We start from the raw sequence: 60948 nt of genomic DNA on the forward strand, positions 1-60948 counted from the left end.
GATTGGATCCTGAATCCTGCCATGTGGTGTTCACTTCTTAATTCAGTCCCCATTCCTTGGTCTGAGAACTTAAGTTCCATCTGTGGTTGTACACTTGGTTCATTTGGGCAAGCTCAGGTTATGTGACTTTTTACCTGGGGGTTGATACCAACTGAAAAACAACTCACAACTTTGTTACATAAAAGTTGAACCAGATTGATCTGGTGTGGTTACAGAGGCCAGGTGGACTTGAATTCAAATTTTACCTCTGCCACTTATGACTCTGTTTTTCTCATACATAAAATCTGATTGGGTTGTTGGGTGCATTCAAATAAGATAAGTAGAAAGTGCCCAGCACAATGCCTGGCACACAATATACACTCGAAAAACACTAGATATTAATACTGAGATTCGTTTTGTTTGGGTAATGGTGGAGGAGTCTTGGGGAACTTTTCTGGCGGGAAAGGATGCTTGGGTCATGGGAAGTTGTGCAAGATGAGGGAGACTGATAGTGACCACTGCTTGGCTGGGAACCAAAAGAATTTTGGAGAGCCCAGCGATGCTTAGAAGGTGAACAGCAAGGACGTAGGTTCTTTCTTATATAAAAGACAGAATTAGGACTAGAACCAGACCCATGAATTACATTTAGTGTTTTCTTCTCTATTGTTATACCATGACTCTGGGTAACCATAGCCCAGACATTGGTTCTGGGCTGATTATTCTCCTGCCTATGTAGCCCTGACTTTCTGTATCCATTGCATAAAACAGAAAACCTAATCAACATTGTCTTTAAAAGATAGAGTTGCCTCTTGTATAAAAAAATTCTGCAGGCAGGTGTCCAGGTTTGGTATGGCAGCAGGGATCCAGGTTCCCCTGCCTCACCATGGTTAACATGTGCCTTTCAACCTCAAGGTCACGGCAAAGTCACAAGTGGTCACTGCAGCTCCAGCTGTCCCCTCTGCATGCCAAGTAGCAGGAAGGAAGAAAGAGATGAGCAAAAGTGTGACTCTCATCTGAGACAGCCCCCTTTCAGGGAGTTTTAACAAAGTCTCTACCCAACAATTTCTACTTCCACCTCTTTGGCCAGAATGATCTCTGAATGGGTAATGTAGTTTTCTAGCCCAACATATTGCCTCTCCCAACATAATCAGAGTTCCTTTGGAAGGAATAAGGGGTAATAATGCATAGGCAACTAGAAGTTTCCATCTTACCTTCCAGGGTGGGGATCTGTGAGTGACCGGAAGAAGAATGATGTGGAGAGAGAATGAGAGAAAGCAAAGAGAGAAGACAAAAAGGGAAAGGGAAAATTATTGTTGAGCCCAATTCATTTTTGTTTTTGCTTTTGAGACAGAGTTTCACTCTGTTGGCCAGGCTAGAGTGCAGTGGTGTGATCGTGGCTCACTGAAACCTCGACTTTCTGGACTCAAGCAATCCTCTCACCTCAGCCTCCCAAGTAGCTGGGACTACAGGCATGCACCACCATGTCTGGCTAAGTTTTTAAATTTTTTTTTTTAATTTTTTTGTAGAGATAGGGTCTGGCCATGTTGCCCAGGCTGGTTGCAAACTCCTGGGCTCCAACGTTCCACCCACCTCAGCCTCCCAAAGTGCCGGGAGTACAGGTATCAGCCACCGTGTCCAGCCTTCTTGAGTCCAATTTTGAAGGGAGAGATGACTTCTAGCAGGTGTTTGAAATGGGTCTTGGAAATTGGGTAGGATTTGGACAAGAACCCATGTGAGTTAGGGTTCTTTGATTGTAGTGTTCAAGCTAATTTTAGAAAAGAAGGAATTTGTTGGAAAGATATAAGGAAATTGCTTGAGAAAAACACTCAAACTGACTTTTTCTCTCCTTTCGCATCACAAACATCAACACAGAAGACCTCTGTGACCAAATGCATGGGATTTTCCCCACCACCAGGCACTGGACATGTGCTGGGTGTCCTCTAATTCAATTCTGACACTACCTACTTGGAGATAGCATCAGATCCCACAGCTTGAGGGCTCAGTCCCCAAAACTGCCCCCCTCCCCTAGACACCAGTTGCAAGTCCAGGCCTCCAGAACTTCTGACCAAACAGCTTTATGTTGGGGTTCCCATGATGCCTTCTTTGGGTTGGATTAATTTTCTGAAGTGGCTCACAGAACTCAGGGAAACACATTTACTGGTTTATTATAAAGGAGAGAGATGAAGAGATGTGTAGAGTGAGGTATAGGGGAAGGAGCACGGAGCTTCCATGCCTTCCCTAAGTGAGCCACCTTTCAGGAAACTCCATGTGTTCTGTTATCCAGAAGCTCTCTGAACCCAGTCCTCAGGTTTTCATGGACGCTTGATTACATAGGCATGATTGACAACCATGTAGAAATGCGATTAGATAAGTGCGTGATCTACACCCAGCAAGGCCTGTCTGCTCAGACTTCTTGGCTCCTCTGTGTAGCATTCCTTCCTCTAGGGTATGGGGCAGGAGCCACTCTGGAATGAAGGAGGCTGAATATAATCTAGTGTTTTTAGAGCTATAACAGCCTGGCAGCCACAAGAGTAGGATCAGAGGCTGGGCATGGTGGCTCAGGCCTATAATCCCAGCACTTTGGGATGCTGAAGAGAGAAGACTGCTTAAGGCCAGGAGTTGAAGACCGGCCTGGGCAACACTGTGAAGCCCCATCTCAGTAAGAAAAACAAAACAAAAAAAAAAAGAAAGAGAGAGAGCAAGAAGGATCATCAGACAGGTAGCAAGCACATTCTTTCTTTCTTTCTTTCTTTCTTTCTTTCTTTCTTTCTTTCTTTCTTCCTTCCTTCCTTCCTTCCTTCCTTCCTGTTTTTAAAGTGAAAGCAAATTTATTAAGAAAGTAAAGGAATAAGGGAATGGCTGCTCCATAGGCAGAGCAGCCCCGAGGGCTGGTTACCCATGTTTGTGATTATTTCTTGATTATATGCTAAATAAGGGGTAGATTATTAATGAGTTTTCTGGGAAAGGGGTGGGCAGTTCCCAGAACTGAGGGTTTCTCCCCTTTTTAGACCATGTAGGGTAACTTCCTGATGTTGCCATGACATTTGTAAACTGTCATGGCACTGGTGGGAGTGTAGCAGTGAGGATGACCAGAGGTCACTCTCATCACTCTCTTGGTTTTGGCCGGCTTCTTTACTGCAACCTATTTTATCAGGAAGGTCTTTATGACCTGTATCTTGAAGCGCATTTCTTTAGATCTGTCCCATACCCTATGGAGAACTATGCACAAGCTACTGATTCCATCACAACTTGCCGTAAGAGTTCCAAGGCACGTGTGTGCAGAACACAGAGCTCTCAATTCTTACATCAAGTCCTCTGTTTGTCTCTTTAGTGATAGGCTCTTGGAAGTAAAATTATTGAATCAAAAGCCACTGAACATGTCCAGACTCCCAACAAAAACTCCCAAATTGCTTCCAAAGTTTCTCAAATCAGCCTTCCCAATAACAGTATGTGAAGGTGTCTATTTCACTACAACACCTCCAACACGAAATGTTTTCTATCTTTTACGTTTCTGAAGGAAGAATCATGGCATCCTGCTGATGTTTTGGTTCCCTGTATCTTATTATGGAGCTGGCCATGGTTACTGGCCATTTGTATTTTCTCTGAGCCATTTCTGAGCAAAGAGGGACACACAGCCCATATAATGACTTTTGGGCCTCTGTATCACATTTTCAAATCTCCCCACGCTCCTAATGCCTATTGCAGGAAATGGAACAAGGTTGGTGCTCATTTGTATCTGTTGAAGGGCACTGAGTCTCTTTGCAGTCAGCAGTGGTCTTGCCAAGCTGTTCCTTGTGGTTGAAAGCACTCCAGCTTTAGAAATCACACAAAGCAAATTGCAAACAGTGAGTGGAATAAATATTTGAGCATTTCAGGGCCACGGTGGCTTTGATTGTTAAGCCAAGTGTCTTGCTGAGGGGCAAGAATCTGAGGTTGACAGATCACAGGCTATGGAGGCCTTTGGTGGGTTGGACCCACTGTGCTATTTGGCAAAACTGCCCCTAAAGACTCATTTGGAAGCTACAGAGTGAATAGTTCAAGGCTACTGCAGAAAGTGCTGCCTCATGGGGCATGTCTTGGAAGTGACTTGCTGTGTGACTCATAGTCTTTTTGGCTGCAAGGAACTCAGAGGAGTGGCATCAGCTTACTCTGACCACCAGACTGCATCAAATCATGCCCTCCATGACAGCTGAAGTGCCCACCAGTCCCCCAGACTAGCCCTGGAGACCTGTCCTGACCTGGCCTCTACCCTCCCTCCCAGCACCATCTACTATTGTTTCCATTCCTGTGTATTGAGAACGATTGTTCCCACTTCTTTCTGTATGAGCATGAAGTTTGAAATCAGAGAGTTCTGCGTTCAAGTCGTGGCTTCATTATTACATTCTGAATGCTAAACATGGTGCCTGGTATATAAGAATGAGTCAATAAATAGTTTTATTTTTATTTTCTTATTAAAAACATTTTTTCAAAGAGATGAGGTCTCTCTGTGTTGCCAAGGCTTGACTCAAACTTAGGGGTCAAGTGATGCTCCTGCTTCAGCCTCCTGAGTAGCTGGGACTACAGGTGAGTGTCACTGCACCTGGATTACAAAAACAAGTCTTAAAACACATGACTCCTAGTCACTCAAAATGTGTTCCCTAGACCAGCAGCATAGGTATCACCTGGGAACTTCTTAGAAATGCAGGCTCTCAGGTCCTGCTCCAGACCTGCTGAACAAGAATCTGCATTTTCACAAGATCCCCAGGTGACTCTTATGCACATAAGAGTTTGAGGAACACTGACCTAATTCATAGAATTGTTCTGAAAACCAATGACATCAGATGTGTAAGTGCCTGGCAAAGAGTTTGGTATATCATAGATGCTCAAATGATGAGTCATCTCTTTCTCTGTCCCTTCCACACTCCTGTCTTAGAATGCAAAATCTCTGAAGCCAGGGGCCCTGTCTCATTTCTCTTGAGACCATCAGTCAGATTTCACAGCTGGCTCATAGTAGCTGCTTAGAAAATTTTTAAGTGCTGACAATTTGGCATAGTTTAGTACAATAATTTTTCAGGCTGCAGGTTGTAAACCATTAGTGGGTTGGGAAATAAATTTAGTGGACTTAGTGGATTTAAAAATAATTAGAGGAGGATTCTGGGAAGATGGCAGGGCAGGAAGCACCAGGAATCCATCTCCCTACCCAAATAACGATTGCACTGACAGAATCTATTTGATGTAACTATTTTTGGCTGAGCACAATGGCTCACACCTGCAATGCCAGCACTTTTGGAGGCCGAGGTGGGTGAATCACTTGAGCTCAGGAGTTTGAGACTGGTCCATGCTCTCCCTCTCTCTCTCTCTCCTCTCTCTCTCTCTCCCTGTATATATATATATATAAAATAGTCATGTCAAATATATATATAATATAACGTATATAATATATAATATATTATATACGTTATAATATATTATATATTATATATAATATAATGTATATAATATATATTATATATTATATTATATATATTTGACATAACTATTTTATAACATTGGCATCTATTTGAAAGATTGCAACTTCCAAGAGAAGGCTTGGATGGTAAATTGTGGTTAATTTCAGTCAATTTCAGCTGGTAGCAAGATAACAGTTACCTATCCTCAGCATAGTGGCAGGGGACTGTCCACATGTTCCTATAGCAGCTTGCAGGGTGCAAGGGAGCCAGGGTGAACAAAAGAGCTTTGTCTTTAAAAAATTGGGGATCTGTGTTCTGATTGTGATTGCTGCTCCTGATTATGAAGGTGCAGACACATGGTGGGTAGCCATTGTTGCCCACCTCCCTATGCTATTGCAAGCTCCTCCCCCTCTGGCTGAAGCAACTTCCAGGGGATTTAAAGGGCCCTTTTTTTTTCTTTTCTTTTGCTTTCCTCAACCTGGGGGGTCCCACAAGAAAAGAGAGAGAAAGGGGCAGGGAGATTTTGTTTTTTTTTTTGTTGTTTTAGAAATAATGGCTAAAAATTTCCCCAAATGATGAAAGACATAAATATAAACATCCAAGATGTTCAATAAACTGCAATAGGATGAACTCAAAGAGACTCCTACCAAAACACATTATAATAAAACTGTTGAAAGCCAAAGATAAAGAAACAAATCTTGAAAATATCAAGAGAGAAGCAACTTGTCACATATAAGGGATCCTCAATAAGATTATCGCAGATTTCTCATTAGAAACTTAGAGGGCAAGAAGGCAGTGGACTGATATAGTCAAAGTGCTGAAAAAAAAACAACTGTGAACCAAGAATTCTGTATCTGGCAAAACTGTCCTCTCAAAGTAAAAGAGAAATTAAGACATCCCCAAATAAACAAAAATGAACTGAAGAAGTTCATTACCACTAGACCTACCCTGCAAGAAATGCTAAAAGAAGTCCTGCAGGTTGAAATGGAAGAACACTAGACAGTAATTCAAAGCTGTATGAGGAAATAAATATTTTAATAAAAATAAACACATGGGTAATTATAAAAGCTTGTATTATAGTAACTTTGGTTCATATTAGTGTACATTTTGTTTTCTACACTATTTAAAAGATTAATGCATAAGAAATTATTATTTTTTGGTTTTGGATACACAATGTATAAAGATGCAACTTTGCAATATGAATAACTAAACAGGGGTGGGGACAGAGCTGCTAGAAGCAGAATTTTTATATGTTATTGAAGTCATGCTGGTTTAAATTAACACTCTGGTGTTATAACATTAGGATGTTAAATGTAATCCCCATGGTAACCACAAGGAAAATAGTGGAATATACATTTATACATAAAAGGAAATGAGAAAGGAATTAAAACATGTCACTACAAAAATATCAAACAAACACAAAAGAAGACAGGAGCACAGGAAATGAGGGACAAAAAAGCTTAAGGCATATAGAAAGCAAATAGCAAAATGACAAAAACTGAGTCCCTCAGTAATTACTTTAAATTTAAATGGATTAAATTATCCAATCTAAAAACAGAGATTGGCAGAATGAATTGCTTAAAAAAACACCATCCAACTATATGCTGTCCACAAGATACTTTAGATCTAGGGATACAAATAGGGTGAAAGTGAGAGGATGAAAAAGATATTCAATGCAAATAGTAACCAGAAGAGAGCAAGGTGGCTATAAACGAGCCAGTCACAAAAAGACAAATACTGTGTGATTCTACTTACAGGAGGTACCCAGAGTAGTCAAATTCATAGAGAAAGTAGAATGCTGGTTGGGTGGGGAGAAGGTTGAGTTGGGAGGGAATAGAGAGTTATTGTTTAATAAACAAAGAGCTTTAGTTTTGCAAGATGAAAAAATATCTGGAGGTTTAGTGTGGTGGCTCATGCCTATAATTTGAGGTGGGAGAATTGCTTGAGGCCAGGAGTTCAAGACCAGCCTGGACAACACAGAAAGACCTCATCTCTCTCTCTCTCTGTACATATATGTATTTATATATATATTTATATATATTTACGATGTATATATATTTATATATATTTACGATGTATATATATTTATATATATGATGTATATATATTTATATATATTTGATGTAACATTTTATAACTATTTTATAACAGAGAAAGAGGAGAGAAATAGAGATCTAGTCTGGAGAAGGATTATGAAAATAGTTGCAAAACAATATGAATGTCCTTAATACCACTGTAAACTTAAAAATGGTTAAGATGATAAACTTTATGTTATGTGCATTTCACCAATAACACATAAAAATGTGTTATTCGAAAAATAATAATTAGAATAGATACGGTAACTGTTGTTTTGTGAAATTTTGTTTTTGTTGTGTGTGTGCATTGGTGCACATGTGGGTGTGTACTGGGTCACCATGTAAAATGTATATCTTCCTGAGGGTCATTGTCTAAAAAGTGTGGAAGCCAAGGCTTAGTGGTTCTGTGCATAGTTTCCGGAGTCAGAGATGGATCCAATTTCAGTGCTTCTATTTATTGACGGTGTGCCCTTGGGCAAGTTACTTAACCTCTCTGAACCTCAGTTTCCTCATTTGTAAATGGAGATAAGTGTAAGGCTCATTATATAGGATGGTTGTGAGGAATAAATGAGAGGGTTAATGTAAATTGGGTGGCATCTTGCCTGGTACACTATAAGAGTTTCATGAACGGCATTGGCACCATTAGAATTAGAATTTTCGGTCTAATAGGGAAATCAAGGAAACAATATGGCCGAATAGGAGGTAGATTTTGACTGCAGGAAACAGGAGAAATTTCCTCCAGCCCTTTGCAGACTCCAGGCTTAGGCGATGAGAGAGACTTCCTGGAGAAGGCAAAACTTGGGCTATCGTTTGAAGATAGGTAAGATGTAGGTGGGTGGATGGGATTGCAGAGGCCCTTTCTAGAAGCCAGCAGGGCTGCAAGCAAAGGACGGCAGTGTAGAGGCTCAGAGGCTCATTCCTATTTCTGGCTTCCTGGAATTCATGGTAAATATCACAATCAGTGGGGATCCCTCCCTATTTGGATGGAAGAAACCTGCCTGGTTGAGAGGAAACCCTCTGGGCAAGGCTATTTTTATTTGGTGAGAATGTTCTGTTGGGACTGGGGTAAAAATGGCCCTCCATCTGTCCAGTTGGATTATTGGCACTGCCATGGAAGAGGCAGGGTTGAGAAATATAGCAGAGGCTCCCAGCAGCTGGTTCTTTTTCCTCTGGGCAAATCCTCTGGATTTGGGCCCTGGAAGTTCTTTTAAGTCAGACACCACAGGAGAGAATGGAGCTTTCCCAGGCACATCGTAGGTACCCACTCATTTATTTACTTTTTGATTGTGATCGAATATACACAACAAAATTTACCATTTTAGCTTTACCATTAACTTTAAATTTACCATTAAACTTAAAAGTCATTTATTGTAAACTGACAATTTATAATTGCATAAATGTGTGGGGTGCAAAGTGATGTTATGATTTATGAATACAATGTGGAATAATTAAATCAAGCTAGTTAACATATCCATCACTTCAAATACTTAAAATGTTTTTGTGGTGAGAGCATTTGAAATATACTCTCTTGCAATTTTGAAATGTACAATACTCTATTATTAATTATATTCGCTTCACTGTGCAATAGAACTCAAAACAACATATACTCCTCCTGTCTGAGATTTTGTACCCTTTGACAATCTTCTCAGAATTCCTCTAAGCTTAGCCATGTTTTTCTTATTATTACATTTTTTAGAGGTCATGCTAATCTTCTGTATATCATTCCAATTTTAGTGTATGTGCTGCTGAAGTGAGCACCTTGGCCATTTTTTAAGTGTACAATTCAGGGCATGAAGCACACTCACAATGTTGTGCAACCATCACCACTATCCATTTCCAGAAGTGTTACTTTTTTTTTGTTACTTGGTGTTTTTGTTTTTGTTTTGAGATGGAGTCTCACTTTGTCACCCAGGCTGGAGTGCAGTGGCTAAATCTTGGCTCACTACAACCTCCATATACTGGTTCAAGTGATTCTCCTGCCTCAGCCTCCCGAGTAGCTGTGATCACAGGCATATGCCACCATGCCAGGCTAATTTTTGTATTTTTAGTAGAAACAGGGTTTCGCCATGTTGGCCAGGCTGGTCTTGAGCTCCTGACCTCAGGTGATCCTCCCGCCTTGGCCTCCCAAACTGCTGGGATTACAGGCATGAGCCATCACCCCCGGACCATTTCCAGAACTCTTTCATCCATCCTAACAGAAACTCTTCACTGGTTAAACAATAGCTCCCAATTCCCGCCTCCCCATAGCCCTTCCAGTCTGCTTTTGGTCTCTATGAATTTGCCTACTTTGGGTACCTCTTCTCAGCAGAATCGTGCTATGTTTGTCCTTTTGTGTTTAGCTTACTTCACTAAGCATAATGTTTTCAAGCTTCATCTGTGTTGTAGCATGCATCAGAACTCCATTCCTTTTTGTGGTTGAATAATATTTCTTATTATTATTATTATTATTATTTGAGACAGGGTCTCACTCTGTTGCCCAGGCTGGAGTGCAGTGGTGCAGTCTCAGCTCACTGCAACCTCTGCCACCCGGGTTCAAGTGATTCTCCTGCCTCAGCCTCCTGAGTAGCTGGGATTACAGGTGCACACCACCACACCCAGCTAATTCTTGTATTTTTGGTAGAGACAGGGTTTTGCCATGTTGGCCCAGCTGGTCTCAAACTCCTGACCTCGAGCAATCCACCTGCCTTGGCCTTCCAAAGTGCTGGGATTACAGGCGTGAGCCACCAGGCCCGGTCTCTTAATTATTTTTAATAGAAGAAATGAAGAAACTGTAGGCCTTGGGTTTTCCAAAGTGCTTCAACAACTGCATGGGGAAAAACAAAAGTCGCTTGTGTGTAATTTCATGATGGTAATATTATTACCTCCATTCTACAGAGAGCTGTCCATAACCAAGGGAATGGCAGACGCATCTGACAGCGAAAACTCAAGCATACACTGAAAATGATCCTATGGTTTAAGAAGAAGGTGTGTTTGGATTTCTGAGCTAAGGAATCTGGGAGTGGCCAATTGGAAGATTCACTCCTTATCTATGAAGGGCGTCTGAATTTCTGGCTTATCCCTTGAAATGCAGGCTGTCTGGGGGATCAAGGCCCTTTGTGTTGGGTTAAATGGAGATTGCTAGGTGGAGGTTGCTAGGTGGAGGATGCTAAGTGAAAACTGGTATATAAACTGCATGCTTTTTACAAATGGTAGTGGTCCTCCTGTCAAGCCTGCGACTCCTGGACTGCTCGGTATTTGAGTCTTCAGTGAACCCTGTGTCTTATTCACTGGCTCTGGGTCTCTCCTTTGGCCTGGTGGACATGGTGCCAAACCTATTAGAGTCAATAGGGGTCTGGCTTGACACCAAGCTATTTCATGGCCCCAATATGCTTCCAATTAAATGAGCTCTGCTGGAAAGAAGCTTTTTGGATTTTCTCCCCTTTTATTGTCCTGGTAATTTGGGTGTGACAAATTGTGATGGATGTGTATTGTGCCAGCTTAGTGAAAATTGAACTGCATTCCTCAGAACTCACTTCCGTGCAGAGTTCCAGGTTGACATGAGCCACAGGGACATTTTGAGTAAGATTCAGAAGGTGGACGTGGGGCAGCAGCCATGTTGCTTTCTGTCTGGGGAGGCCGGAGCCTGCAGGGGGCGATGCAGCTCACACACATTGTCCCTTATCTGCTGGTTCACCTGATTGGTTGGGGAAGCAGCCAGGCCCACAGTTCCTGGATCCTCTTTCCATTCTCTCCACTCCTGGCTCAGATGCTCGTTAAGCTGCACAATGAAGAGCACCAGCTACTGCTGCAGGATTCTCCCATCATTGATGCTGGAGACTCGGAGGCAGTGAGAGAACTACGTGAGTTCTGGCCTGTCCTCTTAGTTCCAGCTCAGTCTCTCAGGTTCCCGTTTGTCCTCGTGATCCTCCACTTCATGTCTATCATCCTTTCCTGCCTATCTGTCCCATGGATGTCAGGTTCTAGCACAAGACACAGAAACAACGGCCTCATATAGACTGTGTCCCCAGCTCCCACCATTGTGTAGGGACATACATCTCCTGGTGATGCTGCCTCTCTTGACTGAAATGCAGCCCTGACTGATATGCAGATTCTCAGACCTGTTAGCTCAATTAATGTGTACACTCTAGTCCATGTATAGGCAGAGGAGATGCTGTTATCCCCATTTTATTGAAGAATAGACAGAGGCTTGAGTAATGGGCTCAACTAACAGCAATAGTAAGTGTTGGAACTCCTGCAAGAACTAGGGCTTTCTGATTCCTAGCCCTGCCCTCCTTTTGCTATGCTCTGAGGCTGTCTCTTTCCTCGATCAGTCAACAGCCCCAAAGATAAGGCTAAAGAATCCCAGAACATCCACTTCCTCCTGTAATTCTGTGTCCTACTTTGCAATGGCTGTACAGGCTGCCACATTGGGAGGACAACATTGAGAAAGACCTCTGGGTCCATGATGCCCTTGACGTTGCTGGGTGGGTGGAAGAATCCGAAGGACAGTCTGAAGGGTCTTACCACCTGCGCTGGACCCTCTAAAGCCTTCTCCTTTAAGTAGGGTGGACACTCTGCCTGACTCTTTGCTTACCCCTTTCTATTTCTTCTTCTCACAGATGAGCTTCTACTTTGAGTGGCCAGATAACAAGTCACTGATGAGGCCATGACGACTAATGGGCAGAGTTACTCCTCATTGAAAGGCATGTTAGTCAGAGTCCTCCAGAGCAACAGAACCAACAGGATGTGCATTAAATCAATGAATAAATAAATATCTAAACATTTTGATTTTAAGGAATTGGCACCCACACAAGTAGGGAGGTTGGCAAGTCCAAAATCTGAAGGGTAGGAAGGCAGGAGACCCAGGGAAGAATTGATGCTGCAGTTCAAAGTCTGCTGGTGGAGTTCCCTTTTGCTTGGGGGAGATCAGTCTTTTTCTTAAGGTTTTCAATGGATTGGATAAGGCCCACCCACATTATGGAGATGTGTAAGGGTTCTTTGTAGAAACAAAACCAATAGGATGTGGGATACACACATCACACACACACACACACACACAGAGAGAAGAGATATACTTACTATAAGGAATTGGCTCACATGATTATGGAGGTTGGGAAATCCTAAGATCTGCAGGGTGGATGGGCAAGCTGGAGACCCAGGAGAGCTGATGGTATATTTCCTGCCTGAATATGAAGGTCTGAGATCCAGGAGAGCTGCTGGTGTAGTTCCAGTCTGAAGGCTGGCAGGCTTGAGTCCCAGAAAGAACTGATGTTTCAGTTTGAGTCCAAAGGCAGGAAAAAAGCTGATGTACCAGTTCGAAGGCTGTCAAGCAAGACTAATTCTCTCTTATTCAGGGGAGGGTCAGCCTTTTTGTTCTAGTCAGGCATTTGGCTGACTGGATGAGGCCACCCACATTAGAAAGGGCAATCTGCTTTACTCAGTCTACTGATTCAAATTGACACATAAAATTAACCATCAAAGGAAGGTAACTGCTTTACTCAAAGTCTACTGATTTAAAGGTTAATCTCATGTAAAAACTACACAGCAACATCCAGATGTGTTTGATCAAATATCCGAATACTGTGGCATAGCCAAATTGACAAAAAATTAACCATCACCAAAGGTTTCACCCATACATTTTCTGCTATTTTCTCTCTAGTTTACGTGGGATTGATAAACTAAATCAGGACCTCTGTTTATTTATTTATTTAGAGATGGGGCTCTCACCCTGTCACCCAAGCTGAAGTACAAGTGGTGCAGTCATAGCTCAGTGCAGCCTCAAATTCCTGGGCTCAAGTGATCCTTCTGTCTTGATCTCCTGAGTAGCTAGGCCTACAGATGCATGCCACCATGCCGGGATAATTTTTTATTTTCATTTTTTGTAGAGATGGGGTCTTGCTATATTGCCCAGGCTGGTCTCGAACTCCTAGACACAAGTGATCTGCCCACCTTGACCTCCCAAAGTGCTGAGATTACAGGCATGAGCCACTGCACCCAGCCAGGACCTCTGTTAGAACCCACTCATCTCTCCTTGTCCATGTTTATTCCATGTGACTGTTTTCAAACATGGCTCCCAAATTGTTTGCCACACTTCCCATTGAGAGAGATAGGGGTCTATGTTCCCTTCTTTAGAATCTGGGTTCTATGACCACATGACTAGAATAATATGGCAGAAGTGACTCCATGCCAGTTTCCAGGGCCAGACCTCAGGAAACTCACAGCTGTAGAATGCAGCAGCTCATGCTTATAGTCCCAGCACTTAGAGAAGCAGAAGTGGGAGGATTGCTTGAGCCCAGGAGTTCAAGGCCTGCCTGGGCAACATAGCGAGACCCTGTACAAAAGAAAGAAAGAAAGAAAGAGAGAAAGAAGAAAGAAAACAAAAGAAAGAAAGGGAGAGAAAAAGAAAGAGACAGAGAAGAAAGAAAGAGAAAGAAAGAAAGAAAAAGAGAAACAGAGAGAAAGAAGAAAGAAGGAAAGAAAAAAGAGAGAGAGAAAGAGAAAGAAGAGAGAGAAAAGAGAGAGAAGAAAAAGTAAGAAAAGGAAAGAGAGAGAGAAAGAAAGAAGGAAGAAAAGAGAGAGAGAAGGAAGAAAGAAATAAGAAAAGCAAGCAAGCAAGTGAGCAAGAAAGAAAGAAACAAAGAGAAAAACTAATTCCCAGCATTTACTTCCTGTCACTTGAAATCTAGCAACCATGCTGTGAGGACGTCCAAGCAGCCTGTGAAGATGCTCCCACATAGAGAGCCCTGTACTCCTTAGCCATCACCTCCAACCCCCACTTCACCAGCCCTAGGGTAGGTGGGTTTTTATATTTAACTGTGGGTTACTCTGGATCTTAGGTTTATCAATACGTCACAGAGTCATTGCCCACCCAGGGAGTTTCACAGTTTGTTCCCAGCAGGCTGGACCCAAAGTCCAAGTGCTAATGTTGGGATTTCATCCCATTGGAATATTTATGCCAGTTCATATTTCTCCTGTTTCTAGCCCCTGCCTCCCATCTCTTAGCCACGTTTCTGAGATGGGGTCATGAGGGTGAAGTCACCATATGGTGCCATAGCACACCCCACCTTTGCTTCCCTTCTTTCCTATATCTTATCAATACAGAAACGTCTAAGGGGCATGGGGATATTTTGAATTTATGAGACAGACATGTTAGAATTTGACATTTCACATGTTCATAGAGGGATGGAGAGTCGTTATCATCTACTCAGAACCCCCAGACCAGCACTTAACAGGTACAATTTCCAGATACTCAGGAATTCCTGCTCTCTGAGCTCACATTTCCTAAAAGCAGAGTCTAAGACAAAGATGTATGTGACTTATTGAGGGAGTGCTCACCGGAGAAATTTGTATGGAAAGAAGAGAAGTAAGAAAGCCTGGAATAAAGTAAGTAAGAATGGGAAATCTACCCTCAACCTGATACCATGGTGAGCTCTAGAGTCTAAATTGCACCCCAGAGTTTATTGTGATTTGAGGCAAGAGAACAGAACTCTTGTACCTCCATACCAGTCAGCCATTGGCCCTAGCCACCTGTTGAGGGTGGCACCATGCATCAAGGCTCACAAATTTCAACCTTCAAGCCACCTTCTTTCTGCAGTCCCTCCTGTTTTCAACAGACCTGATTGTCCTCTGCTCAGTGAGAAGCCTCAACATTCTAATTTCCTAAAAGGGCTTTCAGATCTTCAATTCAGAGAAGTCCTGTGGAGGAAGTGGCCTTCTAGATCACAAATTGTAAACCATCGAGTTTATATTACCAATCTTTTGGTTTCAAGCGTGAAGACCAATTATCTGAAAGTTTGGAATAAAGTAAAAAGATAGCTTCATAACTTCCAAATCAAATTAGAATACTGTCTGCCTAAGGGTTATCTGATTCTCTAGGGGATGTAATGTGGATTTTATTATTGATTAGGGCCCAGATTCTATAACATTAGTTGTTAAATTGTAGAAAATTAAGGTTGCAAATTATTTTTGTCCTGTAGGGGTGCAACTGATTTCTGTCCAATAGAGAAGATAATAACCTCAAAGATTATTGACATGTCATTATCCTAGAACAGAGGCCAGCAAACTTTTTGAGTAAGGAGACAGATAATATATATTTTAGGCTTTGTGGGCCATATAGGCTCTCTTGCTGTCAATTCTGCCATTACGATGTGAAAGCAGCCACAGAAAACACATAAATGAATGAGTGTAGCTGTATCCCAATAAGACTTTATTTATGAACACTGGAACTGGTATTTCGTATTATTTTCTTTCCCTTTTTTTTTTTTTTTTAAGACAACAAAGTCTCACTTTGTCACCCAGGCTGGAGTGCAGTGGCACAATCACAACTCACTGCAGCCCCTACCTCCTTGCCGAGGGCTCAAGCTATCCTCCCACCTCAGCCTCCAAGTAGCTGGAACTCCAGGTCCACTCCACCATGCTTGGCTAATTTTTTTGTTTGTTTTTCTAGAGACATGTTTTTGCTATGTTGCCCAAGCTGGTCTTGAACTCCTGGGCTCAAGTGATCCTCCCACCTCTGCTTCCCAAAGTGCTGGGATTACAGGCATAGCCACCACACCTGACCCCGTATCATTTTCATGTGCTGCAAAATACTGTTCTTTTGTCAACTGTTTAAAAAAATTCTTAGTTCATGGGCCATACAAGAACAGATGGTGGATTAGCCTAAAGGTTTTATTGTTCTGTAGATGACTAACTAGTTTTGTATTAAACTCAGACATTCATTCCATCTTTCTTGGTCCCACTAAATGTATGTGCATGGGTGTGTGTGTAAATTTGATGGGGTGTGTGCATTGGTTTCCCTATCTCTGAACCAGTTTACCTTCCTGCTGTTTCCTTCATAAATGAGTTAAATAAGTCTTTGATATGTGTTCACTATGTATTTGTATGAGTTATTTTTTAACCTTCTGACAATTATACTTGGGTGCATGTCACAGAAATCCTTGTGAGCTAGCTTCTCCGTTCACTTCTTTCCAAATTCCAATTCATTTTGAATATGCAACTTGGCCACCTCTTTTGTTCCCTTGGCTCTTCTGCTCGCATCAAGTGTAGTATCAAGACGTTTTCCTGAATGAAGGCAGTTCTGTCCCCAAGAGAAATTGTGGTGCCTACCATTTTTCTCCTACCATACTATTATTACTATAATAAATTTAATAGATTCCTGGACCAGGCATAGTGGCTCACACCTGTAATCCCAGCACTTTGGGAGGCTGAGGCAAGCAAATCATTTGAGGTCAGGAGTTTGAGATCAGCCTGGCCGACATGGTGAAACCCCATCTCTACTAAAAAAAAAAAAAAAGATACAAAAATTAGCCAGGCGTGGTGGTGGTCACCTGTAATCCCAGCTACTTGGGAGGCTGAGGCAGGAGAATCACTGGAACCCGGGAGGCAGAGGTTGCAGTGAGCCAAGATCGTGCCACTGCACTCCAGCCTGGGTGAAAGGGGAAGACTCTGTCTCAAAACAACAACAACAAAAAGATTCTTGGACTCCTAAAAAACACTTTTTTAGGGATGGGAATGGTGGCTTATGCCTGTAGTCCTGGCATACAGGATTTTGAGAGGCCAAGGCAGGAGAATCACTCGAGACCAAGAGTTTGAGGCCAGACTGGGCAACATAAGAGACCCTGTCTCAAAAAAAAAAAAAAAGAAAGAAAAGAAGGAAGGAAGGAAGGAAGGAAGGAAGGAAAAAGAAAAGAAGAGAAAATAAGAGAAAAAAGAAAAGAAAAGAAGAAAAGAAGGAAAAAATTGGATGTGGTGGTGCATGCCTATAGTCCCAGCTACTTGGGAGACTGAGGTTGGAGGACTGCTTGAGCCCAGGAGGTCAAGGCTGCAATGAGCTATGATCACGCCACTGCACTCCAGCCTGGGTGTCAGAGTGAGATCCTGTCTCAACTAAAAACAAACTAACAAAACCCAAAAGCTTTTTTAGGAGTCTAAGGATCAGGAGAATGCTGGTACATCTACTCCAAAGTAAAAGACAAATTATCACGTCTTGTAACCTTACTGGGATACAGCTAAAGTGCAGTTGTAACCCAATAAGGCTTTATTTATAAACATTGGAAATTGGAACTGGTATTTCATATTTTTTTCTTTTTTCTTTCTTTCTTCCTTTTTTTTTTTTTTTTTTGAGACAACAAGGTCTCACTTTGTCACCCAGGCTGGAGTGCAGTGGCACAATCACAACTCACTGCACCTTCCACCTCCTTGTCCAAGGCTCAAGCTATCTTCCCACCTCAGCCTCCAACTGGCTGGGACTACAGAGCCATGCCACCATGCTTGGCTTTTTTTTTTTTTTTTTTAGAGACAGGGTTTTGGCAAAGAAGCGCAATGACTGGCAGGGTTCTTTGGGTGCTGGAGGCAGCAAATTCTACACCTAGGGATGCTCTTCCAGGAAGCATGAAGGGTTGTCAGCTTCGAGTGGAGCCCAGAGCAGGAAAGGACTCTCCCAACAGGACCAGGTTGTAGCGCAACTTTTTGCAACACCCTCCTCCATGAGACAGCCCACGGAGGGTGAGGGTGCAAGCCAATGGCTGGGGCTGGCAGTGGGCTGGCCCGCATGGATGAAAGGTAATGAGTTAATAACACTGGTGGTGGATGAGGCACAGCGAGACTTGTCAAGGAGGTGCCATCTCACATCAAGCTGTCAAGGCCTACGTGGAAGAGAGCTGGGCACATGGAGTCTCTGAGGGCTCCTGCAGGGCTTCTCCCCATCTCTTCCTGGCATCCACGCTTACAGCGCAGCTGGAGACTCACCCTTGTGGATCTATGGTATTATTAATGCAGACCAATGCTCCCCAGAAGGCTTGGCTTTGACAGGCCCATGTGACTGGTGGATTCTTTCTATTGTAAAGCAAATAGTGATGACTCCGGTGGGTGTGGGGTAAAGTATAGGTTTCTGCGGAGGCGGAGTTCGTTGTTTGGTTCTAGAGGGGGTGGGGCAGGCATTAATTAACTGGTCCCTAGGCTGTGGGAGGTGGGCATTTCCCAGCCTAGGAGCAAGTGGAAAAATTGGCATCCTCTCCCAGGATGTCCAGAAGATGGCCAAAATGCCATGGGAAAAAAATGCTCATCTTCAGTAGCAATCAAAGAATCATCAATTAAAACCAGAACCAGCAATGAACATTATTATTTTTGTCATCTTTGCCTAGATTAGGGTGTACATTGGCATCGCTTCTTGAAAGCGTTTTGGCAATAATTATGCTAGACATGTCAGTGTTTTGTCCCAATCCACTGCAGCTGGTCCTGGTTTGTGGCCAAGTCAAACCTAGCCCTAAAGGTTATAAGAGAGAATTGGGTTGAAATATGTTTCATTTTAAAAATAGCTCTGTATTTTTAGCTGCACAAGTAATACATGAATATATGATCATCGTTTTAAAAAATCAAGCATTACAGACAAATCTAAAATTCTACCTTGGGGCCATTTTCCCCAATTCCTGAAGTCCTCTCTGTTATCAGTTTCATGTGTATCTTTCCAGGCCTTTTAATCTCTATTTACAGATATATGCGTTTATAGAAATACAGAGTGTAGTTCTGTGGGAGTTTATGAACATAAATAACATAATGTTCCCTATTATAGTCAGACTATGATGCAAGTGTGATGCCCTGTGAAGGAGAGGGTGGAGGCATCCTAGATCATCCTGCAGTCTAAGGCAAGTTCAGCAGGCCCATTGGGGCCTCCTTCAGCCAAGTTCACCACCAAAGGAATCTCGTGTCTCCCAGGAATATGCCTGCCTTAGTACTCCACGTCGCTCAGTGATTACCTGGGAATGCAAATGAAGTGAAGAGTTTCAAACACAAAACCTGGGGCCCTCAGTCAATCATGCCCCTGGTAGTAGGAGGTCTGCGTGGTGTATTCTCATGGTCTTCACAATATACGTGGCTGGAAAACAGTCCACTACTGTGGTCAGTAGTGGTTATCTCTGGCTGGTGGGATTGTAGAAGACACACACACACACACACACACTCACACACACACAGCCTTCCCTTTTTTTGTAGTCCATACTTTTTAAAAATCAGCTTTATTGAGGTATAATTGTATATTTTAAAAACTGCAAGTGTCTAAGGCGTACAATTTGATGAGTTTGGACACATATGTACACCCGTGATGCCATTACCACAATCACAGTGATAAACATATTCACCACCTCCAAAAGCCACCTGCATTATTTTGTATAATAAAAAGTAATTCTATCTTTAAAATGTGCATACATTTTGAACTACCAATGCCACTTCTAGGAACACATCCCTGAGAATATAATTGAACGTGTGTACAGAGATGCCTATCACTGTGTTATTTGTAACAATGAAAAATTAGATGCAATCTAAATAGCTAACAATACAAGAATAGTTAAATACTTTGATGCATCCACACAATATGGTCCTATGTTTTGTTAACAATGATTGTATAGGTGACATATATTTATAGTTATGAGCACCTGCCTATCCATCTATCTGTCTGTCTCTCTATCTTCCCTAAGGGAGAGACTATTATCTATCCATATATGACTACCCAAGGACTATCATATAGATATGATATATAGACAGATACATGGCTACATATCATATAGACTATTATCTACCTATCATCTATCTCTAACAATATCTGTCATCTTCATTTATCCATCCATCCATCATTTGTGTGTCATTTATTATTAATCTCTCACCTATCATCTATTTTTTCTCTCCACCCCCATCCCCCTCTTCCCTTCCCTCCTTTCCCTCCTCCCCTCCTCCTCTCTCCCCTTCCTCTCCTCCCCTCCTCCTCTCTCCCCTTCCCCTCCTCCCCTCCTCCTCCTCCCCCTCCACCCACCCCCTCCTCCTCCTCCTCCTCCTCCTCCTTCCCCTCTTCCTTCCCCTCCACCCCACCCCTCCTCCTTCCTCTCCCTTCTTCCCCCTCCTCCTCCTTCCCCTCTCCTCCTCCTTCCCCTCTCCTCCTCCTTCCCCTCTCCTCCTCCTTCCCCTCTCCTCCTCCTTCCCCTCTCCTCCTCCTTCCCCTCTCCTCCTCCTTCCCCTCTCCTCCTCCTTCCCCTCTCCTCCTCCTTCTCTTTCTGCCTGGGGTTGTTCTCAGGTTTGGTTGCCTGGCTTCCCTGCCCCCAGCGTCCCAGAAGCAACAATCTAGGAAAGGCTGAGTCCTGCGGGCTGTCAGAGACTGGCACAGTGGTACTTAGATATGACAGAAGACAAAAATGCCTGAAGCAGATGCAGCGCATATTACCCTGAATCAAGAAAAGGTGAATCTCCTTGAGGATCTTCTGTTTAAGGAAGCAGGGAGATGCATAACATGGTTAAGAAAGATTTCCATCCAAAATGGAAAAATAGAGATACTTGTGATGCTCAAGGAATAAATTTTAGTTTTCTGAAAAAGTCACCTATGCAGAGTTCCTCAGGTCCCAAAGCTGCCGGATTAATCACAGTCAGCCCTGGAAGGGACCGTGTCTCCATTTTACAGAGGAAACCAAAACTCAGAGAGGTTAAGCCATTTCCATGAGCTCACACAATAAGTGTCAGTGGTGGGATTTGAATCCATGCCTTTTTGATTCCGGATGTGGTAACATGGAGATGCGCCACCCAGATCCCCCTTCAAGGATGGTGATAGTGTTTTTCCTGTTCAGTTTGACACTTCTAGACCGCCCTGTACGTAAATCCCAATAAATCCTATGCCTCCTTCACTGGCTGTGGGTCTCTTCTTTAGCCTTTCGGACATGGTGCCATCCCTGTTGGAGTCAAGAGGGGTCTGGAACAACACAAGCTCAGAACTCAGAGTGCTGAACTTCAAAGGCAGTTAACCTTCTAATTAAGGCAGTTTGTAATGCCAGCCCAAGACTGAGGTTGGCACTCCCGACACATGGTGAAGCAGAGGCACCCTGGCTATCTTCGAGATTTGCAATGAGTCACAGAGCTGCCCAGCAAAGCCCAGCATAGGTCAGCCAAATCCCAGCTGACCCACAGACATGCGTATGTTATAATAAACCATGGTTGTTTTAAGCCACTGAGTTTTGGGGTGGCTTGTTCCATGGCACTTTTGTAGCACTTGCCAACCAATACAGTAAGAATAATATCTAACTTACACAGTGTGATGTGCAGGTGTTGTTCAAAGCCTCTGCATATACTATTTCATTGAATTCTGACCTTGGTGAGGTACTACTTACCGTCCTCATTTTACAGAATGGGCAGCTGAGGCACAGAGCAGCAACTCTAACCTCTGTGCTTCTTCTCGTGGAGCCAGGGGGAGCCACTAAAATCCTTTTCTGAACCATCCAGGCTCATGTGTCCATCCTTTTCTTTCCAGGCCCACTTGCCACTGCTTCTTTCCCCTCTCTGCTTTGGGAAATTACAAGAAGCTTCCTAACTTGGGGTCCCAGTAGGCATCAGAATCTGTTCATGGATGCCCCTAAGAGGGATCAGAATATGATATCCCAAAATACGCCACTTTGGCATCAGGATTGTTTTGAGTTAAAGACAATTAAGAAATGCCAGGCCAGGTGCAGTGGCTTACACCTGTAATCCCAACACATCGTGAGGCCAAGGCGAGAGAATCGCTTGAGGCTGGAAGTTTGAGAACAGCCTGAGCAACATAGTGAGACCTCATCTCTACAAAAAATAAAAATAAATGGCAGACAAAAGAAGAGCTCTCTGTCCTCCCCCTATTGTTGTCATGGGTGATTGGCAAATATCTGGGGCCAGTGGTGCAGGGGTAAGAAGAATTTACCAAGACAGTTGTAGGTAAAGGCAGATTTATTAGAAAACTATGAAAAAATGTTGCAAGGTTGCAACGGGCAGCAAGGCAGAGAAGGTGCTGTCTGCAAGGAAACAAAGGCTTGCTGGGGATGTTATAGAATGGTGCTTATGCTGAAGAGTGCTATGTGCAGCACTGATAATGCCAGGGTTGCAGTGAGCTAACTTGCAGGTATCTGGTGAGTGCTGGGTGCAGGAAGATTGTGAGCTTTTTGTGCAGGAAGGCTCTGTGTCCTGGACCATGAAGAAAGGCAGACTTACAGCTAATCAGCTTTCTCTTTTTGCTTTCCCTTGGTCCCACCAGCCTGACTCCTTTTCCCTAATTAGGACTCCACATTTGTCTAAAAGCAGAGCATAAATTTCCCTTTGTAAATGTAACATAAATTTCCATTTGTAAAGGTGGTCCCCTCTCCTGTACCAGGAAGAGGTGAATGACCCTGGAGATCACTTGAGTCTACATAACAAACCTTACTAAACAATCTTTATCTACTATCCATTGCCTAGTCACCTTCCCACAATTTGCTGCCTCTAGAAAGCCAACACTCTTTTCCTTTGTCTAGTCACTTCTCCATAACTTATCCCCCTTTGTTAAAATGGTAGATAAGCCCCCAAGTCTAACCACCTCTTTAGGTTTTCACTTCTTTTCTATGAAGTCCCTCTCCATGTAAAAACATCTATACAACTCTGATGCCTTCTCTTCTGTTAATCTGCCTTTTGACAGTTTGATTCACAGGCCTCCAGAGTTAGGTAACTAGAGCACCCTAATGGCGCTGGTTCCGGGTTCTTTTTCCTCAATGCAAGCCAGCCAAAGGAAAAACCAATCAGAGAGAGGTGTTTTTCCCACCTCGCTCTAAGCCCCACCCCAACCAATCACAAACATCCACGCAGCCCTCCTGGGCATAAAAGAAGCAAGCCCCCCACCGCTCTCTCTCTCTCTCTCTCCTGCCCTGCCTAGCCTGCTGCCTCCAATAAAGATCTCTTGGCCGAGCCAGTGTGCCGTGGTCTTAAGTCTGAGCATCACTCTTTCATTGGTGCCGTGACTCGGATTGGGACTCCCCGCCTCCGGTGGGACCCCAGTCACCCTCAGACTCAGACCAGGCCCCGGCCGGCCTTCGCCCAATTTCCCGTCCGCCGAACAGCGCATCCACCACCGGCTCCTGTTTGGTAAGTCCCCTTCCGTAGTCTGCCGCCTAGTCCTATACTGTGGCGACAGACTCCTGCTTCCCCTCCTTGACCTGCAGGGAACGGAGTTTTCTCCCTCTCCTCCTCGCCCCTCCGGCCTGAGCCTCCGCCCCGAGCCTCCGCCCTGTGCCATACTCTTGGCTACATACAAAAATCTTGGTACCAAGTGGCTCACAGTCCCTCAGCCATGCTGTTGGCCCTTCAGTCCCTTCACCTTGGTGACGACCAACCGAAGGCCCTGAACCTGATTACAGTGTTCGGCTAACTAGGGGACGCCCTCTTAGCCCTCACTGCCTCTCCGTCCATGGGAGGCTCCGCATCCCTGCCGGCCGACTCTCCCCTAAAATGCCTTTTAGACAATCTGGCTACCCTAGGCCTTGCTGCTGACCTTAAACCCAAGCACCTAATCAAATTCTGCACGCAAGATTGGCCGACCTACCCCTTAGACAACCAAAATGAATGGCCCCTTATGAGACCCTAGACCCTGAAATTCCCCAGGGCCCTTACAATGATTGTGCGCATGGGAGATTGGGCAGAGATCCCCCATGTTCCTAGCCTCTCCTATTAGACTATAAGCCTCACCTCTTTCTGTCCCTGTTAACCCTAACCACAACAAGTGTCATGGCTGGCCTCCACTCCAAAAGCCTTTCCCAACCCTCTCCCCTTCCTACTTCCGATTTTAACCCTGCTGACGAACCACCGCCATATCACCATCCCCAACCTTGCCCCTCCGCCACCGCGCCACCGCCAACAACCCCAGCCCTACCCATCGGGGCGCAGGCAGTCCCCGACCACAATCCTGGCTGCAATTATAACTCCCAAGACGGTGTCACAGCCCGAGACCACTTTGCCACCTGTTTAATAACAGGTCTCCGGAAGGCAGCTCAAAAGGCAGTCAATTTTGATAAACTCCACAAAATCATCCAAGAAAAACATGAAAACCCGTCCGCCTTCCTCGCCCACCTCACACAGGCACTCCAACAATACACCAACATGGACCCTAAAGCCCCCGACAGCAGACAACTTCTCATGTTCCATTTCTTTGCACAAAGCTTCCCAGACATTCGGGCCAAACTAAAAAGGCTAGACAGAGGTCCCTTTACCCCGCAGACCGAGATCCTCGCTACCGCCTTCAAGGTCTACCACAACCGTGACAAGCAGGCAAGGAGGCAAAAGTACCAAATGTTGGCTCAGGCCTTCAAGGCCCCAACCCAACCTGTCAGACACCCTGCCTCTATGTCCACTCACTGCCAACCCCCTGGACCCTGCTTTAAGTGTGGGAACAAAGGTCATTGGGCTCGTGAGTGTCCTAATCCCAGGCCACCCAAAAGACCGTGCCCCAAGTGCCAACAATCCGGCCACTGGGCGACCGACTGCCCCAGCTCCATTGGGGGAGATGGGCCAGACCCTGTCCTAAAGCCGATCTCATTAAGTTGGCAGCCTACGACTGACGGGGCCCTAGGACCTCTTCCCGACACACACCATCACCACGCAGGAGCCCAGGGTGCCTCTTGCGGTGAGTAGGCGTCTCGTCATTTCCCTCCTACTTCCTCGGTTCTGCAGGAGTATTAAGGCGCTGTCTCCATCTCTGGCCCTCCTATAGTCAAAGTAGGGGCCACCCCATGCAGCCAAAGACCACCCCGCCCCTAACATGCTCTCATAAGTTCCTGATCATGCCCCAGTGCCCCCCTTCCTTTCCTCACACTTCCCGGCATCTCCAGCGACATCTCTCAAGCCGCCGAAGACCTCCTCCAGCAGCTAGACTTCTCCTCTGTTTCCGTCTCAGTATAGCAACCCTGGCTCTTACTTCTACAGGAAGGAATCTAACTGTTAAACGCCTCTAATATCTCTCCCTCCAACTGCTTCCTATGTGCCAGCCTCAATAAACCACCACTTTTGCTGTTCCTGTCACCCTCCCAAACACTACCAACACTTCTGATCATTCACCACTCCCCAACACCCCCTTAATATCCGGTGTTCCCCTCTTCAATACGTCCCAGGCCATTACCTGCTACACAGACTCCCCTGAATCCTTTTCCTTCTGCAATACCTCCACCTCCTACCCTAACTCTTCCGCCCCCCAATGCATACTTCTTCTGGTGTAACCACACTCTTTACAAAACAATCAATTCCTCCATCAATACCACCTGCTTCCCCGTCACACTCCTGCCACAACTTACCCTCCTCTCCCTTTCTGAAGGGACCACCGCCTTCAACCTTAACCACCCTCCCATAAATCAGGCCCCAAGAAAAAGACGGGCTGTCTTTATACCTGCCATCCTTGGCCTCTCCCTTGCAACCTCCCTCCTAGGCTCCGCTCTAGGGGCCACCTCCCTCGGATACGGAGTTTCACAGGTTAATGAATTAAAGATACACCTAGAATCCACTATTGAACAAACTGCGCAGTCACTAGCCGCCCTACAATGACAAATCACCTCTTTAGCCGGAGTAGTCCTCCAAAACCGCAGAGCCCTAGACCTCCTGACAGCTGAAAAAGGAGGCACATGCATTTTCCTCCAAGAAAGCTGTTGTTACTTTATTAATGAGTCCCAGGTTGTCGAGACTAACATAAAAAATCTTAATGACATAAGACAAAAACTCGAAACGAATACAGGCTTCTCACTTTGGGACACTCTAAAAATGCCTCTTTTAGCTTGGGTCCTACCATTTCTCGGACCCCTTCTAGGAATAGCAGCCTTTTGTACCTCCTCCCCTGCCTAATAAAGTTCATGCAACCATGAATCTCCTCCTTATCTAACCAGACTTTTAACCAGCTTCTCATCAGGCACTACCAACTCCTAGCAACCGAAGAAGATGACCAGGACTCACCTACCCATGGCCTCCACCTCCAGGACCTTTAATTTCTTAGATTTCCTCCAGGCCTTCCAAGAAGATACGTGGCTCATAGCAGATCCTTCCCTGCCATACGGATGGCTCGCGTCCATAGATGACCTCTACTTACAAGGGATATCTTTAGACTTCACACCCCGGGAAGTGTTCACCTTCAGCGCCGTCTTCCTTGGCCTCCTGCTATTGCTCTGCCCCTACAGTCCTCCAATATCCCTTCCCATGACGTCCCCGTTCAGCAGGAAGTAGCCAGATGAACAGCGATGCCCACCTCCCCACTTCTTAAAAAACAAAAAAGGGAGGAATGTTAGGTAACTAGAGCACCCTAATGGCGCTGGTTCCGGGTTCTTCTTCCTCAATGCAAGCCCGCCAAAGGAAAAACCAGAGAGAGGTGTTTTTCCCACCTCGCTGTAAGCCCCACCCCAACCAATCACAAACATCCACGCAGCCCTCCTGGGCATAAAAGAAGCAAACCCCCCACCGCTCTCTCTCTCTCTCTCTCTCTCCTGCCCTGCCTAGCCTGCTGCCTCCAAAAAAGATCTCTTGGCCGAGCCGGTGTGCCGTGGTCTTAAGTCTGAGCGTCACTCTTTCATCCAGAAAGGAACATAAGAGGATAGAGGAAAAGTTTTCCTCCTTACACTCCTAAATTCGCAGGGATAAGTGCTTAAAGCATCCTTTATTTATTTATTTATTTATTATTTTTTAATGAGATAGGATCTCACTCTGTCACCCGGGCTAGAATGCAGTGGCATGATCACAGCTCACTGTAGCCTCAACCTCCTGGGGTAAAGCAATCCTCCCACCTCAGCCTCTAGAGTAGCTGGGACTACAGGTGCATGCCATCACACCTGGCTAATTTTTATTTTCTTTTTAGAGGTGGGGTCTTACTACGTTGCTTAGAATGATCTCGTACTCCTGGGTTCAAGTGATCCTCCTATGTTGGCCTCCCAAAGTGTTGGGATTACAGGCATGAGCCACCATGTCTGGGTGCATTAAGCATTCTTGACAAGTCTCTGACCCCGTTCCTCTCCAGTGTAGTACTGGGGAGGGCAGAATTTTTAACAGCATAGCCAGCATTCTGCTGGGGAGTGAGAAGCCAGTGCATCTTTCTTATGGGCACTCCAATCTCTACAAGCAATTTCCTAAAGCTCTGCTGACTTGACACTGTAGATGGAGAGAAAGCAACCCCTCCTACTTTCAAAGGAAGAAAAGGTAAAAACCCTTTTCACTGCGGGCGCTATGCTCCCCACAAGGCCAAGGATCTCAGTGTTTGTCTTTCTCTATTCATGTGGTCGATTGTGGTAAGGCCAGGTCTGCAAACCATTATATAAGCTCTAAGGGTAGTTAAATGGTCCCATGTGTTCATTGCTCTCTTCAGAATGAGAGGTCATTAGTACCTGTTGCTTTCAGTTGTAGGTCCCAGGACCAATTCTGAAGCAATAGGAAAGTCCCATTTTAACATCCTTTTCAGAAGAATATTCCTGCAAAAATCTGAGAAGCCGCACAATTTACCAAATGCCAATTGATTTTTTTGTGCGTATTTTAATCTCTCTGTGCTTCCTTGTTGGCACTGGAGGGCCCAGATTTTCAGGTTCCCCCCAACCCCAATCCATACCAAAGCAGAAACAAGGCTTACAGAATTGGAAATGGAACTGAGGCCTCCTGCCTCTCTGTTCAATGTTCTTTCTGCTAATAAATATCTATTGTTTTTCCTGCCTGGCATGCATTCTTTCTCCTGGTAACATTTTTAAAAATTGAGGTGGCCGGGCGCGGTGGCTCACGCTTGTAATCCCAGCACTTTGGGGGGCCGAGGTGGGCGGATCACGAGGTCAGGAGATCGAGACCACAGTGAAACCCTGTCTCTGCTAAAAAAAAATACAAAAAATTAGCCGGGCGTGGTGGTGGGCACCTGTAATCCCAGCTACTCGGAGAGGCTGAGGCAGGAGAATGGCGTGAACCCGAGAGGCAGAGCTTGCAGTGAGCCGAGATTGTACCACTACACTCCAGCCTGGGCGACAGAGCGAGACTCCGTCTCAAAAAAAAAAAAAAAAATTGAGGTAAAATTCATGTAATGGGCCAGGCATAGTGGCTCATGCCTGTAGTCCTAGCACTTGGGGAGGCTGAGGCAGGCAGATCACTTGAGCTCAGGAGTTTCACACCAGCTTAGGCAACATGGGGAAACCCTGTATCTACAACAACAACAACAACAACAAAAAATACAAAAGCCTGGCTGGGAGAGGTGGTGCACTCTTGTAGTCCCAGTTACTTGGGAGGCTGAGGCAGGAGGATCACTTGAGCTTGAGAGATCGAGGCTGCAGTGATAGGTGATTGCATCACTGCACTCTAGACTGGGCAACAGAGTGAGACCCTGTCTCCAAAAAATAAAAATAAAAAATTCATATAATGTAAAATTTATCATTTTAACTATTATTTAAAAATGTACAGTTCAGTGGCTTCTTGTACATTTACAATGTTGGGCAGCCATTACCACTAATTGCAGAGAATTTTTGTCACTCCACAAAGTAATCCCACACCTATTAGCACTCACTTTCTATTCCTCCTCCACACATCCCCTGGCAACCACTAATCCACTTCCTGTCTCTATAGATTTGCCTATTCTGGATATTTCACATATATGGAATCATACAACATGTGGTCTTTTGCGACTGGTGGCATAATGTTTTTCAGGTTCATTCAGGTTGTAGTATCTATCGTTACTTCACTCCTTTTTATGCTTGAATAATATTCCACCCTATGAACAGACCACATTTGTTTAGTCATTCATCTATTGGTGAACACTTGGGTTGTCTTCATTTTTTTGTGGTTTTTATCAATAATGCTGCTGTGATCATATTTTTTTGTTTTTGTTTTTTGAGACAGGGTCTTGCTCTGTCACCCAGGCTGGAGTGCAGAAACACAGTTATGGTCCATTGCAGCCTTGATATCCTGGGCTCAAGTGATCCTCCCATCTCAGCCTCCCAAACAGCTGGGACTACAGATGTGCATCACCATGCTTGGCTAATTAAAAAAAAATTTCTTATGGAGATGGGGTCTTACTATGTTGCCCAGGCTGATCTTCAACTCCTGGGCTCAAGTGATCCTCTCTCCTCAGCCTCCCAAAGTGCTGGGATTACAGGCACCAGCCACTACACCTGGCCAACCACTTATATTTAAATACCTGTTTCTGATTCTCTTAGGTCTAGAGCTAGGAGTGGAATTGCTGGGTTAGATGTAATTCTATGTTTAACTTTTTGAGGAACTGCCAAACTTTTCCACAGTGGCTTCACTATTTTACATTCCTACCAGCAATTTATGAGTTTGGTAATCTTTTTGTTTTCCTTTGAAGATCCAGCCTCATCTTTGAGCCCATGTGGTGGTGGGAATATTTAAGATGTATTCTTGGCTGGGCGCAGTGGCTCACGCCTGTAATCCCAGCACTTTGGGAGGCTGAGGTGGGTGGATCCCTTGAGCCCAGGAGTTCGAAACCAGCTTGGACAACATGATGAAACCTCATCTCTATTTAAAAAAAAAAAGATACAAAAGTTAGCTAGATGTGGTGGCACGTGCCTGTAGCGTCCTGTAGTCCCAGCTACTCCGCGGACTGGAGGTGGAGGATCACCTGAGCCCGGGAGGTTGAGACTGCAGTGAGCTGTGATTGCATCACTGCACTTCAGCCTAGGCAACAGAGTGAGACCCTGTCTCAAAAAGAAAAAAAATCACTCTCGTAGCAAATTTCAGGATTACAATACATTATTATTAACTATAGTCACCACGCTGTACATTAAGTCTCCCAAACTTATTAATCTTATTTCCAAAAGTTTGTATCCTGTGACCAACACCCCCCCATTTTCCCCCATTCCCAGCCCCTCTGATGATGTGACTCCCACCCCATTTTGTCCAAAGATGTGCAGCTAAGCAGGAGCTAGCCACTTAGCATATGCCAAAGTGATTGCTTCAGGGATGGGCATGTGACCTGAGCCAGGCCAGTGAGATTCAACTCTGAATCAGAACAACCCCTGAACTTTTGTTACCTGGGTCAAGTAAAAAAAAATAAACACTTTAAAAAAATTAATTAAGCCAATTTGAGCTGGCTTTCCTGACACTTGGCCAAGTGACCACCCTGTATAATTAAGATCTGCTTGTTTAAAATCTCAGTCCAAGAGATTTACCTCCTATGTATATTTTACATGTATTTAATGTCAATTCTACACTGGGTACAGCTACAAGATGATACTGGAGTTGAGCTCACACCAGTAGAACAAGACGGGATCAATGAATGGTCAGAGATGGGATTTTGCAGACAAAAGGGAACTTCCGGCTGCAGGTGTTATCATTCCATGACCTCAGAGCTGTGACGGAAAGAGGCAGAGAATCTGGGTGAAAATCCATCCGCCAAGACAAAAGTAACCCCACCATTCCTCTGAAGTAAAAGCCATCTCCAGTAGGCCTTTTGTCTATGCTGGCAGCCCTTTCTTGCTGATACTTGACAAGCCTGCTGTCCAGCCTTACTCTTGCATAAAGCTGATCCTGGCTTGTCACCTTGGATGGGAGGACAAACTTCAGCCAGAGGCTTGGCCCAAATCTGGCTACCCAAGGCTCCAGGAAGGCTCCCAGGAAAATAAGCTGTTCTCTACCTCCCTCCCCTGATTAGGAAAATAAAAAAGAGCAAAGAGGGAATAACAATTAAGTGTCTGGGTCTGGAGTTCTGTAGATCTAGGTTTGAAACCCAGCTCCACTACTTAGCTTGCTGTGTGACCTTGAACAAGTTGCTGAACTTCTCTGAGCCTCACTTTCCTCATCAGCAAAATGGGGATATTGTTTCTATTTCTTAAGATTGGTGTGAAAGTGATGATTCATGATGATGCTGGTGATTGCTAATACTGCATACTGAGCATGGCAGCTAGTCTATGAATGCTATCTTCTTTTTTTTATTCACATTAACCTGTGAGTTAAGTATCATTAGGCACATTTTGAAGACGAAGAATCTGAGGCACCAAGAAGTTAAGGCATTCTCTTTGGGCTACACATTAAGGGTGGAGCGGGGGTTCACACAAGGGCAGTCAACTCCCAAGTCCATGCTCTTGCCACGGTGCTATATCAACTGTGCCTCCTTTAATCCTCACAGCAGTCTTGTAGGTAGAACAAATTATTAAGCCCATTTTACAGAAGAAGAAACAGAATCTCAGAGAGGATAAGTAATTCTCCGTCTTGCTTCAAGAGCATGAGCCTGGGGAAGGGGTTTGTACGTTGATGTTCGGTGAGTTGACATGGAAGCATCACCCCTTGACTACTCTCTATACAAGTCTTTATTCCCCCCATGCTTCTATTTATAATGTCTTTTCATCCAAGTTGGAGTTTATGTGTCAACCAAACCCCATTTAGTGTTGTTTAAAGCGTATCCATTGTGGAGAATGGCCATGTCCCCAACACCCTAGTGACCTCAACCGCTCTCCAAGGTGCTGAGCTATTTGCCAGTCTCAGGCCATCAGGTGCTCCTCTTCCCCCAAGGCCCTTCTCCACCCTCCCCACCTGTGACACCTCCCAGGTGCCCCTGCAAGAGCCTTAGTCATCGGGGTACCCACCACTGGTAGGCCTGTACCATATCTGCACACAGTCCTCTTCTTCTGGGTCCCCGTGGACGCCATCATCTGGCTGGCTGCCATCCCAGTAGCTATAGTCATAGGATGAGCCGTCAGTCCATTCAAACTGCCCTTCCTGGGAGGATTCCACCCAGAAAGACAAAGAAGCAAGCCAAGGAAAAGAAGATCAGGCATTTGAGCCAGGCAGCTCCAGCTCAGACATCTTAGCAACTTAATTTCTAACACCTCTGCACAGATGTCCTCATTGAGGCTACTGCTATCTGATACTACTGCTACCAATCTGACTGCTATTATTACTACTAGTACTAGCTGCCATTTGTTGAGGGCTTATTATGTGCCATGCCAGGCACTTTACTCATTTTATCCTCACCATTCTGAAAAGCGGGCATCATCAGCCCCATTTTACAGATAAGAAAATCGAGACTCAGATTGGTCTACCCAAATTCATACAGCAAATAAAGCATTAGTGCTGGGAATCAAACCCAGGTCTATCTGAGTCAAGTACCCAAGGTCCCTAACTACTACACTTTGCCAGTGGATGGGAGTCACTTTCCATCTGTTTTCCTTTTGTCTAAATAGTCCGTGTTTTTCTTGCCTAGGGTGGAACTACTCTGTCCAACTGCAAGGAAAGTCCTATTGGGAATTTGATTGGTGTTGCAATAAATGTGCAAATTAACTGTGGAAAAAACTACATCTTTGCAACTTGTCCAGGAACAGAAGCCATTTCTCCATTTATTTATTTATTTATTTTTTGAGATGGAGTCTCGCTCTGTCACCCAGGCTGGAGTGCAGTGGCATGATCTCGGCTCACCGAAAGCTCCACCTCCTGGGTTCACACCATTCTCTTGCCTCAGCCTCCCGAGTAGCTGGGACTATAGGCACCCGCCACCACACCCGGCTAATTTTTTGTATTTTTAGTAGACATGGGGTTTCACCGTGCTAGCCAGGATGGTCTCGATCTCCTGACCTTGTGATGCGCCCACCTCGGCCTCCCAAAGTGCTGGGATTATAGGCGTGAGCCACCACACCTGGCCCATTTCTCCATTTATTTAAGTTTTAAGAAAAGTATCCCCAAAGCACTGATGATTATGGAGCCCATGTCATATAATGGGAATAGCATGCTATTTCTGAGAAAGAGACTAGAGCTTGAGGTCCCATGTCCACCCACTGCCTAGCTCTGCAACCTGGGCAAGTTACTTAACCTCTCTGAGCCCCAGTTTCCACATCTGTGTGGTGGAGTTCATATGTCCTTTAGAGAGCCGTTGTGAGGGTTGAACAAATTAAAGGAAGGACTTAGTACAATGCCTGACACATGGTGCCCAGCTCTAAAAAGAAGAAGAAAAGACATTTTCTTGTATTTATTATTATTATTATTAGGTCTTTCAATAAAAGTTTCTTTAACTCTGATTTAATGTAATTATAATCCAATTTTAGAGTTGCTATTATAAATGGACATTTTAGTGTTTTTAAAATTATAACTTCTCTATGTGTTCTTGCCAGTTGAAGTCTCTTGATTTAAAAAATCACAGGCATGGTGGCTCATGCCTGTAATCCCAGCGCTTTGTGACGCTGAGGTGGGAGGATCACTTGGAGCCAGAAGTTGGAGGCAATCCTGAGCAACATAGTGGGACCCTGTCTCTACCCAAAACTAAAATCAACCAGGTGTGGTGGTGCCTGCCTGTAGTACTAGCTACTCTGGAGCTTAGGTTGGGAGGATTGCTTGAGCCCAGGAGTTCAAGGTTGCGGTGAGCTGTGATTGCACCACTGCTCTCCAGCCTGAGCAACAGAGCAAGACCCTGTCTCAAGGAAAAAAAAATAGGCCGGGCGCGGTGGCTCACGCCTGTAATCCCAACGCTTTGGGAGGCTGAGGCAGGCGGATCACGAGGTGAGGAGATCAAGACCATCCTGGCTAACACGGTGAAACCCAGTCTCTACTAAAAATACAAAAAATTAGCCGGGCATGGTGGCAGGTTCCTGTAATCCTGGCTACTCAGGAGGCTGAGGCGGGAGAATGGCGTGAACCCAGGAGGCAGAGGTTGCAGTGAGCCAAGATTGCACCTGTGCACTCCAGCCTGGGCGACAGAGTGAGATTCCATCTCAAAAAAAAAAAAAAAATCTCAGGTCTGACTACACTGTTACTTCTGCTGCTTTAAGTGCAATTTTCATCATTCTTTTTTTTTTGTTTGTTTTTCCAGTTTTTTTTTTATTATACTTTAAGTTTTAGGGTACAGGTGCACAATGTGCAGGTTTGTTACATATGTATCCCTGTGCCATGTTGGTGTGCTGCACCCATTAACTCATCATTTAGCATTAGGTATATCTCCTAATGCTGTCCCTCCCCCCTCCCCCCACCCCACAACAGTCCCCGGAGTGTGATTTTCCCATTCCTGTGTCCATGTGTTCTCATTGTTCAATTCCCATTCTTAATGAGTTCTTATAGTATGCTAAGCACCACGCTAAGCTCTTTACATACATTAGCTCACTTATTTTTCTTTTCACAAGGCACTGTTATTTTCATCCCCATTTTACAGACACAAAAACTGAGGCTCAGAGAGGTTTTTTAAATTTTCATAAAGTCACCTACCAGCCAGTAAGTGGCAGAAAAGGAGCTGGCACTGGAACCTTATTCGCTATAGCGCCCTGAGCAAGGCAAGAAGCATACATGTAAAATAGAGACTCAGTATGTGGTTTGCCCAGGAAAAATTTGAGGACAAAAATTTCCAGGTGGAGTTTGCTGTGACATTGCAGAGATCTGGTCCAAGCTACCCTCTTCAGCCTTATTATACACCCACCCCTACCCCACTCTGCGCTCTAATCACAATGGTCTTCCTTAATTAACTTCCTTGAATGTGCCAGGACCTCCTCTTCCTTAGGATGTTGACCCATGCTGTTCCCTCTACCTGGAATATACTATTTCTGGCTAACTCCTATTTACCCATTAGACACTAACTTAAATATCTCTTACCAAGGAAGGCTGTGGCAGCCACAGAAGTATATTACCCAGATCGCCTTCAGGAAGACCAGCAGAAAGCAGAGTTGATGGACAGCTCCAGGTCTCCTGCCACCTTGGATTCACTGCCTTGTCTGTGATAAGGACATGCCTCTGCCTCTTTGGAGCTGCCATTGCATTCACAGTGAGACAATGCTTCCTCCAGGCTGTTCCCAGCCAGAGAGTCAGAATGTCAGGGGTAATGGTGCTGGCGCATTCCTGCCCAGTGCAGGATTCCAGTCTTGGGCATCTTTCCTTGGGGACTCCCCATTGGCCTAGCCAAGACTTTCTCAGCACTGTGTTGTGATCTGAGGCTCTCCCTACCCAGTCCTTCTTCTCTGATCTTCTTTCACGTGTCTTAGACCCACAGTGTTGTCTGGAGTCCTTCCCTGCCTGCTTATGCCTCCTTCTTTTTCGTTCACAAATATTTCCCCTCCAACATCTCTTGCACATCTAATCATGTTTTAGTGTCTTTTTTTTTTTTTCGAGTTGGAGTCTTGCCCTGTCACCCAGGCTGGAGTGCAGTGGCATGATCTCAGCTCACTGCAACCTCTGCCTCCCGGGTTCAAGCAATTCTCCTGCCTCAGCCTCCTGAGTAGCTAGGATTACAGGAGCCCACCACAGCACCCAGCTAATTTTTGTATTTTTAGTAGAGACAGGGTTTCACCATGTTGGCCAGGCTGGTCTCGAACTCCTGACCTCATGATCCGCCAGCCTTGGCCTCCCAAAGTGCTGGGATCACAGGCATGACCCACCGCACCCAGCCTAGTGTCTTTTTTTTTTAAGAGAATCCAAGCCAAACAGGTTTTCTCTGACCATGCTATCTGTTCCCATCATTTAGTAGGACATCATTAAATGTCTTTCACAAATTGGTCATGCTCTAACTGTGACATCTTGGTGTCTGATTTCTCTCTATATGCTGGGTGCATAGCCATGATCTGGCACTGATGTGAAAAGCTTATTAAATCAAAATAGAATCCTGGTTGGAGCTTCCAAGGCCCAACGGCCATTGCTTTCTCACCTGTCTGTGATCATGAAGGCCTGTCCAGACGTCAGCAGGGATGCCAGGAACACAGCTGTTCACGAGGTCATACACAAAGACATTCTCCTCCCAGCTGCGAATTTAAGAAACATAGTAGCTGATTCCTCATTGCCTCTTTTCATAGGATAGAGTCAAAATTGAAAGCAATCCGTATTTACCTTCCTGGACCAAAGTAAATAGAGGATATGATCCAATTTGGCCTTCGTTTTTCATTAAGTTACCCATATGTGGCCGGTCCTACGTGGGCATCTCTGGATTTGACCTATGCCAGTTCAAAAAAGGACTCAGTACTGCTACTCATCCCTAAAAATTTAAATCCATCTCAAAAACACTAGCAAATGAGGTGGATTATATTGAAGATACGATGAAGAGACAATGAAAGGAGTTTACATTGCATTGCACACATCACATAAAGAAATGAAAATTTCCACTAGTCATTTCTGTTCTCTCTCAGAGGCCCTCCTTACACTGCCCATTTATAGTATTTCCCCTTCTCTCCTAGTCTTTTTTCACATACAGTCTCCAAAATCTCTGTTTTCCTGGGAAACTCAGCTCTAGGCTTCAACTTGCATTGCCCACTTAGCAAAACGAAGTCCTTCAGTTAACAGCCCACCATCCTTAGAAGTTATGGGTGTCTTTTGGGGGGATTCTTATCCTCTATTTCAAAGAGCTTATCAAATAATTCACCCAACAAAAGGAATCAGTGGAGGACCCTGGTGACAGTCCACTGCCAAAAACAACAAAGAAGTAGAGATGGATGGATAGATTGATGAATGAATGGATGGATGAGTGGATAGATAGACAGACGAATAGGTAGGTGGATAGGTGGATGGATGGGTGGATGAATGAATACATGGATGGATAGATGAATAGATAGACTGATAAACAGAGAGGTAGAGAAATGAACACATAATTATTTTTATCCTATCATTAAAATGTCTCTTGAGCATTGACTTCATGCCAGGTACTGTGCTGAGTCTCTTATGTGCATGAACTCATTTCATTCTCACAACAAACAGGCACTGGGGCAGATACTACTGGTTGTCTATCCCATTGCCATTCCTAATCCCTTACCCCATTGCCTTCATTATGACCCAGAAAAGCCAAATTTTATTTTCCCAGCTCCCTTTGCAGCTAACATTGGCCATATGACCAAGCATGGCCAGTTAGATTTAAGGCAATGTTTGTGGGGACATCTTGGAAATATTTTTCTCCATGATGAAAGCAGGGAGCTATATGGAGAAGACCCAAGTTTCTAGCACTGCCCTTTCTCCTTAGGTTGTAGCCATGTCTGGACACAAAACTTGGAGCTGCTGCATTGAAGATGCTGAAGGAAAGCCAAGACAACTCCTCATCCAGGGCCCATATCAACGAGCCTGAAACAGGTTGTTTGTAGAGTTTAGAATAATGGGCAAGGGATGTAAGAGCAAATGGACAAATGGTGGGCACACTTCACTCAAATCATTCACAGGCCCAGATGACAGATCCCACTGAAAAACATGATTCCCACTATTGGCTTCCACATGACTCTAAAAGGTGAACTTTAGTATGTGAAAGAAGTCAATACAGAATGATAATAATCAGCCATAGACCTAATACTTCACTTCAAAACATGGCCATACTGATGTACCTTTTGTGTTGCAACAATGTGTATCTGCTCCCATAAGCTTCAATAATTCACTTCAAAACAGGGCTATGTTGAGGTACCCTTTATGTTGTAATAAGGTGTATCTGCTCCCATCAGCTTCTTCCAAATGACTGCTCTCTGAAGGCTGCCACCTTATCTAAAATACCCAGCATTAGAAGATTTCTTTTTTCTTGAGGCATTAGTAGTAAATCAAAGCACTCATATTTACTCCCCTTAGTTTTGTGTTAGTGAAGTGGAATTGATTGCCAATCAATTCCAGATTAGAAGCACTTAGAATTCTGGCACTCAGAATTTGTCTTAACACAGTGCTCCAGCCAGTCACATGCAGAGAGTTACTTAACATACACTCTTGGAGGAAAGGAAAGAGGAAAGAGAGGAAGGAAAGTGGAAGAGTGAGACAAGCCTTGCTCACTCTCAGAAAGATGAACTGATATGGAATGTTAAAACAAAACTGGCCTCCTTGAGGCAGAATTATAGTTTATTATAACTAATAATAATAATAACTCCTACTGCTGGGCATGGATTTATCCAAGTGCTGTATAAGAACTTTAGAGGCATGATAACCTTTAATGCCTCACAAGTTTAAAAGATCAGTGTGAGGCCGGGCACGGTGGCTCATGCCTGTGATCCCAGCAATTTAGGAGGCCAAGGCAGGCAGATCACAAGATCAAGAGATTGAGACCATCCTGGCCAATATGGTGAAATTTGGGCCTGTAGCCCAAATACAAAAAAAAAAAAAATAGCTGGGCATGGTGTCATGCGCCTGTAGTCCCAGCTACTCAGGAAACTGAGGCAGGGGAATCACTTGAACCCAGGAGGCAGAAGTTGCAGAGAGCCGAGATAGCGCCACTGCACTCCAGCCTGGCAACAGGGCAAGAATCTGTCTAAAGAAATAAATAAATAAAGATCAGTGTGACTATTGCTATTTCCAAGTTGAGAATTCTTTGGCTTAGAGTTTAAGTGATTTGGTCAAGATTGTGCAGGTAGGAAGTGATGGAGCTGGGACTAGAGTCTAGAACTGCCTGACTCAAATGCCCTTAATCAATGCTCATACTGTCCCCCACAGTTTTCTTCACTTTGAACATCTGCTGCCCTCATTCCCTACGCTTCCCAATGTTTCAAGATCCTGATCCAGGATCAGTATTTCCAGGAAAGCTTCCATGACTATCTTCTATCCAATCCTTGGCCGCCTGTAGCCCGAAGTTCCTGTTCCCCCAGGGGCTGGCTGGTTAGTTTGGTTCTCCATGTTCAAGGTCCTTCTGATGCAATTGAGGTTGCAAGTACAGTGAGGGCTGTCTAGAGAAAAGCCTTGATTTGGAACCACTTTTGCATTTGCTTTTTATTGAATATATCTCATTTTCCTCTACAGGCTAGGAATTCTTTCAGAATTGATGTCTTCTGTCTTTACAAGTGCCAATCCTGTACTGTGCTGTGCTCTCATAGCAGATTTGATCCCTGAAGAATGCCTTTCATAGGGCTCCATGTTAGCTGGCTTTCAGTTAATGGGAGGCACTTATGAGTCTTTGGCAGATGGGTAGGGGGGAGAAACCAGAGTATTTCTTTCCCCCTCTGCTTGGGAGTCTCTGGCAGGGGCTGCCTCTCCTCCGTGGCTCCAGCTCCCATAGGACTGGCCTGTCCTCCAACTCAGGCATGGAATTGGCTTTCTGCTCCTATGTATCGCTAGTTTGCCTCACTACTCCCTTTTCAGTTCTGAGCTTCCATCACTTGCCTATATTATCTGTTTTAGACACCTGTAGTGGTTCTTGTTTTCCTGGTTGGACCCTGACTGTCTCAGTATATCCCTCAGCCCCACTGAAAATACACTGGTTGTTCAATATATCTGTTGGAGGAAGAGATGAGTGGATTCAAGATGCATTTGGAAACTAAGATAAAGTACTCCTTCTCTACTTTTTTTCTTTTTTTGAGATAGGATCTTGCTCTGTCACCTAGACTGGAGTGCAGTGGCCTGAACATGGCTCACTGCAGCCTCAACCTCTTGGGCTCAGGTGATCCTGCCACCTTAGCCTACCGAGTAGCTGGGACTACCGGTGTGCATCACCACGTCAGGCTAATTTTTTGTTTTTTGTAGCAATGGGGTCTTGCTGTGTTGCCTGTGCAGGTCTTGAACTTCTGGACTCAAGCAATCCTCCCATCTTAGCCTCCTAAAGGGTTGGGATTACAGGCATGAGACACTGCACCCAACCCCTTTCTTTTTTTTTTATTTATTATTTATTTTTTTTTTGAGACAGAGTCTCACTCTGTCACCCAGACCTGGAGTATAGTGGTGCGATCTCGGCTCACTGCAACCTCTGCCTCCTGGGTTCAAGCGATTCTCCTACCACAGACTCCCGAGTAGCTGGGATTACAGGTGCCCTCCACTGTGCCTGGCTAATTTTTGTATTTTTAGTAGAGACGGGGTTTCACCATGTTAGCCAGGCTGGTCTCGAACCCCTGACCTCAGGTGATCTGCCCGCCTCAGCCTCCCAAAGTGTTGGGATTACAGGCAACACACCTGGCCCCCTTTCCTTATTCTTAACAAAAGTCAGCGGCTCTACACATAAAAAACCAACCCCCTTTCTAAAGTAGTTTCTGAGATTCTTGAAGAACAGAGATAAGATTCTGATTTGTAGCTTGGGTGCCAATGGAACACATCACACCTGGCCTGAGAAAACTCACAAATCAGCAGGGAAGTCAGATGCAAAAAAGGTAGCGAAGCTGTGATAAAGCGAATGTGCCAGGAGAGCTGGGTAATGAGTGTAATTAGGGGCTCAGAAGTGACTTCAGTGAAGAGATGTTGTCAGAGCTGTCTTGAAGATTGAGGAGGTATTTACCTGGAGGAGAAGATAGGGATGGAATTCCCAGCAGGGGGAATATAATGCCCAAGAGTATGGAGAAGTAAAAGAGCTGGACCAAATTGGAGAACTCTGAGATGGTCATTGTGGCTGGGGCTTCGGAGACAGAGGAATGTGGAAGGAGGGGGAGGGTGGGCTATGGAATCTGAATCCACACGTTCAAAACTGGTTTCTCCCACTGAAGAGCAGTGTCATGTTGAGCAAATGACTTACCTTTTCAGAGCCTCACCTTCCTAATCTGTAAAATGAAGATACCTATGTAATATGGTTTGAGGGAGTTTTAATGTCATGATGTACATGAAACATGTAGCAAATAAGTGTCAGTTATAATTTCTCATATTCCTTACATCATATTCTTTATATATGTAGTATATCAGTTGTATCACAGGATACAGAGCAGAGGACAGCACAAGATTGGCACTTATAAAGGTGGATCTTCCGGCATGCCATTTGCTACCCCTGCTGAATGCTTTGCCTTCTATAGCCAAGGACGTTTTCGATGAGAAGTTGCGTTGGATAAAAAGTAGCTTCAATTGGCCAGGCACTCGGCTTATGCCTATAATCCCAGTACTTTGGGAGTCTAAGGGGGAGAATCACTTGAGCTCAGGAGTTCAAGAGTGGCCAGGGCAAGATAGCAAGACTCCATCTCCATTTTTTTTCAAATAGTTTCAATTACCAAAGAGAAATGCCAGTTGGAAATACCATTCTCCACCCCATTTCCCAAGGGGGTGCTTAGTTGAACTAAGGGGGACTGGGGATCCCACTTACCTGTGGATGGAGGCCAGCTTGGCAGACTTCCTGCCCACAGAGAACTCAGAACAGTAGAGGTCGGCCTCGGCCCAGGTCTTATTGAGAGGGAAGAATCGATAGCAGTGGCCTTTGAACTCCATCCAGAACAGGGGGCACAGGGAAGGCAGGGGCAGCTCTGGCAGGGCTGGGGGTAGAAAGGAAACAGACCGGGAGGAAGGTTGGCAGTGCTGACATTGTTTCCATAGCTTAGTACCTATTTTCTTTTCTTTACAATCTTTTAATTTTTTTTTAAGAGACAGGGTCTTTTTCTGTTGCCCAGGCTCAAGTGCAGTGGTTTGATCATAGCTTATTGCAGCCTCCAACTCTCAGCTCAAGTGATACTCCTACCTCAGCCTCCTGAGTAGCTGGGACCACAGGTGTGTACCACCATGCTTGCCTAATTTTTTGATTTTTGTTTTGTTTTGTTTTGTTTTTGTAGAGACGAGGTCTTACTATGTTGACCAGCCTGGTCTTGAACCCCAGGGCTCAAGTGACCCTCCCGCTTCAGCCTCGCAAAGTGCTGGGATTGCAGGTGTGAGCCACCGAGCCCTACCTGTACACGCTTTTTTTTTTTTTTGAGATGGAGTTTTTGCTCATGTTGCCCAGGCTGGAGTGCAATGGTGCGATCTCGGCTGACCACAACCTCCGCCTCCTGGGTTCAAGCGATTCTCCTGCCTCAGCCTGCCAAGTAGCTGGGATTACAGGCATGTGCCCGGTTAATTTTGTATTTTTAGTAGAGACGGGGTTTCTCCATGTTGGTCAGGCTGATCTCGAACTCTCGACCTCAGGTGATCCGCCCACCTCGGCCTCCCAAAGTGCTAGGATTACAGGCGTGAGCCACCGCGCCCAGCCTCCTGTACATACTTTTAAGAATGAAAGTAAAATATGTCCCTTTATGATCTATGCAATTCTATGCTTGAGGTCCACAAAACATATACATACCTACGTTTTACTAAATTATAAAAATAATATGTGCACATCATAGAACACCTGGAAAATGTTAATGCTTTGAAACATTTTTTTCTCATGTCACATTTGTATGCAGTGATGTTTTAATGTAATGTGATTATATAGTACTGTGCATACCAGTCGATATTCTGATTTCTAAAAATTAAAGAGTATAAGCATTTCTCCCATGTCATTATACATTTTTGTAAACATTGCTTTAAATAGCTCTTGAATCCTCTACTGAGTGGCTCTCCTAGAGTTTATTTAATCATTCTCTTTTTTTTAGATAATTAGATAGCTTCTCTATTTTTTAAACTATTACAAATAATTCTGAGATGAGCAGCTTTGTGCATAAAGCTTTTTTGGCATTTCTACTGATTTTCTAAGGACAGATTTTTAAGGCTTTAATACAATTTGCTAAATTGTCTCCTGAAAGCAATTTATCCTCCCACGGTAATGTCTGAGAGTGCCCATCTCACTTTGCCCCTGCCAGAGCTCAGTGTTATCACTTTCATGGCAATCTGCAAATTTTATAAGCAAAAAAAGGGTATCTTGTTTCAATTTGCAATGCTGGACTATCTGGCAAGACTGCACATTTTCCCACGTGTTTATTGCCAAGCTATAGCCAAGACTATTTATATCTTTGCCCATCGAACTCCTGGAGTTCAGGATTTGTTCTTAATTCTAAAAAGAAACAAATTTTAAAAACCCCATGTTTGAGACAGTAAAGTTCTCTCAAGTCTCAGCCCCTCTGAAAGCTTCTTAAGAGATACTTTTTTTGGAAACCACGACTCAGGATGACTGGCGAGAGGAGACAGGCAGGCTGAGAACCTTTCTCATACTAGGTTGGATGGCTTATCCATGAAGACAGCCAGTGGGCAGGGGTGGAATCTGTTAGACTGGGGTTGAGAAGCCTGGGTCCTACCCCCAGCTCTGTATCTGACCTGCTGTGAGATGCTGGCTCATTCTTTCCCATCTTGACCTTCAAACTAGATGATCACTGGGGTCCCTTTTGTAGCCATCCACTCAAGGGTGGGTGAAAGTTACCCTTTAGTGGAATCTTTGCTTTCAAGCCACTATAGTGGTTGGCTGAGCTCCTGAAATAACAAAGTAGTGAACAGCATTCATTGAGCATTTGTTATAGTTTCCATGTATGCCAAGCAAATATAGGGAAACTGAGGCTAAGGCAGGTTGAGTAACTCGCCCAAGATCATCCTGTAGGTAAGTGGCATAGTAAGGATTTGAACCTAGGCTTCCCAACTCCCAAGTTTTTGCTCATAAAGTTGGCATGATGCTTCATGATGGGAAATTAGAGGATCTAAGAATAGTTCATGGTCTTTATAGCACCTACTTCATGGAGTTACTGGGTCAACTGGATTGGGCCAAATAAAGTCACCAAGTACTTGGGATATACGGATTGTGTAATGTACGATTATTAATGATTAGCTCAGGGTTTTATAACCAAGACTGATGGGCTGCAGGGATTCAGTGAATTTCCCAAAATCAAATGCAAAATCAAATGTGTGTGTGCTCCTCTGTGCATTTCTCTGGGGAAAGAAAGGGACAGTTGCTTTTATCGAGATAGCTGTGCTAGGCAGGCAGTTTCCAGGCCATGCTTCTCAGGGCTGGCCAGTACCACTGGGCTTTCCCCTTTGACCAGAACAGCCTCTCCCCAACCCCAGCAACTGTGCTGACCAGGGGTACCTCCCCACCCCTCCTGGTCAATCCTGGCCAACTCTCTTTCAATGCACGCCAGCATCCAAACTGGAGCCTGTTGGTTCAGAATTCGCTTTCTTAATCCTCTTCTATATGGCAAAAGGAAGGAGCTCTGCTTGGGGAGGTAAGTGGGCACAGCACCTTGGCCTGTCCCCACCCTTTTCTGGGACTCAGGTCCCTCCTTTCTTGATGGAGAACAATGGTCTAGGAGGACATCATCTTGATGCGTTAAAGCGCCAATGGCCAAGAGAGTTGATGGACCCTTTGTAACGCTGGGTGTTGCTGAGCTCTTTGTAGGGACTTTTGAGCACTGCCTATAACCAAAAAGCCTCCACTGAATCGCTGCCTGGGGCCACTTTTTCAGCAGTTTCTCCCTTAGCATGGATGAGAAGCAGCATCATTTCTACCAGCAAATCATTTCTACCTTCTTTCCACTCAGTAACCAAGGACACTTACCCGTGAGAACTTGGCTAAGTTTGTCCAGGAGTGACTGGGATGACTCAGTATTTGCTGGTGATAAACCACTTTTCTCACTCCCACCTGTCCTAAAATTACTTGGCACCCTACATACTCATATTAGAGATGAAAGTAGGGTGACCAAGCCATCCCAGTGTGCCCAGGACCATCCCAGCTTTAAAATCAAGAGTCCTGGCTGGGTGTGGTGGCTCACGCCTATAATACCAACACCTTGGGAGGCCGAGGTGGGTGGACTGCTTGAGGCCGGGAGTTTGAGACTAGACGGGGCAACATGGTAAAACCCCGTCTCTATAAAAAATACAAAAATTAGCCGAGAGTGGTGGAGTGTGCCTGTAGTCCTAGCTACTCTGAGGTGGGAGGATTGATTGAGTATGGAAGGTCAAAATTGCAATGAGCCACGATCACGCCACTGCACTCCATCCAGCCTGGACGATAGAGCAAGACCCTGACTCAAAACAACAACAAAAGCCTGAGAGTCCCACATCCTGGGCACTCCTACAGTTCCCAGCAAGCTGAAATTGGGTGGTCACTCTCAAGCAGTGAGGGGGAATTTTATCCCCATCCCTTGCCAGGAAACATTGGACAATGTCTGGAGACATTTTTGGTTATCAACACTGGAAGTGGTGGTGCCGATGGCATCTAATGGGTAGAGGCCAGGAATGCCGCTAAACATTGAACAGCTCCCCACAACAAAGAATGATCCGACCCGAAATGTCAGTAGCGCCAGGACTGAGAAACCCTGACCCATATGGAAGGCAGGACTCCAAAAATGTAAAATAACCCCACAGCACAGCAACACAAAACATCACAGCAAACATTCACATTTCTTAGCCTGTTCCTATTTTCTTTAACAAAAATTAAGACACAGCCCCCGCAACTAATGAGAAGTATAGTGTGGGTTATTTCTCTAATTTTAGAGTTAAAATGTATTACTAATCCTAGCCCATGGCTTAAAAGCACTGAAGACATTGCTTTAACATTGTGTTTAAATTTAACGACAAGGACCTCACTAAAGAAGTCTGCAGAAGGGAAGTCTAGCACTTTCTCCCCTGAGTTTAGAATGAAGTAAACTTCTTTGTCATCTCTCTCTGACCGTAGGAGGATTTTTTTCTCCTGGTTTCCCTTCCACTGAAGATGAAACTCTTCATGAGCTTCTGCACTAAGAAAGGGTTTGAGTTTCAATTCCCTGCTTCAGATAGCTCTGACTTCACCTCCTACCCCGTGTGGGTGTTAAAGCCCCAGTCGAAGCATTATGGAGGCTGATGCCCTACTTAGGGCTCTGAAGCAATATGCTTGCTTTGCTCTCTATCTCCATCTTGGTTTCTGGCCCCTGGGCACCCCCCTCACTTCCTTAGAAGTCCAGTCTAACTTTAGCAGGATGTTTGCAGATGTTCATGTGACCCTTCTGCACGGCGGTAGTGGGAAGAGCTTGTAGTCTCAAATTCACCATATTGTGTAATCTGGACTTCTCCGCTCTCTTTGTCTTCTACCTCTTTTTTAAATTTTGGAATAAATTTAGACTTACAGAAAAGTGGTCAGAGAGTACAATGATGGTTACCAGAAGCCAGGAAGGGTAGTTAGTGAGGAAGGCAGGGGAAAAGTGGGAGTACAAAAATATGGTTAGATAGAATGAATAAGATCTAGTATTTGCTACCACAACAGGGCGACTACAGTCAACAATACTTTATTATACATTTAACAAAAACTAAAAGAATATAACTGGAGTGTTTGTAATGCAAAGAAATGATAAATGCTTGAGGTGATGGACACCTCATTTACCTTGATGTGATTATTACACACTGTATGCCTGTATCAAAATATCTCATATACCCCATAAATATATACACCTACTATAGCCCATAAAAATTAAAAATTAGGCTGGTCGCAGTGGCTCACACCTGTAACCTCAACACTTTGGGAGGCCAAGATGGGAAGATCGCTTGAGCCCAGGAGTTTGAGACCAGCCTGGGCAACATAATGAGACCTGTCTCTTACCAAAAATTAGCCAGGTGTGGTGGCATGTGCTTGTAGTCCCAGCTACTTGGGAGGCTGAGGTGGGAGGATCGCTTGAAACCAAGAGGTCAAGACTTTGGTGAGCTGGGATTGCACCACTGCACTCCAGCCTGGGTGACACAGCAAGACCCTGTCTCAAAAACAAAAAAGAAAATTAAAAAGTACCAAAGGTAGTGTGTGGAGAGAGTTCCTGTATACCTTTCACCCAGTTTCCCCTGATGTTAACATATTAAAAAGCTAAGAAAGGAGGCTGGGCGCGGTGGCTCACGCTTGTAATCCCAGCACTTTGGGAGGTCGAGGCGGGCGGATCACGAGGTCAGGAGATCGAGACCACGGTGAAACCCCGTCTCTACTAAAAATACAAAAAATTAGCCGGGCGTGGTGGCGGGCGCCTGTAGTCCCAGCTACTCGGAGAGGCTGAGGCAGGAGAATGGCGTGAACCCGGGAGGCTGAGCTTGCAGTGAGCCAAGATCGCGCCACTGCACTCCAGCCTGGGTGACAGAGCGAGACTCCGCGTCTCAAAAAAAAAAAAAGAAAAAAACAAAGGAACATGGCTACCACATGATTAGCTAAACTCCAGACGTTACTCAGCGTTTTCCTTTTTTGTGCTCAGATCCAACTTAGGATATCTGTTACATTGACTCTACCTGCGTGCTTTATTTGACATAAACTACTCTATCTAGGATTGGCTGGGATCAGACAAAATTGACAAGAATTGGCTGGAATTGCTCAGAATTTCTTAGCATTGTTGGATAATCTGCCAAAAAAATCTCTTTTTTCCCCTCTTTACAACCAATCAATTTTCAAGTCATGTCTATTCCGTCTCCTAAACACGCCTTTAATTCAGTTCGTTCTTTCTTCCCCCCACCCACCCCCCCCGCCCCGCATTCTTTTTGACCTTTTCCCATGAAGACCTTCTCAACACCTTTTAGCTGTTCTTCCTACTTTGTCTCACCTCCCAGGTCCAGAGCCATCCTTCCTCCTTGGAACAGCCTGACCTCATTTCCCTGAAACCCCACAGGTGTTCCCTTTGCCTTTGGGAACTGCTTGCCCCTAGCTTATTCTCTGTCGTTCACCCCCTCCTTACACTGTTGCCACTGCTCACAGACATGTTCAGACCTTTGCAGATGATTCCCTTGACCTGACTTCAGCCAATTCTGTTTCTCCTTTGAGTCTCTGCTGCACAGTGACTTATTCAGGGAAGATGAGCTAGGAGCCTCTGATAAATGCTTTTAGAGCCCCTTGCACCTCAACATTCACACATTCCTCCTCTATCGCATCAGCATCTGTTGTGATCATTCCTCTTCCTCTGGTGCCTTGGCACGTAGTAGGTGCACAATGACTAGGCTTGAATGCATAAATACATGTAGGGAATCAAACACCACTTCTTGAGGGCAGCCTCTTGGGAAAATGGTGAGAAGGCTGTGTGCAAAACTCATGCCTTTGAAACCAGGAGTCCTGCCACTGCGATGGCATTCCTGGAGTTTTTTTTAACCAAGTCCTGAAAGCAGAGGCTGCCAGATCCTGGTTTTGCATATTGTTTAGGACAACGATTGCTACGAAGGCCAATCTCAGCATCCCCTGGGAACTTCAGACTCCCAGACCCCAGCCCAGGCCTTCCAAATCAGAGTCTGTATTTTCACAAGAGCCCCAGGTGATTCTTGTGCATGTGAAAATCTGGGAAGCCCTGGTCTACAGTGTGCCAGACTGAAAGATGGAGCCTGCAGAATCACTCATTCATTCATTCATTCATTCTGTCACTGAACAGAGCCTGGCAAAGAGGAATTAATAATTAATTAAATGAAAGGGGCTGAGTGGAGTGAGAAGGGGAAAAGTGTCCTTGGTCTTAAAGACTGTGGATATTTCAAAAAGAACCCCTGCCTCCAACCCTGCCTGTCTGCTCCTCCCAGAGTGGAAAACAAGTTCCTTGAGCCATTTACACCCCGCCTCCCCATTCTGGTCCTTTAGGTTTTCTCCACGGAGTAAATGGTGGTTATGGATGCCAGGGGTGAAACATACCAGAAAATGGGGCTGTGACAGGTCACTGCTCAATTACTCCCCTTTCCAACAGGGCAGACAAAGGCCTTTAATTGGGAGGACCTGGGAGGTGGAAAAGAGCACGAGCTTGCGCCGAGATGATCATTAACTCCAGCCTGCACGGCATTTCCCCCTTCTCCTTTACCACTTGGGTTTAAGGAATTAGGAATAGAAGGCCTTTCATCAGCCTGACCCCAAGCCAGCCTCTGCTAATCTGTCTCTTGTGAAGGGATTTCTTTAGCTTTATAGCTTGAAAGTCAGGTAACCATGGCAACACAACAACCAGTGCCAACTCTGACTCAGCATTCACTGTGTGCCAGGCATTGTGTTAAATGCTTGATACAGAAAAATGCACTCAATCTTCACACATCCTACCAGGTAGGTGCCACTATCACCCCCACTTCACAGATGAAGAAACCAAAGCACAGAAAGGTTGGCTAACTTGCCCAAGATCTCACAGCTCCCAGCTGGGATTTGAAGCCAGCCTGTCTAGCCCCAAACCTAGAGAGTCCTACTGCATTTAAGCCCATTTCCTTTTGCTCCAGTCTTGATGGTCTGGTCCTTCATTAATTCCTTTATCCATTCAACAAGTACTATTTGAACACCTACTTGGTCTCAGGCAGTAGGTTACAAGCTGAAGATACTGTGCGGTATACTACACAGATGTGCCTTCTGACTTCAGGAGACTTACGGTCTATGAAGACCAAACGAAGAAAAATAAGCACAGGCCAGGTGCAGTGGCTGATGCCGGTAATCCCAGCACTTTGGTAGGCAAAGGCAGGGGGATCGTTTGAGGCCAGGAGTTTGAGACCAGCCTGGGCAGTATAGCAAGACTCCACCTTTACAAAAACACTTTTTTTTAAATTAGCCATATGTGGTGGCACATGCCTGTAGTCCCAGCTACTCAAGAGACTGAAGAGGGAGCATCACTTGAGCCCAGGAGTTCCAGGCTGCAGCAAGCTATGACCATACCACTGTACTCCAGCCTGGGCAACAGAGCGAGACCTTGTCTCCAAAAAAAAGAAAGAAAGTAAAAGAAAAAGAAGTGCAAAAATAAAGATGTCATTAACATGTAATTTGTGGATGTGTATCATGCCAGCAAAAACTTCAGGGAGCAGCCCCCTCGATTATTTTAGAAACTGGCTGTTTGCCCCTTTCTCTCCCTAGTTGAATTGGTGGCTGCCCTGTCCCCATCTTCAAGGATCCCACAGGTGATTATGACAAGGCATCATGAGTTCCCTTCCTGGATGGGGGAAAAGAGGGTGTTGCCACAGGAACACCTAAAAGTGGAACATAACCTAGAACTGGAGATCTGGGAGGCTTTCTAGGGGAGGTACTGGCTCAACTGAGACCCAGAGGATGAACAAGAGTTAGAGAAAGAGTGTTCTGGGGGGAGGGCACAGTGTGTGCAGAGGTCTGGAGGTGTGAGAGAGAATGGAGCATTGGAGAATTAGAAATGGTTTAGCATGGCTGGGAACTTGAGAAGGAGAGGAGGGAAGAGATGAGACTGGCGGTGGGGGAGGGGAAGTGGAGGGAGAGAGGCAGAGGAGAGGGGATGCACAAAGGGGCTGTTGCTCTGGAAACCAGGAGGCCAAACCACATGGTCTTTTCCTTCAATTAGCAGCACCAGAGGCCCCCAAGGTCCCCCAGCTGGGGTGGGAGGTCAAAGCCTTTGGGAGTTCTGAGCTTGTTAGGAAAAGAAAACACATCAGTGAAACTCAGGGCTCCCCCCCCACCCCCACTCTTTTTAAAGGAATAAATTGTCACCTTCCTACTCAATCTGGCTGCTGGCTCCCCTGGCCCCAATCCAGCTGCCCACGAATGCACTACCCTGCTGCCTCCTGCCCAGATCAGTCTTGGGACCCAGCCAGGATGGGAGGTGGAGAGGCTCAGGGGCCACAATTGTCCACCCGGTCCCCATACTAGGCCCCAGACACTCCCAGGGTGCTGGAAGAAAGTGTCTCACAGACTCCAGGAAGGTGGCTGCTGCGTTCTGAGGACTCGGTCACCCTCACTGCCCTCCTGCTGTCCTACGGGTTCCACTGCCTCCTTCACAGTGAGCCCTGGCTCTGGGAAGTGGAACTGGTGGCCCCAGGTCTCTCCTGTCTAAGCTTTGCTGCCCCTTCTGTGAGCCACTCTTGAGGCCACATGAAACAGAGAAAAAAAGCATTAGACAATTTCTTATATTGCTAATAATAGCAGCCATTCATTGGGTGTTTAGTATGTGACTCATTGAGATCAGCCTAGGAGGGAGTATCAGTATCATCCCCATTTTACAGATTTGGAGACTAAGGCTCAGAGAGGGTAAGTCACTGACTGTCTTGGCTCAAAAGTGGCAGAGCAATGATTGAGACTCTATTGAGACTTGAGTCTGACAGATTCAGAAACTCCTGAACAGACTAGCGCCTCTAAAAGATATCTTCTTTCTGGTCTTAGTTTTCTCATTTGTGAAATAAATCTATTAAACCCCAAATGTAACAATTAATTAAGCAAATAAGTCGATGTTTCCTGGGTGCCTGTTTGGCCTGAGGTCTGTGTCCTTAGGTTGCTCTCAGTCTGGAAAGGGGAACATGCACATGGCAGAGTCATCGCATACTAAGTATTCTAGAAGTATGTAGGAAGTGCTTGCTCTATGACCATAGAGGAGGAGTGGGAACTGGACAGAATGTCCAAGGGACATTTTAGGATCCGGGCTGCTCTAGGAGGTAGGAACACTGTTGCCTAGGTCTCTATGATCCAGCTTCAGAGCTTGGACTCTGGAGTCAGATGGTCCTAGTGGGAAACTCAGCTCCTTGTGCCTCCGTTTTCTCATCCGTACAATGGGCATGATCATAGTGCCCACCTCACAGAAAAGCCAGTTCCAGCTCAGAGGTAGAGATTCTAGTAAATATTAGATATTATTACAGTAGAAACAGTCTGGGTCACAGAACTTCCCAGAGGTGAGAGTGCAATGCCAGGCTCTTGCATGGGTGAGGAAGAGGCTACATAACTTGACTCATTCCGCTTCTATGCTTTTGAAGCCCTGCAGAAGCAGGTCCTGAGCTTCAAAACACTTTGCTATAAATTTCCTTTGCTACAGAGAGTTCTTGGGCTCAGGAGTCAGGGAAAGGAAACTTTTTGATGGTCGAAGAAGAATAATAAATGTTTACGTAGCTCTTACTGGGTGCCAGACACTGTTCTGAGGACTTTACATTCATTAGTCCACTTAAACAATGAGATCAAAGGCAGGTTCAGAGAAAAGGTTTTGGGAAAAGGATTTAGTCTGTCTAAATCCTCCCAAGTCTCTAAGAGATGCCTAAAAAGTTTTTTTTTTCCTCCAAAACATAGGAGGTGGCCGAGTTGTGCTATTTGTGTATATTTGCATATGCAGGGGGTGGGTGATGAAAGGTCTGGAGTAGTGGGATGAATGACCCATGACCTGTGCCCTGTTATGCATTGTACCTAAAGGCTGGGGGTACACAGAAGAAGATGAAAAACCAAGCCCATTCTCAATAAAGAGGGCCTTGGAGGTGCATGTATTCTCATGGTCTGCCGGGGCCCACAGAGACCCCTAAATCCTCCCTACGACATACCAACACACACGCTCCTGCCCACATGCATCCATAACCTCACACACATTCCCTCTGTGTTGAAATCACTTTCCTCTAGAGAATCTATCTGCATAGGCTGAAACTGGGCTTTCTGTAGGGCTGCGAGCCTGGGAAGCAGTAGAACTGCCACTTGGACAGTGATGACCATGGTTGGCTCAATTGGCCTCTGTAGCCTCAGTTTCCATAGCCGTAATATGGAAAGGTTGGGCTGAGTGGATTTCTAAGACCCATCCTGCCAATTACAAACTCTGAGCTCTCCCAGATAAACAAAATTATCTGTTTGTTTACCTGAAATCAAATTTAACCAGGTATCCTTCTTCTTCTTCTTTTTTTTTTTTATTCTAGCATCCCTAGTGGTAACAATAACAGATAGTCTTAGTTCATTTGGGCAAGGGGTTTCAGTTCTGTCCTAAACTCTCTGAGTGTATTCATCAGCTCAGGTTGACACAATCTCAGGCCCCTTATCTATAGAGTAGGGATGAGGCTTGGGGACTGATGTTCAGATGTTTCTTTCAATGTTGAAGACTTTTGTCAGAACAGAAAACTGTCTCCTGGCCAATTCTGGCATAACATCAACAACCACAGTGACAAACATAGTAATGGTAATAACTCACGTTTCAAATGCTTACTATGTGCTAGGCACTTCACCTGCATGAGCTCATTGAAGATCTCCAAAACCCTTGATAGGGACCCTTGTTATCCCCACTTGGGGCTCAAAGAGGTGAGGAATCTTGAGTCTCAGAGAGGTCCCATGGGCACAAGCTAGTGAAGGACAGAAAACACCCCTAGTTACTCCCACTTTCAAATTCAGTCTTGGCCCCTTCCCACTTTTGCTGGGCAGAAAGGCAAGATCTTGAGATATACAAGGCAGTCTGCAAGGATATTTTGTTCAACTTCTCTCCTACTTGCTTATTGCACTGGTGAGGAAACTGAGGTCCGAGAGTAAGGATGCAAGTCACTGTAATGAATGGAATGTTTGTGTCTCTCCTCGTCCCTGCCCCCAATTCATACGTTAAAGCTCTAGCTCCCAATGTGATGGTATTGGGAGGTGGGAAGTGATTAGAGTTAGATGGGATCCTATCCTCATGATGGGATTAGTGCCCTTATAAGAGGAAGAGACCAGAGCTTTCTCTTACTCTGCCATGTGAGGGTACAGTGAGAAGGCGGCCATCTGTAAGCCAGGAAGAGAGTCCTCACCAGGAATAAAATCTGCTGGCATCCTGAAATTGAACTTCCCAGCCTCCAGAACTGTGAGAAATAAATGTTTGTTGCTTAAGCTCCCCAGTCTGTGATATTTTGTTCTGGCAACCTGAGCTGATGAATACACTCAGAGAGTTTAGGACAGAACTGAAACCCCTCGCCCAAATGAACTAAGACTATCCACTATTGTTACCACTAGCGATGCTAGAATAAAAAAGAAGAAGAAGAAGGATACCTGATTAAATTTGATTTCAGGTAAATAAACAGATAATTTTTAGTATAAATATGTCCCATGTAATATCTGGGGCATGCTTACACTAAAAAATAATTTGTTAATATTTATTTACTGGTATTTTATCTGACAACCCTATCAACCCACTGTTTAAATTCACCCTGACACTATCACAACCCAATAATTTGGCCTTATGAGAATCTCCATCTAGGTATTTCATGATTAGTTTTACTTGAATGGGGATTTGAAAATGATATCTCTGCCACTGCTATGATAAATAAATCCATATATGAACATAAACAAGCCTGGAAAGAACCTGGTAGAGGTGACAGTCAAGACTCTTGGCCACCAAATTATGGGATGGGATTCAGAACTCTTCTCATCCAGATGAGGGTCCCCCAGAATCAGTAACTCAGCCTTCCTAATGCAAAGTGGAAGAAATTGAGCTCATTTGAAGACCCTCATCCTCCACATGGGACACTGGGAGGCCACATGCCCAAGGCTGACCGGTTCTCATCCCTGGGGATGCCCCACAAGGCTGGGGGTTGCTGGGCCAGGCCTCCAGGGAGGCCATTAGAGGGACAAGTGTCCCTCCCTGCACACCTAACCTCTGGTGGCACAGCAGCAGCTCTGAAAGCTCCCTGGGAAGGCTGTCACAGCCAAGGTGGGGTTGGGGCCCAGATGCCAAATCCCTCACAAAACTACCATGTTCAGACCTTCCTGTAGTGCCAGACACTGTGCAAAGCACTTTCCCCGTGTTGTCTTATCTGCCTTGCACAGTTGCCCAAAGAGAATGCCATTGCGACCCAACTTTCTAGAAGAAGCTGAGGCTCAGAGAGATTAAGAAACTTCCTTTATGTCACACAGCTTGTAAACCGCAAAACTGGGATTTAAACCCAGGACTTTTTGTGTCTGGGCCTAGAAGAGTGCCCAAGACAAAGCTGGTAGGGGGAAAGCTGTCAGGAGACTCGGGTCAGGACACCCCAACCCCCCAACAGAAGCTGCCAGGCCTCACCGATAGAATAAGTTCCTGAGAGTGTACTCCTCTCCACTTGCTCCCAGCCCTGGTCCCTGCACTTACCTGGGCTGATATTGATGTCTGTTTGTGGAAAGGCATGTACAGAGTGGAGGGTCAGGACGGCTGCAGCCCACAGTGTCCACCTTTGCATCCTGAGCTCCTAGAAAGCAACCTCCCAGCCTGAGTAGAGGAGAGAGGCTCTTTGGCTGGAGCTTGGGTCCAGGATTGCTCTCCTAGGGTCAGATGGAGCCTGGCAGGAGCTGGGACAGACTGGATGGACTCCAGTCCCCTCCTCTTTTCTTCCTTTTCTCCTCCCTCCTCTTCACACTGCTGGAGACAGCTCAGAATGACAGCTGAAAGCAAAGCAGCCCTAGGCCAGCCCTCCTCAAAGAACCAAGAGACATTTTAGCTCCCAGTCTTGCCTCTGAACCAAGAGAAAGTTGCTCTCAGTCTTGTCTCTGAGTCACGCTGTGGCCTTGGGTGTGCACTTCTCTGAGACTCAGTTTCCTCCTCTGTAAAATGGGATAGTAACAAAACTCACATTCCAGCCTGTCACAGGAGACAAAGCATCTCACCTCCCTCAGAGTAAATATGTACCAGAAGGTAAAAATACTGCAAGCAAGTCAGCATTGAGTGCAGAGGTCTCCTGGGCCATGGATGTCATTTGTTTGGTCTGCAGTGTTTTAAATTCTAAAAAATTTGTTAAGGTATAAAACCAAGAGATGTTAGGTATAAGTCTGGATTTCTGCCTTCTATTGGAAAATCGGAAGATCTAACAAAACATAGCCCTCATTTCTACAGGGCAACAATTGCATGGAGCTGAGAAAGAGCATCTCCTTCAGCCAGGCTCTTTGAGCTTCAGTTCACCAAGGTCCCCACCCCATGGGTCTGATCCTGACAGCATCCACCTCTGAGGAAACACCAGGAAGCCTGTGTGAGTCAGCCTCCCTTCCTGTCCCTTCACCTCTCAGGGTGTCTCAGGGTTCCTCCGGGGGTTAAAGGTGGCATCTGTAGAAGGTTCAGCAGAGTGTTGCACAGAATAAGTGCTCCACAAAGAGGTGAAAGTGTCATCACTAGTGCATAGCTCTGTTGTGTGGCTTGTTCAGAATTCAGTGTTTAAAAACCCCTAGTGTTTTCATTGGGATCTCACCGCACTTTTGGAGAATCAATATTTCTAAAATCCAGTGTCTTTCTCCCCCACTTTCTGTGTCCTTAGGCAAGTCACTTTGCCTCTCCGAACCTCAGTTTCCTCCTCTGTAAAATGGGGGATAAGTAGGGTACCTACCTCCCAAGGATTAAATGAAGTAATTTGTTTCTAAAACTTGGCATAGATGCTGGCAAGTAGTAGGTGCTCAATAAATGACAGCAACATTTGCTATTGTTGTCATTGATCTAGTGCAAGGCTTTCCTTGGCATCACCCACATCCTCTGCCCCTGCACTCCCTCATTCCTCTCCAGAAATGTTCTGCCAGGTGCCCTGACACCTCATGTGGCTGGCACTCACAGGGAGGACTGGAATGTGTCCGTTTGGCTTCCAAGTCTTTCTGGAACACCTGCTGCTGTGCTTGTGAGGAATAACTTAACTTGTACCCACACAGCTTGCCTTGCCTGCTGGGACTGAAGCTGACAGTCTGCCAAGGTCTGACTCAGAATATAAGCACAGCTCAGGCTCAGCTTCAACCTACAGGATGCCTCCTCGGGTAGATCTGTTGCCTCAAAACTAGTGTACTGGTGCATATCCCAGAGCATGCACACTTACTTATTTATAAATGGGATATATTTATTACATGTTTATAAGTGATGTGCAGATAAGACTCACTGTACTAATATAATATTCCTGTTATAAAACTCACACACCCACATTGGACATTATTAAAGGTTGATAAAAGACATAAGTAAGGAAGAAAGTTTGGATATTTTCTCCCTACTCCCTATCATCTTGCAAGCTGAAATTTGGGGGCTCCTACTGTCATGTTCCTGGGTGCTGCTTGAAATTTAAAAGTGTCTATCTTAGTCTGTTTTGTGCTGCTATACTAGAACACCTGAGACTGGTAATTTATAATGAACAGAATTTATTGGTTCACAGTTCTAGAGACTGGGAAGGCCAAGATCAAGGTGTTGGCGTCTGGTGAGGGCTTTCTTGCTGAGTCAGCATATGGTGGAAGGTGAGAGGGTAAAAGAGAGACAAGACACAGAGAGAGAGAGAGAGAGATTTTTAAAGAGGGGATGAACCCACTCCTGCCATACCTGAGCTACTCTTGTGATAACATCTTTGATCCATGTATGAGGGAAGAGCTCTCATAACCCAGACACCTCTTAAAAGTCCTCTAACCTCATCGGACCAGTCTAGTTCAATTTTTATGTAACAAAGTTGTGAGTTGTTTTTCATTTACCATGGACCCTCAGATTGAAGGTCACGTAATCTGAGCATGCCCAGATGAACCAAGTGTGCAACCACAGGGGGAACCTAAGTGCTCAGACTGAGGAGCAGGGACTGAATTCAGAAGCAGACACTACATGGCAGGATCCAGAATCCAATCGGACTGAGCTCTGACGTTACCCCATGGCAGGATCCAATCAGGTCATGCCTCCCCACATCATCTCATTGCAAGATCCAATCAGATCATGCCTCATTACCCTATGCTTATAAAACCTGACCCAAACCCTAGCTTGGGGAGACAGATTTGAGCCTTTCCTCCTGTCTCCTTACCAGCTGACTAGCAATAAAGCTTTTCTCTTCTTAAAAGCCAGAGCCATGATATTGGCCTCTGTGCACATTGGGTAGCAAGCCCATTGATTGCTCAGTACCAGTCCTGCCTCCCAATATCACCACGATGACAATTAAATTTCAACTTGAGTTTTGGAGGGGATAGACATTCAAACCATAGCAATATTTCTCTGTGTGTGGACACATTAAGTGGGGAGGAGAAGAGTGGTCCAAAGCAGGCCACTAGAAATCCTTCTAAAAAGTGGAGAATCCTTTGATTTGGAAATAAACCTCCTAAATTATCTGTGTTGTATTTTGATGCCTGAAGGTTTTTATAAATCAGTTCATGTACCCTCTCTGAATGGAGACACACAAGATATTTGTTACTTGCTCAAACACAAGTATGGTCCATGGACCAGCAGCACGGGGATCTCCTGGGAGCACATTAGAAATGCAGAATCTCAGGTCCCCCAAGACCTGCTGAATCAATTCTGCTCCCCAGGTGGGTTGTGTGTATATTAAAGTTTATGAAACACTGCTCCAGACAGGGTAGGGAACTTTTTCTATAAAGAACCAGACAGGCCAGGCACAGTGGCTTATGCTTATATTCTAGCATTTTGGGATGCTGAGGTGGGAGGATTGCTTGAGGACAGGGGTTTGAGGCTATCCTGGGCAACATGGTGAGACCCCATCTCTACTTAAAAAATAAAATCTTAGCCACGTGTGGTGGTGCACAGCTGTAGTCCCAGCTACTTGGGAGGCTGAGGCAGGGGGTTTTCTTGGGCCCAGGAATTTGAGGCTGCAGTGAGCCAAAATCGTGACTGCACTTTAGTCTGGGTGACAGAGTGAGACTCTGTCAAAAAAAAAAGAGGTAGACAGTAAATATTTTAGGACTTGTGGGCTACACAGCCTCTGTCACAACTACTCAACTCTGCCAGAAATACAGGACTGGACCAGGCAGTGTGCCAATAAAACTTTATTTACAAAAATAGGCAAGGGGCCAGATTTGGCCTCCAGGCTGTCACCCCTGTTCTAGACCTCAAGCTTTCTGTCCAGAAAGTAGACAATTTCTTCACTTAACAAATATGATCTTTGCTGTCATTTGGAGGTTGTAGGCATCACTTTGTTACACTGTATGTATTTTCTGGCTTCTTAAAGTTGTATTTATTGAGTGGTGGCCTATCTCTCCTCTCCCCCAATACATACACTGTGCTCATGGCATCTTGAAGTTCCACGAAGATTCTCCCTCTCTCTCTCATTTATCTCTCTCCCTCTGTCTGTCTGTCTATCTAATCTCTATCATCTATTTATCTGTCAATCATCTATCTCCCTTAATTTATTAGCTTTTAAAAAATGTTGTTTATCAATTAAACAAAGTCCCCTACCCCTTCACCACAATTATAAAAGAGGCAATAGATGCCAGTTCATTTCATGGCTTTCAATTCAGATACATTGTTGTTCAGACTCCAGACCTGTTGCTGTGTGATTATATGCTGATTATTTAACCCTTATAATCCTCAGTTTTCTCAACTGCAAAATGGGAAGAAATCAATACTTCCCTCATACAAGTGCTTAGAAAAATGTTTGTCGCATGACAAGCATTCCACATATGTTAGCTACCTTTAGATCACTTTAGAACCTTCAAAAATACTGTATAGGAAAGTATCAAGTTGATGTGATGGTTAATTTTAGGTGTCAGCTTGACTGGATCGAGGGATGCCTCAATCTCGGAGGCAGCATTGTTTCTGAATGTGTCTGGGAGGGCATTGCCAGAGGAGATTGACATGGGAGTCGGTGGACTGAGAGAGGGAGACTTGCTCTCAGTGTGGGAGGACACCATACAACTGGCAGGGAGCCAGCTGGAAAAAATGGTCAGAAGGAGGGGGATTGGTCCTCTCTCTGCTCTCCCTCTTCCTTCCAGAGTGGGACACTTTTTCTCTTTTTGCCTTTGGACATCGGACTCCAGGTTCAGCTTTGGGATTCTAGGGATTGCACCAGGGGCCTCTGGGGGCTCTTGAGTCTGACTGGAGGCTGCTCTGCTGGCTTCCCTGCTTATGAGGCTTTGGACTTGGACTGAGCCACACTCCCAGCTTTGAGCCACACTCCAGCTTCTCTGGTTCTCCAGCTTGTAGCTGGCCTATCCTGAGACTTCACCTCTGTGGCTGTGTTTGCCAAATCCTCCTCAATAAATCCCCTTCCATCTATCCTACTGGCTGTCTCTCTGGAGAACCTTAATACAGATTTTGGTACCAGGAGGTAGTTTTAGAGAAACAATTTTTTTTTTTTTTAGATGGAGTCTTGTTATGTTGCCCAGGCTGGAGTGCAATGGCGCAATCTCGGCTCACTGCAACCTCTGCCTCCCAGGTTCAAGCGATTCTCCTGCCACAGCCTCCTGAGTAGCTGGGACTACAGGTGCCTGCCACCATGCCCGGCTGATTTTTCTTTGTATTTTTAGTAGAGATGGTGTCTCACCATGCTGGGCAAGCTGGTCTCAAACTCCTGACCCGCCCGTCTCGGCCTCCCAAAGTGCTGGGATTACAGGACTATGCCACCACACCCAACCATTTAGAGAAACAATTTTAAGAATAAATTTCCTTACTTGGTTTTGGGGTTTCTGGAATTGGCTCTGTAATCTGATTAAACCCCAAAATGCTAAAGATTCTACTTCTCATAGTACAGAGACCATTGATAGTCCATGTCGTGAACTGTTCATAGAGATACACAAAATAAATGCACTTGATACTCCTAGTTCACTACTAATAAGATGCAAGGAACTTCCTGCGCATGATACTTTTGAGCATCTGTAGAAAGCCAAGGCATAGAATGATGTGGGTTAGTTGCTCCTAACATCGGTAGACAAAGTGATGAAAGAAAATAATGAGGACAGGGACTCAGTTTCTCAGCTCTAGATGCACACAATTAGCCTGGAAGCTTCTAAGTGTGCCCTGAAGCAGAATCTTCTCTCCTGTATGGTCAGCTGAAAATCAAACACAAGCCCTCATCCTGCAATTGGCTGACTTACAATGAGAGGTAAACTCAGCCCCTCAGGGTGTCTACTGTTAAGGTGAGGGTATTGATTGGGAAAGAATGGGCCCTGTAAGTTGGGAGGGATGTGTGGGAGGATTCTGAGGAGGCTGGGACACTGAACTCCTATTTTTTTTTTTTTTTAAAGAGACAGGGTCTTGGACGGGCATGGTGGTTCACGCCTGTAATCCCAGCACTTTGGGAGGCTGAGCGGGGCAGATCACTGAAGGTCAGGAGTTTGAGACCAGCCTGGCCAACATGGTGAAACCCCATCTCTACTAAAAAATACAAAAATTGGCCGGGCGGGGTGGCTCACACCTGTAATCCCAGCACTTTGGGAGGCCAAGGTGGGTGGATCACGAGGTCAGGAGATCGAGACCATCCTGGCTAACACAGTGAAACCCCACCTCTACTAAAAATACAAAAAATTAGCCATGCATGGTGGCTAGCGCCTGTAATCCCAGCTACTCGGGAGGCTGAGTCAGGAGAATGGCATGAACCTGAGAGGCGGAGCTTGCAGTGAGCCGAGATCATGCCACTGCACTCCAGGCTGGGTGACAGAGCCAGACTCCGTCTCAAAAAAAAAAAAAAAAAAAAAAAAAAAACACCAAAATTAGCCAGGCATGGTGGCCGGCACCTGTAATCTCAGCAACTCAGGAGGCTGAGGCAGGAGAATTGCTTGAGCCTGGGAGGCAGAGGTTGCAGAAAGCTAAGATGGCACCACTGCACTCAAGCCTGGGTGACCCAGCAAGACTCCATCTCAAAAAGACAGACAGCGTCTTGCTCTGTTGCTCAGGCTGGAATGCCATGGCACAATCATAGCTTACTGCACTGAGCTCTTAAATTCT

At 45.1% G+C, this 60948-nt stretch overlaps 1 protein-coding gene and 1 pseudogene across 1 annotated transcript; both read right to left on the reverse strand.

Annotated features, from left to right (window-relative positions):
- Positions 1-9140: 9140 nt before the first annotated feature.
- On the reverse strand, positions 9141-9241 carry LOC115831333 (annotated as a pseudogene).
- Positions 9242-28619: 19378 nt separating this feature from the next.
- CLEC19A (C-type lectin domain containing 19A) lies at positions 28620-54641 on the reverse strand. Its single transcript, XM_003266086.3, has 5 exons — positions 54433-54641; positions 41118-41283; positions 35829-35922; positions 31801-31933; positions 28620-30567 (listed from the first exon to the last, which is right to left on the reverse strand). Exons 1-5 carry the CDS (start codon positions 54518-54520, stop codon positions 30488-30490), a joined length of 561 nt encoding a protein of 186 aa, XP_003266134.3. The 5' UTR covers positions 54521-54641; the 3' UTR covers positions 28620-30487.
- Positions 54642-60948: the final 6307 nt, after the last annotated feature.

This window comes from Nomascus leucogenys, chromosome 18 (assembly GCF_006542625.1).
Source record: "Nomascus leucogenys isolate Asia chromosome 18, Asia_NLE_v1, whole genome shotgun sequence".
NCBI classification, from domain to species: Eukaryota; Metazoa; Chordata; class Mammalia; order Primates; family Hylobatidae; genus Nomascus; species Nomascus leucogenys.

What these genes read in the sequence shown, in the direction of transcription:
- CLEC19A (XM_003266086.3), bottom strand. Translation starts at nt 54,520, where the DNA reads ATGCAAAGGTGGACACTGTGGGCTGCAGCCGTCCTGACCCTCCACTCT. An exon ending in AGACATCAATATCAGCCCAG is followed by an intron (nt 41,284 to 54,432) that starts GTAAGTGCAGGG and finishes TTCTACCCCCAG; the next exon opens with CCCTGCCAGAGCTGCCCCTG. An exon ending in AAGCTGGCCTCCATCCACAG is followed by an intron (nt 35,923 to 41,117) that starts GTAAGTGGGATC and finishes TTAAATTCGCAG; the next exon opens with CTGGGAGGAGAATGTCTTTG.